Here is a 71713-nt window from a genome sequence, read left to right on the forward strand (position 1 = left end):
ATTGGTTGTAATGTCCTTTTAACCTCCTGCTGTTGAATTCATTTGTTCATGCCTGAAACCATTAATTGGTATTCATGCATGCTACTGAATATTTTTTTTCTTGCAAGATATTATCATGCATCTTCTTCTACTTTTCTGTTTAGTTTCTTCTATTGACAGTATGATTTCTGTATGGTGACCGTCACTGTACCAGCTTAAGAATTACTCGATGTCCAATTACAATGAAAATCCTTTAAAATGATTTCAATTTGATGGCTTTAGACAATGTAAAAGGAACCGAGATTTCCAGTAGACTTTCTACTGGCTGGTTTCGCATAGCCAGGAGATTTGGAAGATAATGCTGCAACCAGGTGACAATGGATGGACTGTGCTTACCAGAACGCAGAAACAATAGGAATATGCAATCCCATTGCCCAGATGCAAAATAATTTCTCCAACTGACGTATGCTCGAATACAACTTGATATAAACCTTTTTAATTAATAAATCATAATTACTTTGAATCAAAGTTTAACATTTAAATCTTTCTTATATGCTGTGTCTCAGAAATTTCACTTACCTTAGTTCTTTGTTCCCTCAAGAGTTTGGCAACTTTGGTTGGAATATGCAATCCCCTTGCCCAGATGCAAAATAATTTCTCCAACTGACGTATGCCCGAATACAACTTGATATAAACCTTTTTAATTAATAAATCATAATTACTTTGAATCAAAGTTTAACATTTAAATTTTTCTTATATGCTGCGTCTCAGAAATTTCACTTACCTTAGTTCTTTGTTCCCTCAAGAGTTTGGCAACTTTGGTTGGAATATGCAATCCCCTTGCCCAGATGCAAAATAATTTCTCCAACTGACGTATGCTCGAATACAACTTGATATAAACCTTTTTAATTAATAAATCATAATTACTTTGAATCAAAGTTTAACATTTAAATCTTTCTTATATGCTGTGTCTCAGAAATTTCACTTACCTTAGTTCTTTGTTCCCTCAAGAGTTTGGCAACTTTGGTTGGAATATGCAATCCCCTTGCCCAGATGCAAAATAATTTCTCCAACTGACGTATGCTCGAATACAACTTGATATAAACCTTTTTAATTAATAAATCATAATTACTTTGAATCAAAGTTTAACATTTAAATCTTTCTTATATGCTGTGTCTCAGAAATTTCACTTACCTTAGTTCTTTGTTCCCTCAAGAGTTTGGCAATTTTGGTTGGAGATCATACTCGTTCTGGCAACTGTCTCAATTTTGGATTTCAACCTCTTGAGAGAACATAGAACTTAGAACTAAGGCAAGTGAAATTTCTCAGACACAGCAAGGCAAGACGATCTCATACAAGAAAGATCTCAATATTCTGAATGTATCTGCTTACATTCATAGGAAGGATTCTGCTAAGAAGGAGCTTAATTATATATAATTGTTTACAGCATAATTATTAAGCAACAAAAAAAATTTCTCTTGTTTTCTACAAGTAATACAAAGCTTTTTACAGACGGATATGACACGAGTATAATGAGACATAATACTTTCAGCTTCCTAGCTCGACCCAGACAGCAGGAGATCTTCATGTATAATAACAAAACGTTGATACACATCGCAAACAGGTATGAAGATACGCGGAAGCATACTCTGTTTCATGCTTAATTATTTAAGAGAATGTTTCATGCTCCTCACTCTTCACGGGAATCCAGCTGCCTTTTGAGGCAATTTTCTTCCTAGCATGTGATAAACCAAAGAATATAGCCCATAAAAGCCCCAAGCACCAGGATACTCTCAACTTTGACATGCTTTGAGAATTTCGAGTCCACCACCACCGCCACAGCCCTGGCTCCAGTAACCATGCTAACACCATTACTACCACTGTGAAATTAGCCTAATGCCTAAATCTCCACCATATCATGCACCTCTCCATCATGGTTCCCGACATAAGAAAGTGTCAGCATCTTCTTTGTGGCAACCAATCTAGTGTACCTCCGGCGGTTCAAGGACCGTTCAGGTTGCGGAAAGGCACATCCAGATGGTTAGGTTTGGGTTCCCAGATGGGCTGCCTGTCTTGTCCTGCCAGCCCAATCACAACATGGACAGGATATCCTTTTCAAGTAATTCCACATGTGAAGTTATTCACGGGAAAAAAGCCTCTCGTTCAGGATGGAGTTAGAAAATTTTCATTGGGTTAAAAGTGTACATTTAATTAACTGAATCAAATATCCGGTTTATAATTTAATTTTTAAATGTAAAAAAACTAATTTGATTTTAAAAAATGTTTGATTTAATTTTTAAATACAGTAAATAACAGATAAATTAACTTATTTAATAAACCTTTTAAAACTGCCGCTTATAACTTACGATTTACATTAATTCTATTTTTAAAATTATTTTTCAAAAAGTTAATTTGGTTTTATTTTTTATTTAAAATATATTATCCTTTAAAATTTACTAATTTCAAAGTTTTGTTTTTTAAATTAATTTTTATATAAAAATTATTTAAAATTATAAAAGTAATAAAAAAATACAAAATATTATAAATTATAATTAAATTAATTATAATGTTGATTCTAATATGATAAAAAAATGTTTATATTATATAAAAATAACTATGTTTTTGAAAAATTATATTTATAATTTTTATATATGTTATATAATAAATTAATAATTATTTATCTATTTTAATAATAAAATAAATAATATAATATATTCTATTATTAATTATTTTACATTTAACAATAACAACTAAATATAATTTTATTAAAAAATTAAAATATATAACTACAATTGTTTATTTGTAAAAATTAAAAAAAAAGTGATACAATGAATTATAAATATATTTTTTACAATTAATCCTTTAAATAAGTAGCTATTATTGCCTTTATGGACCGGTAATCAGTGATACAGTGTCTATATCATCATGCAGAGACATTAGAATATTAGCTAATTATTAGGTACAGCAGGAGCACTAAAAAATAGTGCTCATTCTTTTACAGAAAGTGGGTCATTCCTATTATACAGAGAGTGGATCACATATGATTGTGAGAGAAGGTATATGTACATCGGGTGCACATAATAATTCATCTAGAATATTCAAACATGCATTAATGATTTTCGTCCACTTTCAAAATTATCAAAGTTTCAAAAAATAAATAACTACTATATATATATATATATATATATATATATATATATATATATATATATATATATATCAAGGTAATCAACTCTAAATTTCACAAAAATTCACCTCTCATCTTGAGAATTTTAATTTAATTTAATTTTTTCAATTACATAAAAAAATGATGCAAATCCAATTTAATTAAACTTATAAAAAAATTTTATTATATTAAATAATAATTTAAAATATATAAAACTAAAAAAAAAATTATCTAAATCTAATTTATGATGAACTCAAAATGTAAATGTATAAATTTTATTTATTTTATATATAAATTTTATTATAAAAGTTTTCCATATATAACTTAGCTAGGAGATAGAATGAAGAGAAAGAAGTAAATTCTACAAAGGCAATTCTTATGGGGGTGTATCTTAATAATAACTACATGTCTCTAATTGTCCCTACAAATTAAAAAAAAAATTGAAGTCATGAAATGCACAAATTGAGGTATCGTCCTAATTTCCACACCTACAAATATTCGTGACTAATTTGATGAAGAGATATATCTTTGCCGACTTCCTCCCAGAAAGGTGGCCCCCTTTTCTTCCTTGGCAAAATTATATTCGTTCATGGGTCTCTTGCTTTGCATTAAAACACTCTCTTCTATCGCCATCTTCCCTCTCTTTTCCCCTCTGTCTCTTCACAACTCTCTCTTTCGACCTCCCATGAAGTCCTCTTCCTCTACCTCTTCTTCTTCTTCTTCTTCAACCACCATGTCTCGTCATTCTTGCCTTTTAATCTTGATGTTTCTCCTCCTTTTCTTTTTCACCTCCGCGGATAGACACCCAAACCCTACTTCTTCCTTTGAGTCCTCTTCAAGAAACCACCGCTTCTACCGCCATCATTTCAACCGTCCACCCCCTTCTTGTGATTCTTTCCCTCACAAGACTACTCGTTCCTTGTGCATTCATTTTCAAAGAATGAACACACATCGACTTCTTGGGCCACCACCGCCAACTCCGCCTTCACCACCCAATGAGGAAATCGATCCAAGATATGGCGTGGAGAAGAGATTAGTTCCCTCTGGGCCAAACCCACTTCACAATTGAAGAGTTTCATTCCTTTCCGTTCGCCAAGTATTTTTTAATTAAAACCAGCGTCAATACCATAGTTTTGTCTCCTTGTAGTAGTAGGCGCAGCACACCACTAAATTTGGCCAACTGCCTCTATTATTGGCCGAAAGTTTCATCATCATCATAATCATCATCTTCTTCGTCTTTCTTTCTTTCCTTCTGTAACGTTTCTTTGTATTTCTTGGTTTCTTTTACGTTGTCCTTGTCACGCTTTATTCGGCATCAGCGATGGAAGCAGAGAGCGATCATTAAAGGCCACCAGTAACTACAACAAAAGGTCAGTCTTTCTCAGAGATTAGTTTTTTTTTCCCCCAATCCCTTGTACTACAAGCGAGATCCTCATCAAGAGATTGCTATTTCCATGCTTGTATTGTGCGTTAATAATTCGGTGATAGCTTGTGATAGTCTCATCCATGACGAGAAAGGGTCGAGATTTTTGTCCAAAAAAAAGCACCTAAATGGTTTGCTTTCCTGGGGATTTTTTTTTTTTTCAAAATCAAACCATATGGTTTAAATTCAGAGGAGGCAGTGGAGTTCAAGAGAAACCCATGAGCTTCATCAAATTTGGAGCTGTTTTGAGGACAAAATGGTCTTGTAGCAGTTCATCGTGGTGGGTCTGCAATTATTGTATTGATGTATAGCTTATTAATTAGCTTGTGTAAATTTTCAAAATCTATTAATATGAATTAATATAAAGATTTCTTTCCTTATCTTAATTATTTCTTGCTTTTTTTTAAGAGAGAATTATTTCTTGATTATCTAATTTCCTCTAATTGCTGTAATTTTAACAATTTATACATAATAATCTGATTCTTGGGGAAAAAAAAAGACATTGAAATTGAGATTAATTTGGAAAATTAATTATGTGGGGTTAATTAATCAAGAATAGCTTTTGTAGGTGATGGGAAACTGTTTGTTACCATGACAGACCACCAGTGGTGTGAATATTTTGTTAAGTGGACGCTTAATTACTTTCATTAGGTAGTTTGGTTTCACATCACAACAAACATTAATTAGGTCTTATTATTCTTAATCTTTGCCATAATTAATGATTATCAATCCGCATTTGAAGAAAACTATTGGAATTAATCTGCCTATCCATTCAGCAATGTTTAAAACTTCATAGAGAAATTAAATTTAAGGTAGGCTTTTATTAGGGCACAATTTTCATAAAAAAACATCTTTTATTTTTTTTTTAATCGAAAAGTTTTAGCTTGTAGAAATATTTTTTTATTTTTTATTTTTCAAAAAAAAATCAATTTTTATTTCTTATAAAAAAATCATTCACCTAAGAATAATAAAAAATAAATTTTTAATTAAAAAAATAAAAATTATTCATATATTTCATAATTAAAAAATAAATTATTATAAAATATATTTAAAAACTTATTTTAGGCTGCATTTATTTCACTAAAAATATTTTCTTGAAAATTATTTTTCACATTTTTTAGTATTTTAGTATTAAAAAAATGAGTTAACGAAAAATATTTTTCTTATCAAAATAAAAACTAACTCATTTTAAGGAAAATGATTCTATTTTTTATTTTATAGACTTTAATAAATTTATTGAAATGTAAAAATATTTATATAAGTATATATCATTAATTTAACATTATAACTAAATAACGAAAAATATTTCTATAAAAAAATTTTTTAGAAAATATTTTTCATGAAAAATATTTTTTATATATAAATTATTTAATGTGAAAAAACTAAAAATTTATTATTAAAATATTTTAGTATATATTGTTCATTTATTTATAATAACATGATTATTTTTTATCATTGTAAATAAATATTTTATTAAATAACTATTTAATTATAAAAAGTTATATTATAATTTTGATTATAGAAAAAACCATATTTTTTATTTAAAAAATAGTTAAAAAATATAATATTGTTGTTATAAAGAAAAACTGTGAAAAACAACTAAAATCTATTTTCTAAATTTAAAAAAACTGGAAACATAATTTTCTAATTCTTCATTTGAAAAAATTGACATATATTAATAAAAAAAATTTATCTTTTACCTTTTTTTATATATTTTTTTTTCAAAAATTACTTTTAATTTTTCATAAGTGAATAAATATTAAAATTTTCATATTAATTAGTCTAATGAATTAGTGGATAATAATAATAATAATAATAATAATAATAATAATAATAATAATAATAAATTCTTAAGTCTCTTTCATTTTTAGACATTTTTAAAATAATAAAGAAAATAGTTGGCTATTCATTAGTGGACTCCTACATATGTGGAGATAGTCAAGAGAGTAATTAAGTTGTATCCATCAGGAAATATTAAATCTGTGGATAGGAAATACTAGCTGCATACATTTAATAGCTTCAATAGCTACGTTTACATGCCCCATATCTATATATATATAACATAATTAGAGTGAAAATCAGAATTCTATTGTTTTTATATAAATATATTTTAAATATTTACCACCATTTTTTTATTTTTTTTTCCTTTTAACTTTTTTAATAAAATAATAATTATACCTTCATTTAATTTTCTAAATGTTCTCTTTCACTTTGTTAATGAGAATTTTTAATATGGCAACATAAAGATAAGAAAGCTCAGTTTTATCTCTAAACTTTTAGTTCATGCCTAAATAAGTCTATTTTTAATTTTGATTTTTAATTTAATTTTAAATTAATTTAATTTTTTAAAAAATAAAATTAAAATAATATTTTTTTCAAAATTTTTAATAATAAAATTTTAATTTTATATTTTAAATATTAAAAATCATTTTTAAATACTAAAAATAATTTACTATTTTAATCAAAATAAAAAAAAATTGAAAAATAAAAAAATAAGTACACAAGAACACCAACCCATAAGCCTATGTTGACTCTTCATCCACCTCCGACATCTCCCTCCTAATAAACCTCTTCACAGAGATTTGGTGGTACTCAGCTCAATTTCCACAACCATCAACAAATTTAACAAGTTTTAACTATAAACAAATATTTAGGGAGCAAAAACCAAAAATCAGAACCATCACAAATCCAAACCCAAAACCAAATGGTCGTCTTCAAGCACCTCACTCATCACTGCACCACCATTGATCCTGCCTCTCCGCCACCCCCTTCAATGGCCTACCTTTCCAATCCCTTACTAACTTACTCTTGGAGGTTTCCCCGAGCCCTCTTCCCAAAATTGCATCCCTAAACTTCACACCCATTGAGCGTATCATCCAGCTTAACCTTCGTATGATAGACCCAAAAGTCGAATTCTTCAAGAATGGAACTAAAGATGTAGTGGTAGCTAGGTTCATCCACTTCGTTCTTAACTATTTGAGATTTCTAGCGAAGCTGGGGTTGTACCCGAAGGATATGGTTATGAGGGAGTGTTACAAAAGGAAAGGAATATGGAAGATGTTACTGTCAGAGTGGTTACGCAAGCAGTGAAAATGGGACATTAGAGAGTTGAGTGGATGGTATTGGATTGGAATGTGAATGCTATTAAGTTTTATGAAGAGATGGATGTGAAGGTTTTGATGGAGTGGAGGATTTGCAGATTCAATGGGGAAGCTTTTAAGGCTTATCTTGAGATTTTAGTCGTTAATGTTGAAATATTTTATTTGTCTTATTGACTTTATTTTCACTTTTATAAAATAAAAATATATATATATATATATATATATATATATATATATATATATATATATATATATATATATATATATATATATATATTTAGGTTAACTTTATAGTCCAAATGTGTATATAACAAAAAAAATAAGTGATCACTAAAGTTTAATGAGCTAAACCCAAACATTGTTTTGATGGGTTTTGGATTCTAGTTGTCATCTAATCCTATTTGGATTACAAGAAACGTATTAGGGTTACGACGGGAGAACCCAACCATGGAGCATTTGTGCGTGACAATTTTTCGTTCATGCAGGTTCAGAGATTGAGATAAACACACTACAACCATGGAGGAGAATTAGAAGAATTTTCAAGTTATTTAATTATCGTAATTTTAGTTTTGTGTATATACAACCAATACTTTAATTCTTTTAACTGTTTTTTCTGCAAGTAATTTCAATTATTGGGGAAATTTTTTATTTCAATGAGATTAAACGGAGAAAAAAAAAAAAAGAAGAAGAAAAAGTAGAAAAAGAAGAAGAAATAGGATTTTTTGGTTTGTCGAATATGGGTTGGGCTATTAGTTTTAGGTTTTTTATTTGTAAATAATAAATAATTTTTTATATTTAAAATTATAAATTTAATATTTAAAAATTAAGAAAATCATTATTTTCTTTTTCAAAAATTAAGTTTATTTAAAATTAAATAAAAATTTGGATTGATAGAGACAAAAAGTTTAAAGTTGTCTTATTTTTTTCTATAAAGTAACATATCCAAAAGTCGTCGTTTTGCTTTATGTGTGATAGGGAAAGAAAGGTGTAAAAAAAAAAAAAAAAGCGCTTTATTTTAATAAAATTAATTATTTAATTTTATATTTAAAAAAATATATTTTTTAATTTATATATTTAATTTTATTAAATTATTTATTTATTAAATTTTTTTATTAATTAATTAATTTTAATATCTATTAAATTACTATTTAATTTTTTATTTCAATAAAATTATTTTGAGTAATTTAGTCTCTTTTATTTTAATAAAATTAATTAATTAATTTTTATATTTTAAAATATATATTTTAAATAAAAAATTATAAATTTTATTATGTAAAAATTAAATTGAATTTTATATATATTTTAAAAATTATTTAAATAATATTTTAATTAATTTTTTAATATCATTTTTATATTTTTTTATTAAAAATTAAATTTTTTTAAATTATCAACTTACATTTACATTAAGCAATACTTGATTTAAATATCATTTCTTAATAAAAAAAATATAAAAATAATATTTAGAGAATTAAATAAAAATATATAAATAATTTAAAAAAATATAAATTTAGATTTATCTCCACAAAATAAAATTTTTATTTTTTTTAAATTAATTAACTAAATAATTTTTATTAAAATAAAAAAAACAATAATTTAATTGAATTAAAATTAATTAAATAATAAAAAATTAAACAGTTTAATCAAAAAATTAAATAATATTTATTTTTTAAATAAAAGAATTGAATAATTAGTTCATTAAAATGCATTCACAAAATAGTAATTAAAAAAAAAAACCCCACCGACGAAGAGGCTGGCTTCCATTTCCGCGTTTGCTAAAGTCGGAGAAGTAATAAAGAAAAACAGTAGTTCACTTGGATCCCAGCTTCCAAAAGATGGCGCGTCTATCGAATTCGGTCTGCCTGATTCTAATTTTCCCTCTGCTACTGAACCTCGCCTTCTCCAAAACCCTCAAACGCGACGGTATATCTCCAGATCTCTCTTTTTCTTTCGTCTTACTATACCCCAATTGTAGATTTTCTTTTTCAATTCCCTCCATTTCTGCTCTCTTTTTCCTCAGTCAAGGCTTTGAATGAGATTAAGGCGTCGCTCGGATGGAGAGTTGTTTACGCTTGGGTCGGCGACGATCCTTGCGGTGATGGCGATCTGCCCCCATGGTCCGGTGTCACTTGCTCCACTCAAGGAGATTATAGAGTTGTCACTGAATTGTAAGTTACTGATTGTACACACTTTGAAAATTTTTCAATGTTTCTTTTCAAGGCAAAAGGGAAATTGAATTTTATGTTTATTGCTTTCAGGGAAGTTTATGCCGTGTCAATTGTTGGGCCGTTTCCTACTGCTGTTACCAATCTGTTGGATCTCACGAGGCTGTATGATTAGCTTTGTTTTTCTTTTTCGTCATCCTTTAAATTTGTCTGTCTTTTTGCTTCAATTAATATTATATGAATTTTTCTATTTAACAGGGATCTGCATAACAACAAACTTACAGGGCCTATTCCTCCCCAAATTGGGCGCTTGAAGCGTCTTAAGATACTGTATACCCTTTTGCTTCCTTTCATACTATGATTTTTTTTTTCCCCCTAATTTTTAACCTTTGTAATAATTTGGTTCGATTTAGTTGTTGCAAAGTTTGATTTATTATCTTGGTCTTTTTGTTCCCCCTGTTTTCTTAGTAATTTGAGGTGGAATAAACTACAAGATGCCATTCCTCCTGAAATTGGTGAACTCAAGAGTCTAACCCATCTGTGAGTAAATTTCACTTTCTCCGGCTATGATTTGATATTGGTACTGCTTCTGTTTTCATAAAAATTTAGTCTGGTTAAAGTTGAAGGAGCAAAGTTTTGCAGATACCTGAGTTTTAATAATTTCAAAGGTGAAATACCAAAGGAGCTAGCTAATCTTCCTGAGCTCCGGTATCTTTATCTACATGAGAATCGCTTTTCTGGGCGAATTCCTGCCGAGTTGGGGACATTGCAACATCTTCGGCACTTGTAATATTCTATGTTCTCCTTTGAATATTTTTGCAGAAATGGTTAGCATTATAGTTTTAATGTCTCATTTTCCAACCGTATGTGTAGGGATGTTGGCAGCAACCACTTGGTGGGTACCATAAGAGAATTAATACGTTTTGAGGGTTGCTTTCCTGCACTTCGCAACCTGTAAGTTTATCTGATCAGCCAAATTTACAATTATTTTTATTTCAGTGATATTTTCTACTGAATGAACAATCTACTAATTTAAATAACTCAATTTCTAACCATGATATGTAGCTACCTAAATAATAATTACCTCACTGGAGGAGTCCCTGCACAACTTGCAAACTTGAGCAATTTAGAAATATTGTAAGTTTTGTTTATTTTCATCTTTATTATTATTTTTCGTGCTCTTTTTTTTCCCAGTTTTTGTCTTCATGGGATGGTATTGATTCTCTTTTCTTTATTTTTTTTTATAATTTAATTTGTAAGAGTTGCACTAAAGAATTGACTTCTGGCTAGATTTCCATTACTTTTTACGATGAGGTTTGTGTAATTGATTGCTTTATTGGTTACAGGCATCTATCATATAATAAGATGTCTGGAATAATACCTGCTGCACTTGCTCATATTCCGAGATTGACTCACTTGTAAGTTCCTTTTAGTGCTTCTTCCTTCTTCCCTTCTTTAGATTGGTTGGGTTTTTTTTTTTTTTTTTTGAACTATGTATCGACTTACTGGATGACTGTTTCTTTGGCTGACAGAAAGAAAGGGGGATTGATTCATGATATAACACACTGTTGACATTTTTGTCAAGAAAAAAAAAATGCATAATCTCCAAAAAAAAAAAAAACTTTAACCTCTTGTTTCCATAAGTTATTTAACTTTTTTTTTCTTTTGAAGTATTTAAGATAAGCCTTTTTTTTCCCCATGAGTTTATATACTCAATAATGGATTAGTGGCAGATGTTAGGATATTTTGCATAAATTCATATCATCAAAATTGATGAGAATGCCTGCCCAGGGTTCTGAGGAGACTACAGATCATCTTGCTCTCTTCTTCATATTGAAAATGAATTGTTGCGTGGTTATATGACATTATTATGCTCTTCTCTACAATTATAGAGAATATCTAAGATACAAATTGTTGATTCTATGTTTTCCCTTTCTCAGCCATTTGTATCTGAACTTACTTGTGTGTAGTTATCAAAATGTCCATGGCTTTTTTCAGCAACATAAAAGCACATCTACTTGCCTTGCTAGTTAGTTGGTGGATTGTTTACTCCTCCCTAGTGGTGGTGCTACTTGGGGACTAGAGGGGACCACCCCCAGGTCCCAAGAGCTCCCCCGTAAAAAATTTTATGATGACTCTTTTTTTTTACAAGTATTTTGAAACATTTTAGGGAAAATTTTAGTTAATATACATGTATATCATCATATAATTATTTTGTTTTACAATTTATATAAATTTTTATATATTACCTTAGTATCTTTTCACTATTATGTTTTTGGTACTTCAAAATTCTTAAAGGGATTGAGTTTGTTAGGGTTTGAAACATCCTATGAGGTTGGCTTTCAACCACCCAAATGACAGTATCTTTTCATTATTCATCTAAAAAAAATAGTTTTCTATAATTTACTTTGTCTGAAAAAATAGCTTTCTATAATTTACTTTGTGCTGTATTTTTATTATATGTATTTAAATTTAATATAATAATTATCTAATGGAATTTTACTTGTAGGCAATATTTATTGAATATGTAATATATCATCAAGTCATCAACAAAGTAACTATTTAATGAATAATATTTAAAATCATTTAAAAAAATTCACAGGACATTGCTTTAATTGTTGCTCTCTGTGTGTCTATGTGTGTGTATATATATTAGCTTTATGTTTAGCCCCCTTAAAATTTAATATCCAGCTCCACCAGTGCTCCTTCCTGCTCCCTAAAGTTTGGAAAATATGAGAATACACATTTCAGTCTATGTTTGCTCACTGTTGAATGTTTTTATGTTTTGCTGTACAGAATTTTCTTTATTATGTGTTTTTAAGCTAGCCTTGATTGTATTCCAGATACTTGGATCACAATCAATTTTCAGGGAGAATTCCTGACGTCTTCTACAAACATTCATACTTGAAAGAAATGTGAGTTTCTTTGTCTACCGAACTTAACCATGCTGAAATTGTGAGTGCAGATAATGGATTGATTGCTGTGTGCAGGTACATTGAAGGAAATGCATTCAAGCCAGGCGTAAACCCAATAGGTGTCCATAAAGTACTTGAAGTCTCTGATGCAGATTTCTTAGTTTAGCAGACATCAGCCTGTTCTTTAATTGTCTGGATGCTGCGATCTCATTTGCCAATTGCCATTACAAAGCTATATTTATGAGTTTGTGAATGAAAATTGGAAAATCCAATAGCTCTCTGCAACAAGTTTTGCCAATCAATGGAACTAGGTCACTACTCAATTATATGAATCAGTTGAGGGATATCATTTTTCTTTCAATTTCGTTTGTAAAAGTCTAAAAATGAATGAATTCAATTGAATTTTAAAAGAGTGAAATGCAAACATTTTGAAGGTTTTATATTTATAAAAAAAAAAACTTAAACAATGTGAATTTAATGAATCATTAAATTCTATTCTATACATTTTGGTTGCCTTCATGGTTTTCTGAATTTATATATTTTTTTGTAAACTCAACTCAACTAAGCTTTTATTTCAAAAATTTAAGATCGGATATATGGATTCACTTTCTCCACTCTAAACGATTTTGGGTTAAATCCTCAGAAATATGTAATGCTGTCGGTCATGTTGTATTACTCTCCTCTAAGTCAATTTAGGTCTATTCTTTTTTTTCTTTCTATCTTCTAACCTAATGTGCTCTACTTGTCTAACTGGAGTCTCCGTATGTCTACGCTTTACATGATTAAACCACCTCAATCTTCCTTCTCTCAACTTATCTTCAATTGGCACCACACCTACCTTTTCTTTAATACTCTCATTACGGACTTTATCTAGTCTAGTATGGCCACTCATCCATCTTAATATTCTCATATCTGCAACTCTTATCTTAGACGCATACGACTCTTTCAGTGGCCAACACTCACTATCATATAGCATAGTATGCATTATGGTAAAATTTTCCTCTCAACTTATTGGGAATTTTGCGATCACATAAAACTCTAGTGACACGTCTCCACTTCAACCATCCGGCTTTAATCCTATGGCTAACATCCTCCTCACATCCCCTATCTGTTTGAAGGACTGAGCCTAGATATTTAAAGTGATTACTTTGGGACAGTACAACTCCATTCAAACTAACTCCTTCCCTATCATCAGTTTGGCCTTCACTAAACTTGCAATGCATGTATTCTGTCTTCGTTCTACTTAACTTAAAACCCTTTGACTCTAGAGTACTTCTCCAAAACTCTAGCTTTCTATTGACTCCTTCTCGTGTCTCATCTATCAGAACAATATCATCCGCAAACATCATGCACTAAAGAATACTCTCTTGTATATGTTTCGTCAATTCATCTAAAATTAATGTAAAAAGGTAAGGACTTATGGCTGATGCTTGGTGTAATCCAATTGAGATCGGAAAATCTCTTGTGTCCCCTCCCACTTGTGTCCCCTCCCATTGTACGCACAATAGTAGTTGCTCCTTCATAAATATCTTTCAACACTTGTATGTACCTAATAGATACCCTCTTTTGTTCTAACACACTCCATAAGACATCTCTTGAAATTTATATATTTTTTTATATAATTATAAAATAAAAAAATAATATTTATTTTATTTATCAATTATTTCAAGTATATCATTTGAATTAAATTCTTTTAATAAACATATTATAATTATTTGAATTATTTTTTAAAAATTAAAAAAAATAAAATTTAATTCTAATAAAATGAATGATTTCAAATGGGATACAAGTGGATTTGGGTTTTGAGAGGTTGGGTGGGTTTGGGGAGGGGAGGGAGTGGGGTGGGGGTGAAATCACTATCTTGTTTGACATTTTTATTTTTATCGAGGGAAAAAGAAATACATGGTAATCATTCTTCTCATTTTGTTTTTAGGAGTCGAAATTGATTACACCCAATTTGAAGTGTAAAATAATCAATAGAAATTCTTATTATCTTAATTAATTTATTAATAATTTCAAAATATTATTCATTCCCTTTATTTACAATTACACTCTTGTTTCATCCCTTCATTCAAACAAAATAAAAGCTTTTTTTTCCCACCCCATTTGCAGATTATAATTGAAATTTTTTGCTTAATTTTTAAAATTTTAAAAGTTACATAATTTATTATATGTTTTATTAAATATTTTTTAATATAAAGTAAAATTTTATATATTTATCAAATTTGGTAACTTGATATAAATTATTATAAATAAAACTGCAATTACATATATATATATATATATATATATATATATATATATATATATATATATATATATATATATATTCAGGTAAAACTAGTGACGGAAACCACGGGTGCAAACTGACGTAGCAAATTGCTCTCACCAATGCAAAACCGCGTCTCGTGCTAGATATGGGTTGGGCTGTCTTCTGTATTCCAAATACAACTGTCCACAGCTGAGCTCAATGGACCTTCCTACGTCCTTCCCTTTGCTCTGCACTCGCTTCCATTTGGTCGGTATAAATGCCAACCTCAACACATCGCATCTCCTCACTGCTACCATTCTTTTCTCTTACTGCTTCTTTCATATTTCTTCTCTTACTATTTGTTTCTTTCTATATATGTCATTTCTGTGGAAATATATTATGGCTTCGCATGGTTCATTACCCTTTTGTGCAATGTTGCCCTTGCTCCTTTGCATCTTCTCTTCCATGGCAGCCATTGCCTCCGGTAATTTCTACCAAGATTTTGACATCACATGGGGAGATGGTCGAGGTAAGATTCTCAACAATGGCGATCTTCTCACTTTATCCCTTGACAAAGCCTCTGGGTCTGGATTTCAATCCAAGAATGAGTATATGTTTGGCAAGATTGATATGCAACTCAAGCTTGTTCCTGGAAATTCCGCTGGCACTGTCACCGCTTATTATGTAAGTTTTCTTGTTATTGAGATTGCCTCAAAATTCCAAGGATTATTTGCTCTCGTGGCTAAGTGTACGTACATTTGCAGCTATCATCTAAAGGGTCTACTTGGGATGAGATAGATTTTGAGTTCTTGGGGAATTTGAGTGGAGACCCCTACATTCTTCACACAAATGTGTTTAGTCAAGGCAAAGGAAACAGAGAACAGCAATTCTATCTATGGTTTGATCCAACTGCAGATTTCCACACCTATTCCATTCTCTGGAATCCTCAGCGCATCATGTAAGCATCACAATATCAATCCAAACTAATTATTTTAACTTTCTTTGTGCAGCTTTATTTTTTGTACTAAACAAAATTTCCAACTCTGTTTCAGCTTCTCTGTTGATGGCACCCCTATTAGGGAATTCAAGAACTTGGAGAGCAATGGTGTTCCTTTCCCAAAGAATCAACCAATGAGGATTTATTCTAGCCTATGGAATGCTGATGATTGGGCTACAAGGGGTGGTCTGGTCAAGACAGACTGGACCCAAGCTCCTTTCACTGCTTCCTATAGGAATTTCAATGCCGATGCTTGTGTATGGTCTAATGGGGCATCTTCTTGCACCTCAAATTCACCCTCCACTAGTAATACATGGCTATCACAAGAATTGGACACAACAAGTCAGGAAAGGCTCCAATGGGTACAAAAAAATTACATGATCTATAACTACTGCACAGACAATAAAAGATTTCCCCAGGGCCTCCCTCCAGAATGCAGCATCTCATAGAGAAGATTCGCCAATCAATACACAGATTCTTTTGCCTTTTTATTTCTCCATTCTTTGATTCTTTGTTTGTGATATCCAATTCCTTTGTAATTTAATCGATTACAATACATTTAACACTATTAAAGTTCAAAGATTTTTATTTGTTTATCTATCTCGGATTTCTTACACTGTGCCAATTACAGGGGACACAATTTAATAGAAACCTCATTATTTGTTCCAGATGAAATGCCTGAAAATTTAAAAATAAAAAAATTGAATAGATTGCTTGAAGTCAAAAAGTGATTGCACATAGGAACACAAATCTTGAGAAGGTCACTTTATCTGTTTATCTCCCACTGATATAGTGCCAATCTTTTTTATGTCCATGACGCATAAGGGTTGAAATATGGAAATCACTTTCTATATTTGGTTGAATTGGCATTGATGAGATTCGAACTAGAGATCTCATAGACATTTTCAATACCACGAAATTAAAAAAAAAATTCAAAATAATATCTATGATTTAAATAACTATATATTTATGAGTACAATATGTCTTGATTGAGGAAGTTTATGTGTTTTCTTTCCCGCAACAAACTCATTAAGGATGCCATTAATCTTGATTGAACTGCTACCGGCTGGGTGCCCAGTTTACCCCTTTGTTTCTCATCATCTTCTCTACGCTTTTGGCATCATTATGTTTCCCAGTAGTTGCATGCAAATTTGAGAGCAGAATATACACCCCACTGTAAAATAGTCTCTCTGCTGCAACCTCGGCCAACTGCTTGAAGTAGTCATTCTTTGGATTATTTCTTTTTCTTCTTTGTAGGAACCATAATGTTCTCTCAATTGGGCTTAATGATAGTATACGCATTGCACATTCTATCTAAAAGCTCTTAAACCTTAATTGGTCATGCCAAAATAACCACAAACAGAGAGAATAGCTATGAATGTGACATCATGTTGCCTAAGCCCAGCCTCCCCCCATCTCTAGAAACAACTTAAGGGCACCCTCTCCATCTCCTTGAATTGCCAAACCAGAAATCTAGACATTCCAATAAATTGTCTCTTAGGCATTCCATCAAACAATCTCTTAGCTAATCCAAATTCCCACGCTTTGCATATATATCAATGAGACTTTTGCTTGAGCGGACACCCAAAGACAGCCCTATTCTGTCCATAAAACTGTAAATCTGAAGTCCAGTATCCCAAGCACCTGATTGAGGACAAGCAAAAGGTATGCTTAAAAAAAAGACCCTCATCCGGAGCCATATCAGTCAACTAACAACCTTGCAGAGTCGATATCACCCACCTTAGCATACCTAGCGATCATTAATGTCCATGACACAGCACATGGACTAGGAATTTCATCCAATATGCATCTCTCTGCCTTCATCTCATTAAACCCACAGCACATTAAAATCAAAGAGTTTATTAGGACATCTAAGATTTTTCTAGATAATTCTAATAATTAATAATTAAGGTAAGATAAAACCTTTGAGGGACATTTTTATAAAATGTCCTTAAACGAAAACAATTAGAGACTAAAAATCCCTTATTTATAGCTTAAAAGAAAATGAAGAAATTGAAACTAAAAATACAAATCCTCAATTAAAAAAAAGGGGGCAATCTATTCTATTTCTCTAAGGCTAAAGGCTAAAGGCTAAGCACACGCAGGAGCCTTAAAATCTTTAATGGTGACATAAACAAAGGAATCAGGAGCAATGGTGATCGGAGATGAAGAATCAACATAAATAGGCTTCATTTCAGGAATGTCTAAGGAGCTTGTAAGCTTCAATGGAGTTCCATTGAGTAGCACCACATCACTCTGAATATTCCCATCTTTAGGAGTCAAGTGATACTCTTCTCTTTTCTCTGTTCCTCCATAAATATAATTCTTGAGCTTGCGACTGCTTGGATAGAGATTATCATCATTCTCAACGGTAACACTGAAGGTCGTTTGGTTTGACATGTTTATTAGAAGTAGAGAAATTCCAGGCTGCATTTAAAACAAATAAACTTATAAATCCTCAGACAGAATCAGGAAAACAAATTTGAAATCGCTACGACTATAAGATTACCTTATTCCTGGAACAGTGGGAATATGCTCGCAAATAAGGAGTAGTATCGTGAGTGGTAACCAGCACTTCCTTCCCCATCAAACGATGCCATAAAAGTGCACTAATATACAAGGAAATAAATCAATAAAAAAAAAGGGAATTAAGATTAGAAAGATCTAATGTACATAGAATAAAGTATGAGATATATATACCCATAATAATCAGGATTTGGTATGAATGATGTGGTATTAAGGAGGCCATAATTTCCACCAATAAGGGCTTGCCTACAGAAAACTTTATGGTTGAATGTTGAAGTCATACCCAGTTGGTCTAAGTACCTATTTCACATATAAATTGGTGTTATATAACTATTAAAAATGAAAATGTCAAAAAAAAAATTATTAGAGAAATTAATAGTTCTAACCAAAATCCATTGGCAAAGGTATGCGAGACATCCTTGCCTCCACTGTTAAAAGCACCACCAGATTCCCCAACCCAAGGTCCTGCCCATGGAGCAAATTCGTTGATGCTAACTGAAAGGTCTCTGTATGTCTGTGCTACTTGGTCCAAGAAGTATGGATCCTGAACCTTATCAATCAGGGTTTTATCCACACCTGCACCAAGGTTGTAGATATGGTGGGTTACTCCTTGAATAACATTTGGTCCAGTGGCCTCAAAAAAGGTATTAAACCATTGTTGATCATAAAAACCAGCAGGGCCCAACACTGCTGGTCTTGTTTTAGGATCTGGGTACAATTTATCCACTAATTTCTTCAATACGATAATATCTTTACTGTATTGAACAGCATCCAGCCTTGCAGATACTCCTGATGCGCACAGTTCATTCCCTGATGATATAATATACAATTAATTAGCGTAGAAATATAGTACTAATTAAAAAAATTAAACTGAGATGTAAATTATTATTATTATTATTATTTAAAAAAAAATTACCTAATTCATAAGAATCAATCTTGTGTCCCTGAAAAATAGTGTATTCCATAAGATCACGAGCATTTTTGGGATTCCAATTGCCTAACCATAGGTCTGAGTCATTGGACTTGTGCTTCCCAAACAGAGCATTCAACCCAAAAGTTAGTTTAACCCTGCAATCAAAATTTTAAACAGTTTTTTTTTTTTTTTCAAATAAGAAAACAAAATTTTATAATTTTTTTTAATTGAAAAATAAAAGCTTCATACCCTGTCTGGTTGAAGAGTTTATTAAGTTGATTCCATCTATGCATGGGAAGTGATCCTCTAGTAAATCCAAACAAGCCAGTATCGTTTCTCTTGAAGTGAGGAATTTCTTGACAGCATGTCAAAATTTATAAACAACTTGATCTTGCAATGACCCTCCAATTCTTATTCTCAAATTACCAAAAGCTGTAAATTTTAAGTCAGTCTTTGACACCAAAAAAAATCATAGATAAATAACAAAAAAAAAAAAAAAGCGTTTACCCCTGATAGCATTAGCCAAAATCTTATTGTTCAAATCCTGCAAGCATGCGATGAAATGTTTAGTAACAATATACCATTGAAAAGAGCAATTAATAGAAAAAACAATGAAAATAAATAAATACCAAATTAAGAATTCCAGCTTGGCCCCAAGGGCACTGTCCATAGTCACATTTAGTACTTGGCCACCAATCCAAAGTTGCACAAATAAAAGTATCATCTGTTTTGGCAACAGAGGTTACTCCTCTCACAGTAACCCTCACATCTTCAGCGGCTGCAAAGCACAAACAATATGACAAAAGAAAAATCGAAAGAGCAGAGAATAATCTAAGCTTAACCGTCGCCATTGATGTATATTAGATACAAACACGACAATATGACAGAATAGAGAGAAATCGAAAGAGCAGAGAATAATGGAAGGAGCAATGGATGAATGAATACAACAATGGCTTGGATATATATACTGAAATTTGTGGTGACACCAAACAAATCTAAACTAACTACGTTGAAGAAATCTAAACCAACTAAAACTCTAAATTTCTTTCTGTCTTTTGGTGAATTGTGTATAATAATCTATGCAGGTAAGAAGTCTATAAATAATTAGAGGTAGTAATTAATTTATTTTTCCTTGTAAATATATTCATAAATTTTACTTTTATATATTCTCTTACCGTAATTAAGAGATAAATCATCCTCCAATTATATTTACGCATTCTTACCATAGGAGATAATAAGATTAATATAATATTTATGTATTCTATTATGTTTAGATTTAAACTCTATTATTCGTGTTCAACCAATATTTAGATTTAAAAACTTTAATATTATTGAATTAAAACTCTATCATGATAAGGCACGTATTTTCTTTTTCTTTTCATTCGATTTGGATTCCAACTTTTAAAGGCAGATTCTAATATGAATGAACAAAAGATCTTAATTTTTTTAATATTAAAAAATTATACTAGATGAAATTCCAACATTAGATTCAAGGGTGAGCCAGAAAATCGAGTTATTGGGGAAAAAAATTATTTCACTCAATTTAGAAAAAAATATTATATATATATATATATATATATATTAAAAAAATAATTTCATAAAACAAAATTCTTACAATATTCTTAAACTTATAATTATTTTAACGAAGATGTTTTTATCAATACTAGTTTTTTTCAAACCATATATTGCATGTTTTCTGCACTCATTATACGTATCTGGAATTTAATATTTATATATATAATTTTTTATTAACTTTTTTATATAATATAATATAATATTGTTATAATATATTGATTGTTATTATTATGATAATAATATAATAATTTTTTATTTTCATGACATGTATATTGTATATGCACTTACAATTTTTAAATTAAGTTAATGACAATGAAAGTATATGTCACGACCCGATTTTACTGGTTAGTCACTAGGTTTTGGGTAAGCATAAAACCCTTAAAGTCCGTAATAAGCTTTATTACTTCTGAACCTATGATCAAACTCAACTTCAAGATCCAACATGCTCAACAAAATGAAATGAAGTATTATAAATTAATTTGAGCTAACTTAATCCAATAACTATATCCGAAATCCAGAACTAGAGAAACCCAATGTACAAACCATTTAATACCATCAATTTTTATTAATTAATACAATATATATAAACACTAGTGTCACTGTGAAGTTCTTATGATTAAACAAATAGATAAATAAATAAATACAATAAAAACTATTAACTAAGAAACACCATAACCTGCGGAGAAAAATGTAGGTTAGACCCGAAAATTAACTTGCTTGTCCTATAACCTGATAAAAATTTTTGAACAGGAAAGAGTGTTCGACTCAAAGAGTTTAGATATTGATTATAGATGCAATTTCTATAACTATCTAAAACTATTGTAATCCTATCATGAAATGCATATTCATCACATATAACAAATAATTCATCTAATATTCGTATGAGAAGATAATTTGGAGCTACTCACACACCAAGTATGTCACATCAATACATAAATATGGGAGCTGCTTCTCTTTACAGCTCTCTCAATCCAAATCCAGCTAGCGAGCTTAACTCAAGCTAGACTTTCGCCTAAATCCAAGTATGAGGGCCAGCGAGATCAACTCAAAGTCGTATTTCACCCTGACTTTCCATAACCATAAAGATCGAATTCCAATAAGTCTAACTCAAACCGCGACTACCTATCCAATCCATATCCATCATATATATATATATATATATATATATATATATATATAACACACACACACACACAGAGCTCCAAATTATCCACAGGGCGAAAAACACAAGTAATTATCAACAAATAAATATGTAACAATAAGAGTGCTCCTAATTTATTTAACTATGTAAATATATTTATAAAATGCATGAGCATGCTAAAAATATATAAATAATATTGAAATTACAAAATATAATCAATATCCAACTCACAGACTGGTCGACTAGACTGCAGCTGATCAGACTGGAAAGAAGAAGAATGGCCAACACTAATCACCTATACAGACATAATAACCTCTATCAAAAGATTGACAAAATTAACTAATTAATTCAAACTATATAAGTAAAAATAAATCTTAAGGTCTTGTCGAAATTTCGGTAGAGTCTCCCCTATAACTAGACTTAACTCCTTGCAAGAAAAATCAATAACAATAATACATAGGGCCTCAGGCCTATAACAATAATTATAATGCTTATCCGGGGCCTATAAAAAACTTAATCTAAATCTAATCATCCAAACTCCAGTTCAGTTCCTATACTTCACAATTGTCCCATTAATTATCAAATACCTTCTAAAAATTCCAAAAATATTCCTGATGGTCCTTCACATCATCTTAAAGTTCATAAAATTTATTTCAATTATTTTTAACATGCCAGGAATATTTTATAAATTAATAGGTGAAAAATTGCATAATTTGATTTCGGGATTATCTTTGCAAATTATGCTATCTGAAACACATTTTAAATGTCTGAAAAATGCTGGGAATGACTGTAAACACAGTTACCTTCTGGGACAGCCACCCGAGTGCCCAAACTGGCCCGAAAACTTTGCCCCAAGTCTACTGAGCTATCGCAGATCCTATCATACCTAAACGAAACCCATAAATTGTTAATAATTATTATATAATTATATTTAATTCATGGGCATCGAAAAATGTTGAAATCTCACTAAGCGATCTAGACTGTCCGATAATCGTCTTTTCCAAACGGTATCCGATCGGAGCTGGGTTAGTTCCATTGCGAAGGTCTTGACGTGCTGAGTTCAACGATGGTCTCGGATCCCCGATCTCACGGTCGGATCGTCAGGAAATTAGCCAGAAAGTTGCTGCCTAACCCACCTCTCTCTCTCTTTTCTCCCTTGCAGGAAAACACCATGGAATTCATCAAAGAAGGTCGAATCTTGAAGCTGGGCATGCGAGGAGCCTGTTGTTGGTCGGATCTTGGCCGTCCAATGTTGGGATCGGTTGGAAACATGTGGAAAAGGCTTCAGCGGTGCCCTCTCTTTTCCTTCATGTTCCTCACTGCCCAGAAGCCATGGCCGCTGCAACTGGTTCTTCTGCATTCGCCGGAGACTGCTGTAACTGGCTGGAACCCTCGCTAGAGGTGAATACATGGACTTGCAGGAGAAAAGGAAAGGGAGAAGGTAGGAGGAAGGAAAAATCATGAAGCAGGGAGGGGGCGCGGGGGGCGCTACTGCTACTCGATTTGAAATTAAATTAAATTAAATAATAACAAAATTAATTGTAAATACTGTAAGTAATGAATGGTAATTTGGGTAAAGCTAATGTTTCTCCTCTCCCTTCACACATTTATATATTATACAGATATGTAATAAAAAATGCATGCCCATGAATGCAGTCCATGCATGCATACATTATTGCATTTTTACGAAATTATTTATCAATATATAATTATATTTAATATTATAGTGAGAATTTATTATTTTATGAATTATTTTCTTTTCTACACCATTATTATTGTCTATTGAAATTTGCATACAGTATTATATTTTTTTTCTCTCATCAAATAGTTTATTATTGCATATAATATATTCTTTTGACCAATTGGACTAAAATTTTCAAATGATTATATCCAAAATTTCTAATTTTGTGTGAAATAGCTAAACTTTTAAGGTTTGTCATAATTGGATCCAAAGGGTTATATTGAATTTGAAAAGTTAATAATAAATTACAATATAGTACCTAAAGTTTTATTTGATTAACAAAATAGTTTGTTAATTAAACTTTATATTCAAAAAGAAAATATATTTTATATTTATTTTTAATTAGAATATTATATTAAAAAATGTTTTTATTAATTGAAATTAATGAAATTATCTTTTAAATCAAGCCAAAAAATTTTATGTATCCAAATATAAGATATAAAAATAAATGCATGCCTTTTTACAAAGCAATTTTGAAAAAAATATATAATTGAAAATAATGTATCACATATGAATCGTAGAATCCATTAAATAAAATACACATATTAATTAGAATAAATTATATATTAGACACATTATCAATAAATCTTCATTTATAATTAGACAATAAATTAATTACAAATTTAAAAAAACTCAAGAAAACAACAACTATGGTAATCAATAATAAACAAAAGAATTATAAACATCCAAAATTTTATTTGCAAGTATTGCAAGGGTCTATAATCTTAAGGGTTCTGCCCAATCACACTATAATACAGAAACAACTAGGTCGAATAAAGTGTTGTTAGATATCAACCTGGTAGAAATTTTAATTACTAGGAATGTCAGCGCTTGCACTACGGAATTCATACAAATTGTGATTTGTAGTCTATTGGCTATTTTGGTGCTTCTCACCACATAAATTTTTGGATGTTTATAATTTTGTGATTTATTTTTCGTTCAACTCATTTTGATTTTATTAATTAGAATACTGGTTGTTTTCTTGAAATTTTAATTTTATAATTAATTTGTTGTCTAATTAAAATAAAAAAGAAATTTTAGTTGTAAATGAAGATTTATTAATAATGTGTCTAATATATAGTTTATTCTAATTAATATTTATATTTTATTTAATTGATACTACAATTCATATGAAATACATTCTTTTTAATTATATATTCTTTTTAAAATTGATTTGTAAAAGGGTATGAATTAACTTTTACATTTTATATTTAGATTTACAGATTTATTTGACTTAATTCAAAAGATAATTATGTAAATTTTTTAATTAATGAAAATATTTTTTAGTATAAAATTTTAATTAAACATAAAAATAAAATATATTTTTTTTAAAAAATAAAATATAAAATTAAATTAATAAAATATTTTATTAATCAAATAAAACTTAAGACATTATTTTGTAATTTATCATTAACTTTTCAAATTAAATTTAGCTCTCTTTGATACATTTGTGATAATACCTAAAGATAATTTTACACAAAATTAAAAGTTTTAAATATAATTGTGATTTAACGTGATGTTTGACATTTTTAATCTAGCTTACTTTTTTTTTCTTTATAATAAGAAAAATAAATTTTTTTTATCCACTTAATTTTCTGATTCTGACTCAATTTTCTGATTTCACCATAAGGAAATCCCAGCAACACCACTAACCATCTTCAACAGCAACACAAATCTCATAATCAAAACCATGGAAAAGGATTTAGTGAGAAAATCTATTTTAATTAAAAATTTTATTTCAAATAGAACCATTTTTATAGTTAAAAATTATTTTTAATTAAATAATTAATGCAACATTAGCGTAAAAAGCCTTCCTTTATTAATTGTGCATAACTATGAAATTTTATTTTATTACAAGTTTAATCTCAGACTCTAATTTAAAAATGCACGAAATCACAAGCACATTTTATAATTTTCTTATTTTTAAAAATATAATTACAAAAAGTAAATGAATAAAATATAAATAAAAATTAAATAACTAAAATATATAAAAGAATATGTAATTCATTACTATACTATTTACTATAATAAATTATAATGCCTGAAAATTCGATTTATAGATTGGGATTTGTAATTTGAGATAGTTAACTAGAAAAAAAAATCAATTATTTTAGCTGGAATTCAAATATTTAATAACTTTAGATGTTGATCCTCTCATAAATGATATTATTGTTATTGTTTTAATACCAAATTATTTTTTAAAATATATATTTTTTTCTCATTTTCATTCTTAACATTTTTAATAAAAATGCCTCAATGAATATATGCTTTTATATGCTTTAATTGATAAACAATTACAGTATTTTTATTATATAATATATAGTAGGTTTTTAATTTATACAGCACAATCAATATAATATGGAAATGATTATATTGTAAAATTTTTTTAATTTAAAGTATGCACATTCATGAGTTTGGGTGGTCGCGGTAATATATTTATACAAATATTATTAAATTTATATTATTAAATTTTTTTAAATTAATTGTTTGAACTTATATGTGATATAGAACTTATTTATTAAGTTTTTTTTATTATTTAAAATTAATAAAATATATGATGTGTAAAAAATAATGAATGTTAATTATCATCTAATAAGTGTATGATTTATAAATTTTTTTAATTATATAATTGTTTAAAATTTAATCTTTTTATATTTAGTTTTGAGTTCAAAAACATTTAATATCGTAAATGGTTGGCAGAGAAATAACACTATATTTAAAATTAAAAATAACATAAAAATCTTTTTTACCAATAGACATAATTATAAAATATATAAAAGAGTATCCTTGTGCATGATGTTTGCGGATGATATAGTTCTGATAGATGAGATACGAGAAGGAGTCAATAAAAAGCTAGAGTTTTGGAGAAGTACTCTAGAGTCAAATAGCTTTAAGTTAAGTAAAACGAAGATAGAATATATGCATTGTAAGTTCAGTGAAAGTCGAACTGGTGACAGGGAAAAAGTTAGTTTTGATGGAGTGGTACTATCCCAAAGTAATCACTTTAAATATCTCGGCTCAGCCCTTCAAGTAGATAGAGAATATGAGGAGGATGTTAGTTATAGGTTTAAAGCCAGATGGTTGAAGTAAAGACGTGCTACGAGAGTTTTATGTGATCGCAAAATTCCCAATAAGTTGAAAGGAAAATTTTACCGTATAGCCATACGACCGACCATGTTATATGGTACTGAAAGAGTCGTATGTGTCTAAGATAAGAGTTGCGAATATGAGAATGTTAAGATGGATGAGTGGCCATACTAGACTAAATAAAGTCATGATAAGAGTATTAGAAAAAATGTAGGAGTTGTGCCAATTGAGGATAAGTTGAGAGAAGGAAGATTGAAGTGATTTAGTCATGTGAAGCGTAAACATATGGAAGTTCCAGTTAGACAAGTAGAACAAATTAGGTTGAGGATATAAAGAAAAGAAGGGATAGACCTAAACTGACTTGGAGGAGAGTAGTAGAACATGACCTAGAATCATTACATAATTCCGAGGATTTAATCCAAAATCGTTTAGAATGGAAAAAAAGAAACCATATAGCCAACCTTAAATTTTTTGGATGAAAATTTAGTTGAGTTGAATTGAGTAGACATAATTATAAAATATTACTTTATCAAAATTCAAATCATGAAGCTTGCCCTTACAAACTATCCAAATAAAACTAGTGACTGAAACCACAGGTGACTCGCCAATCTGGCCAGCTGCCCCCCTCACCAATGCAAAACCGCGTGTCGTGCTAGATATTGGTTGGGCTGTCTGTCTTCTTTATTCCAACTGTCCACAGCTGAGCTCAGTGGACCTTCCTGCGTCCTTCCTTTTATTCTGCACTCACCTTCATTTGGTGGGTATAAATACAAACCTCAACGCATCCCATCTCCTCACTACTACCATTCTTCTTCTCTTAATTACTACTTGTTTCTTTCTATATATATCTCATTATTCGGGAAATATATTATGGCTTCACACAATTCATTACCCTTTTGTGCAATGTTGCCCTTGCTTCTTTCCATCTTCTCTTCCATGGCAGCCATTGCCTCTGGTAATTTCTACCGAGATTTTGACATCACATGGGGAGATGGTCGAGGTAAGATTCTCAACAATGGCGACCTTCTCACTTTGTCCCTTGACAAAGCCTCTGGGTCTGGATTTCAATCCAAGAATGAGTATATGTTTGGGAAGATTGATATGCAGCTCAAGCTTGTCCCTGGCAATTCCGCTGGCACTGTCACCGCTTATTATGTAAGTTTCGTTGTTGTTAAGGTTGCCTCAAAATTCCATGGTATATATGTTCTAGTGGCTAAATGTATGTACATTTGCAGCTATCCTCGAAAGGGTCTACTTGGGATGAGATAGACTTTGAGTTCTTGGGGAATTTGAGTGGAGACCCCTACATTCTTCACACTAACGTGTTTAGCCAAGGCAAAGGAAACAGAGAGCAGCAATTCTATCTATGGTTTGACCCAACTGCAGATTTTCACACCTATTCCATTCTTTGGAATCCCCAGCGCATCATGTAAGCATCCCAATATCAATCCAAACTACTTAATTTAACTTTCTTTTTGTAGTTTTGCATTCTGTGCTAAACAAACTTATCCAACTCTGTTTCAGATTCTCTGTCGATGGCACCCCAATTAGGGAATTTAAGAACTTGGAGAGCAATGGTGTTCCTTTCCCAAAGAATCAACCAATGAGGATTTATTCTAGCCTATGGAATGCTGATGATTGGGCTACAAGGGGTGGTCTGGTCAAGACAGACTGGACGCAAGCTCCTTTCACTGCTTCCTATAGGAATTTCAATGCCGATGCTTGTATATGGTCTAATGGGGCATCTTCTTGCAACTCAAATTCACCCTCCACTAGTAATGGATGGCTATCACAAGAATTGGACACAACAAGCCAGGAAAGGCTCCAATGGGTACAAAAAAATTACATGATCTATAACTACTGCACAGACAATAAAAGATTTCCCCAGGGACTCCCTCCAGAATGCAGCATCTCATAGAGAAGATTCGCCAATCAATACACAGATATTTTTGCTTTTTTACTTCTCCATTCTTTGATTCTTTGTTTGTGATATTCAATTCCTTTGTAATGATTGCAATACAATAACACTATCAAAATTTAAAGATTCTTATTTGTTTATCTACCTCGAATTTCTTACATTGTGCCAATTTCACAGGGCACAGTTTGATAGAAACCTCATTATTTATTCCAGATGAAATAACTGAAAAATTATAAGAATTGAATAGGGTGCTTGAAGTAAAACAAGGTGATTGCAGATAGGAACAAAAATTATAAGAATTGAATATGGAAATCACTTTCTATATTTGGTTCAATTGGCACTGACTAGATTCGAATAGAGATCTCATAGACAGTTCCAATGCCACAAGTTAAAAAAAAAAAATTCCAAAATAATATCTATGATTTAAATAACTATATATTTATTAGTATAATATGTCTTGATTGAGGAAGTTTATGTGTTTTCTCTCCCGCAACAAACTCATTAAGGATGCCATTAATCTTGATTGAACTGCTACCGGCTGGGTGCCCAGTTGACCCCCTTTGTTTCTCATCATCTTCTCTGCTCTTTTGGCATCATCATGTTTCCCAATAGTTGCATACAAATTTGAGAGCAGAATATACACCCCACTGTAAAATAGTCTCTCTGCTGCAACCTCGGCCAACTAGACTTCTCCTTGATTGCAACTAGCACTTAATAATGCTCTCCAAGCTACTAGTTCCTTAGAGGAACTGCTTGAAGTTGCCATTCTTTGGATTATTTATTTTTCTTCTTTGTAGGAACCATAATGTTCACTTAATTGGGCTTAATGATCTTATATGCATTACAACATTCTATCTAAAAACTCTTAAACACTAATTGGTCATTTCAAAATAACTACAAACAGACAGAATAGCTACGAATGTGACATCATGTTGCGTAAGCCCAGCCTCCTCCATCTCTAGAAACAACTGAAGGGCATCCTTTCCATCTCCTTGCATTGCCAAACCAGAAATCTAGACATTCCCATAAATTGTCTCTTAGGCATTCCATCAAACAATCTCTTAGCTAATCCAAATTCCCACGCCTTGCATATATATCAATGAGAATTGTGCTTGAGCGGATACCCAAAGACAGCCCTATTCTGTCCATCAAACTGCAAATCCGAAGTCCAGTATCCCAAGCACCTAATTGAGCACAAGCAAAAGGTATGCTTAAAAAGAAAGACCCTCATCCGGAACCATATCAATCAACTAACAACCTTGCAGAGTCGATATCACCCACTTTAGCATACCTAGCGATCATGGACTAGGAATTTCATCCAATGTGTATTTCCCCGCCTTCATCTTATTAAACCCACAGCACATTAAAATCAAAGAATTTATTAGGACATCTAAGATTTTTCTAGATAATTTTTATAATTAATAATTAATATAAGATAAAACCTATGAGGGACTAAAAATCCTTTATTTATAGCTTAAGACAAAATGAAGAAATTGAAAATAAAAATACAAATCCTCAATTAAAAAAAAGGGGGCAATCTATTCTATTTCTCTAAGGCTAAAGGCTAAAGGCTAAGCACACGCAGGAGCCTTAAAATCTTTAATGGTGACATAAACAAAGGAATCAGGAGCAATGGTGATCGGAGATGAAGAATCAACATAAATAGGCTTCATTTCAGGAATGCCTAAGGAGCTTGTCAGCTTCAATGGAGTTCCATTGAGTAGCACCACATCACTCTGAATATTCCCATCTTTAGGAGTCAAGTGATACTCTTCTCTTTTCTCTGTTCCTCCATAAATGTAATTCTTGAGCTTCCGACTGCTTGGATAGAGATTATCATCATTCTCAACGGTAACACTGAAGGTCGTTTGGTTTGACATGTTTATTAGAAGTAGAGAAATTCCAGGCTGCATTTGAAACAAATAAACTTATAAATCCTCAGACAGAATCAGGAAAACAAATTTAAAATCGCTACGACTATAAGATTACCTTATTCCTGGAACAGTGGGAATATGCTCGCAAATAAGGAGTAGTATCGTGAGTGGTAACCAGCACTTCCTTCCCCATCAAACGATGCCATAAAAGTGCACTAATATACAAGGAAATAAATCAATAAAAAAAAAAAGGGAATTAAGATTAGAAAGATCTAATGTACATAGAATAAAGTATGAGATATATATACCCATAATAATCAGGATTTGGTATGAATGATGTGGTATTAAGGAGGCCATAATTTCCACCAATAAGGGCTTGTCTGCAGAAAACTTTATGGTTGAATGTTGAAGTCATACCCAGTTGGTCTAAGTACCTATTTCACATATAAATTGGTGTTATATAACTATTAAAAATGAAAATGTCAAAAAAAAAAAATTATTAGAGAAATTAATAGTTCTAACCAAAATCCATTGGCAAAGGTATGCGAGACATCCTTGCCTCCACTGTTAAAAGCACCACCAGATTCCCCAACCCAAGGTCCTGCCCATGGAGCAAATTCGTTGATGCTAACTGAAAGGTCTCTGTATGTCTGTGCTACTTGGTCCAAGAAGTATGGATCCTGAACCTTATCAATCAGGGTTTTATCCACACCTGCACCAAGGTTGTAGATATGGTGGGTTACTCCTTGAATAACATTTGGTCCAGTGGCCTCAAAAAAGGTATTAAACCATTGTTGATCATAAAAACCAGCAGGGCCCAACACTGCTGGTCTTGTTTTAGGATCTGGGTACAATTTATCCACTAATTTCTTCAATACGATAATATCTTTACTGTATTGAACAGCATCCAGCCTTGCAGATACTCCTGATCCGCACAGTTCATTCCCTGATGATATAATATACAATTAATTAGCGTAGAAATATAGTACTAATTAAAAAAATTAAACTGAGATGTAAATTATTATTATTATTATTATTATTTAAAAAAAATTACCTAATTCATAAGAATCAATCTTGTGTCCCTGAAAAATAGTGTATTCCATAAGATCACGAGCATTTTTGGGATTCCAATTGCCTAACCATAGGTCTGAGTCATTGGACTTGTGCTTCCCAAACAGAGCATTCAACCCAAAAGTTAGTTTAACCCTGCAATCAAAATTTTAAACAGTTTTTTTTTTCAAATAAGAAAACAAAATTTTATAATTTTTTTTAATTGAAAAATAAAAGCTTCATACCCTGTCTGGTTGAAGAGTTTATTAAGTTGATTCCATCTATGCATGGGAAGTGATCCTCTAGTAAATCCAAACAAGCCAGTATCGTTTCTCTTGAAGTGAGGGAATTTCTTGACAGCATGTCCAACTTGATAAACAACTTGATCTTGCAATGACCCTCCAATTCTTATTCTCAAATTACCAAAAGCTGTAAATTTTAAGTCAGATCTTTGACACCAAAAAAAATCATAGATAAATACCAAAAAAAAAAAAAGCGTTTACCCCTGATAGCATTAGCCAAAATCTTATTGTTCAAATCCTGCAAGCATGCGATGCAATGTTTAGTAACAATATACCATTGAAAAGAGCAATTAATAGAAAAAACAATGAAAATAAATAAATACCAAATTAAGAATTCCAGCTTGGCCCCAAGGGCACTGTCCATAGTCACATTTAGTACTTGGCCACCAATCCAAAGTTGCACAAATAAAAGTATCATCTGTTTTGGCAACAGAGGTTACTCCTCTCACAGTAACCCTCACATCTTCAGCAGCTGCGAAGCACAAACAATATGACAGAAGAAAAATCGAAAGAGCAGAATATAATCTAAGCTTCACCATTGCCACTGATGGATATTAGATGCAAACACGACGGTATGACAGAAGAGAGAGAAATCGAAAGAGCAGAGAAGCAGAGAATAATGGAAAGAGCAATGGATGAATGAATACAACAATGGCCTGGATATATATACTGAAATTTGCTGTGACACCATGCAAATCTAAACTAACTACGTTGAAGAAATCTAAACCAACTAAAACTCTAAATTTCTTTCTGTCTTTTGGTGAATTGTGTATAATAATCTATGCAGGAAAGAAGTCTATATATAAATAGAGGTAGTAATTTATTTCTATCTTGTATATGTATTCATAAATTTATTTTTGCAGCTAAGACTAATTTATTTAATTTTCCTTGTAAATATATTCATAAATTTTATTTCTATATATTCTTACACCGTAATTAAGAGATAAATCATCCTCCAATTATATTTACGCGTTCTTACCGTAGGAGAAAATAAGATTAATATAATATTTATGTATTCTATTATGTTTAGATTTAAACTCTATTATTCGTGTTCAACCAATATTTAGATTTAAAAACTTTAATATTATTGAATTAAAACTCTATTATGTATTTTCTTTTTCTTTTCATTCGATTTGGATTCCAACTTTTAAAGGCAGATTCTAATATGAATGAACAAAGGATCTTAATTTTTTTAATATTAAAAAATTATACTAGATGAAATTCCAACATTAGATTCAAGGGTGAGCCAGAAAATCGAGTTATTGGGGAAAAAAATTATTTCACTCAATTTAGAAAAAAATATTGTGTATATATATATATATATATATATATATATATATATATATATATATATATATAAAATAATGTATGCAAATTTTTTATATATAACAAGAATATAATAAATATTAAAAAAATAATTTCATAAAACAAAATTCTTAAACTTATAATTATTTTAACGAAGATGTTTTTATCAATACTAGTTTTTTTCAAACCGTATATTGCATGTTTTCTGCACTCATTATATGTATCTGGAATTTAATATTTACATATATAATTTTTTATTAATTTTTTATGTAATATAATATAATATTGTTATAATATATTGATTGTTATTATTATGATAATAATATAATAATTTTTTATTTTCATGACATGTATATTGTATATGCACTTACAATTTTTAAATTAAGTTAATGACAATGAAAGCATATGTCACGACCCGATTTTACTGGTCAGTCACTAGGTTTTGGGTCAGCATAAAACCCTTAAAGTCCGTAATAAACTTTACTACTTCTGAACCTATGATCAAACTCAACTTCAAGATCCAACATGCTCAACAAAATGAAATGAAGTATTATAAATTAATTTGAGCTAACTTAATCCAATAACTATATCCGAAATCCAGAACTAGAGAAACCCAATGTACAAACCATTTAATACCATCAATTTTTATTAATTAATACAATATATATAAACACTAGTGTCACTGTGAAGTTCTTATGATTAAAAAAATAGAAAAATAAATAAATACAATAAAAACTATTAACTAAGAAACACCATAACCTGCGGAGAAAAATGTAGGTTAGACTCGAAAATTAACTTGCTTCTCATATAACCTGATAAAAATATTTGAACAGGAATAAGTGTTCGACACAAAGAGTTTAGATATTGATTATAGATGAAATTTCTATAACTATCTAAAACTATTGCAATCCTACCATGAAATGCATATTCATCACATATAATAAATAATTCATCTAATATTCGTATGAGTGGAGCTACTCACACACTAAGTATGTCACATCAATACATAAATATGGAAGCTGCTTCTGTCTACAGCTCTCTCAATCCAAATCCAACCAGCGAGCTTAACTCAAGCCAGACTTTCGCCTAAATCCAAGTGTGAGGGCCAGCGAGATCAACTCAAAGTCGTGTTTCACCCAGACTTTCCATAACCATAAAGATCGAATTCCAATAAGTCTAACTCAAGCCGCGACTACTTATCCAATCCATATCCATCATATATATATATAACACATGCACACACACAAAGCTCCAAATTATCCCTAGGGCAAAAAACACAAGTAATTATCAACAAATAAATATGTAACAATAAGAGTGCTCCTAATTTATTTAACTAAGTATGTAAATATATTTATAAAATGCATGAGCATACTAAAAATATATAAATAATATTGAAATTACAAAATATAATCAATATCCAATTCACAGACTGGTCGACTAGACTGTAACTGATCCGACTAGAAGGAAGAAGAATGGCCAACACTAATCACCTATACAGACATACTAACCTCTATCAAAAGATTGACAAAATTAACTAATTAATTTAAACTATATAAATAAGAATAAATCTTAAGGTCTTGTCGAAATTTAGGTAGAGTCTCCCCTATAACTGGACTTAACTCCTTGCAAGAAAACTCAATAACAATAATACATAGGGCCTCAGGACTATAACAATAATTATAATGCTTATCCGGAGCCTATAAAAAGCTTAATCTAAATCTAATCATCCAAACTCCAGTTCAGTTCCTATACTTCACAATTGTCCCATTAATTATCAAATACCTTCTAAAAATTCCAAAAATATTCCCGATGGTCCTTCACATCATCTTAAAGTTCATAAAATTTATTTCAATTATTTTTAACATGCCAGGAATATTTTATAAAATTAATAGGTGAAAAATTGCATAATTTGATTTCGGGATTATCTTTGCAAATTATGCTATCTGAAACACATTTTAAACATATGAAAAATGCTGGGAATGACTGTAAACATGGTTACCTTTTGGGACAGCCCGCCAAGTGCCCAAACTGGCCTGAAAACTTTGCCCAGAGTTCTACTGAGCTATCGCGGATCCTATCATACCTAAACGAAACTCATAAATTGTTAATAATTATTATATAATTATATTTAATTTATGGGCATCGAAAAATGTTGAAATCTCACTAAGCGATCTAGACTGTCTGATAATCGTCTTTTCCAAACAGTATCCGATCGGAGCTGGGTTAGTCCCATTGTGAAGGTCTTGACGTGTTGAGTTCAACAATGGTCTCGGATCGCTGATCTCACGGTCGGATCGTCAAGAAATTAGCCAGAAAGTTGCTGCCTAACCCACCTTTCTCTCTTTTCTCCCTTGCAAGAAAACACCATGGAATTCATCAAGGAAGGTCGAATCTTGAAGCTGGGCATGCGAGGAGCTTGTTGCTGGTCGGATCTTGGCCGTCCAATGTTGGGATTGGTCGGAAACATGTGGAAAAGGCTTTAGCGTTGCCCTCTCTTTTCCTTCACGTTCCTCGCTGCCCAAAAGCCATGGCCGCTGCAACTGGTTCTTCTGCATTCGTCGGAGACTGCTACAACTAGTTGGAACCCTCGCTAGAGGTGAAGACATGGACTTGCAGGAGAAAGGAAAGGGAGAAGGTAGGAGGAAGGAAAAATCATGAAGCAGGGAGTGGGGGGGGTACTGCGACTCGGTTTGAAATTAAATTAAATTAAATAATAACAAAATTAATTGTAAATACTGTAAGTAATGAATGGTAATTTGGGTAAAGCTAATGTTTCTCCTCTCCTTTCATACATTTATATATTATACAGATATGTAATAAAAAATGCATGCCCATTAATGCAATCCATGCATGCATACATTATTGCATTTTTACAAAATTATTTATCAATATATAATTATATTTAATATTATAGTGAGAATTTATTATTTTATGAATTATTTTCTTTTCTACACCATTATTATTGTCTATTGAAATTTGCATACAGTATTATATTTTTTTTCTCTCATCAAATAGTTTATTATTGCATATAATATATTCTTTTGACCAATTGGACTAAAAATTTCAAATGATTATATCCAAAATTTCTAATTTTGTGTGAAATAGCTAAACCTTTAAGATTTGTCATAATTGGATCCAAAGGGTTATATTGAATTTGAAAAGTTAATAATAAATTACAATATAGTACCTAAAGTTTTATTTGATTAACAAAATAGTTTGTTAATTAAACTTTACATTCAAAAAGAAAATATATTTTATATTTATTTTTAATTAGAATTTTATATTAAAAAATATTTTTATTAATTGAAATTAATGAAATTATCTTTTGAATCAAGCCAAAAAAATTTATGTATCCAAATATAAGATATAAAAATAAATGCATGCCTTTTTACAATGCAATTTTGAAAAAAATATGTAATTGAAAATAATGTATCACATATGAATTGTAGAATCCATTAAATAAAATACATATATTAATTAGAATAAATTATATATTAGACACATTATCTATAAATCTTCATTTATAATTAAAATCTTTTATTTTAATTAAACAATAAATTAATTACAAATTTAAAAAAACTCAAGAAAACAACAACTACACTAATCAATAATAAACAAAAAGTATTGCAAGGGTCTATAATCTTAAGGGTTCTGCCCAATCACACTATAATACAGAAACAACTATGTAACAACCCAGAATAATAATAAAAAAAAAAACAAACAAACAGAATCAGCAGACCCCCCCCCCTTCTCTCCCTCACGCATGTCTCTTTCTCTCATCTCTTCTCTCCCTTTCTCTACACTTTCCGACCAGTGAGGGGTCAACCACCACTGACCGGCGACCAAGCGATTTCGGACGACGCCGGCGAGCCACCAGCCGGCCGGTAGCACCGTCAGAAACGGCGGCAAGAGAGGGAGAAGAGAGAGAAAACGAGGGCACAGTGGGCAACAACTTTCCGGTGTGATTCCGGCTTCATCCGACGTCCGATCGAGGCGATTCAGGTGGCGTTGGAAAGCTTGTTCCGAGAGCTTTCTTTTGATACTAATTTTGCAGCAAATGGAGGTTGGATGAGTGAGATATGGAGGAGAGAAGTTTCGAATTTTTCAAGCTTTTTCGTCAAATCTAGGACGATCCGACCGTTGGATCGACGATCCGAGACCACCTATGGATTGAGGAAGAGGAGAGGAACATGATGGTATGATCGGATCCGGCAAATATCACCGGCGATCGGCGGCCAGCCACCGTGCGCGGTGGTTCCAGCGGTGGTGCCAGTGGGCTATGGAGATGATTCAACTTCTAGAGGCTTCCTCATAAATTTTTGGAATTTTTGAGACAGATAAACTTCGGATAAGACTATTTTCATTATTTCTCTGTCAGTGGAGCATAAATACAGTGTTTTTTAAATAGGAAAAATTGGAGAAAAATTCTAAGAAAAATATATGATGAAAGTAAAATTATTTGGAGATATTTTATGGTGTTTGTTGAATTTTTTGAGTGATTGTAGAATATTTTTGAAAAATATAGATGAATTTTAGTTAGATTTTTAGCATAGGGGCATATAAGATTATTTGAAATTTATGATATTTAAATTTTATATGATTGGTTGAAGCTTGAGGATGGAGGTTTAAATATGTGAATATTGAATTGGGTTGAATTAAGAATATCTTAGCTGTTGGAAACTTATGGAATTGAGTAAAAATTCTTGAATAAAATATTCATGGGTGATTAGAAAATTACAATTCATTTTGCAATAGCCTTATAATATTATTAAGGACCGCGGGACAAAATTTTAGAATTTTTAAAGCATGTTTGAGTGGATTTTTGCAAAATGTCAATTATAGGGACTAAAACGTAATTTTTAAGGTTTTGAGTATTGCTTGGTTTGGAGGGCCCAGGAGGGGCCATATAATGATGATGAGATATGAGTTGAATTTCGAAGTGTTATTTGAACCTTTTTGCAGGTTGGGTAGGTCCCAAGTATAGGGGAAACTTTGCCGGATTTCCGGCATAAATTAGGCTGTCTATTGCCTCTTTAGAGTTTTATTTTGACTTAGTACTAATAAATTTATAATTTAATTATTAGGTGATCGATGTCAGCTATTTTTCTGCATCCAGCAGCCACAATAGTCATCGGTGTACTGTGAGTAAAATATTAATTTTAATTATAATTTCGATATTATTATATGTTAAGCATGCCCATGCATCACTTATATGTATGTATCTATGTAGTTAAACTCTAAGCACGTTTTATGTTGCATTCATAACTGTTAAAGTGCCATAGATGTTGTTGTGGTAATTTGGAGCAGTGTGCGTGCGTTGGCGTACATGTGATGTGGTGTTGACTATGGATAGGACGGGTAGACACGGCTTGAGATCTTCGCTGGGACCCGATCCTTCGGGGTAGACACGGCTTGAGTTCTTCGTTGGGACCCCGATTTGGTTTATTAAGTGAAAGTCCGGCTTGAGTTCTTCGCTGGCACAGGTTGGATTTAAGAGAGCTGTATAGGGGATTAGCTCCCATATATTATGATTGATATTACTGGGTGTGTTAGTGCTCCAAATTACCTTTTTGATGTTATGATGTGAAATTATTGCTAATGTTGCATTTCACTCTACAGGGTGCATTAGTTTTAGATAGTTATAGAGATTATGGTTAAAATTGATATTTTACTCTCTGAGTCGAACGCCCACTCCTGTTCACCTATTTTTCCAGGCTACAGGAGGAGTTCTTTTACAGATCAACCTGCTTTACTCCTTGCAGGTTTAACGTCGGTTATTTAATTGTTTTATTATTTTTCAAAATTTGAAATCTAGAACTCCGCATGTGTTAGTAATAGTGTGAACCTTTTTAGAAACCGTGTTAATTTAAAATTTTGAGGTTAATAAATGGAGATTTGTGTGGTATTTAAATAATTTATAAGTGGTGATAACAGGGTTGAGCGAGGCTCCCCTTACTTCAGCTTTTTTTATGGTTATTGGGTTGGGTTGACTTGAATAAAAATATTTTATTTTATTTAATTTTATTTATATATTGGGCTTAAATTGTGGGCCTAGTTATGGGTTTGAGAATAGTAAGGCTTACTACGGGTCTCGGGAGCTTTATGCTGGCCCAGATCCTAGTGCCGGTCCGACCCATAGGTTGGGTCGTGACAAACTAGGTCGAATAAAGCATTGTTAGATATGAACCTGGCAGAAATTTTAATTACCAGGAATGTCAGCGCTTGCACTAGGGAATTCATACAAATTGTGATTTGTAGTCTATTGGCTATTTTGGTGCTTCTTACCACATTAATTTTTGGATGTTTATAATTTTGTGATTTATTTTTCGTTCAACTCATTTTGATTTTATTAATTAGAATACTGGTTGTTTTCTTAAAATTTTAATTTTATAATTAATTTGTTGTCTAATTAAAATAAAAAAGAAATTTTAGTTGTAAATGAAGATTTATTAATAATGTGTCTAATATATAGTTTATTCTAATTAATATGTATATTTTATTTAATTGATACTACAATTCATATGAAATACATTCTTTTTAATTATATATTCTTTTTAAAATTGATTTGTAAAAGGGTATGAATTAACTTTTACATTTTATATTTAGATTCATAGATTTATTTGACTTAATTCAAAAGATAATTATGTAAATTTTTTAATTAATGAAAATATTTTTTAGTATAAAATTTTAATTAAACATAAACATAAAATATATTTTTTTAAAAAAAATAAAATATAAAATTTAATCAATAAAATGTTTTATTAATCAAATAAAACTTCAGACATTATATTGTAATTTATCATTAACTTTTTAAATTAAATTTAACTCTCTTTGATACATTTGTGATAATACCTAAAGACAATTTTACACAAAATTAAAAGTTTTAAATATAATTGTGATTTAACGTGATGTTTGACATTTTTAATCTAGCTTACTTTTTTTTTTCTTTATAATTAAGAAAAATAAATTTTTTTTATCCACTTAATTTTCTGATTCTGACTCAATTTTCTGATTTCACCATGAGGAAATCCCAGCAACACCACTAACCATCTTCAACAGCAACCCAAATCTCATAATCAAAACCATGGAAAAGGATTTAGTGAGAAAATCTATTTTAATTAAAAATTTTATTTGTTAAAATTTTATTTCAAATGGAACCATTTTTATAGTTAAAAATTATTTTTAATTAAATAATTAATGCAACATTAGCGTAAAAAGCCTTCCTTTATTAATTGTGCATAACTATGAAATTTTATTTTATTACAAGTTTAATCTCAGACTCTAATTTAAAAATGCACGAAATCACAAGCACATTTTATAATTTTCTTATTTTTAAAAATATAATTACAAAAAGTAAATGAATAAAATATAAATAAAAATTAAATAACTAAAATATATAAAAGAATATGTAATTCATTACTATACTATTTACTATAATAAATTATAATGCCTGAAAATTCGATTTATAGATTGGGATTTGTAATTTGAGATAGTTAACTAGAAAAAAAAAATCAATTATTTTAGCTGGAATTCAAATATTTAATAATTTTAGATGTTGATCCTCTCATAAATGATATTATTGTTATTGTTTTAATACTAAATTATTTTTTAAAATATATATTTTTTCTCATTTTCATTCTTAACATTTTTAATAAAAATGCCTCAATGAATTTATGCTTTTATATGCTCTAATTGATAAACAATTACAGTATTTTTATTATATAATATATAGTAGATTTTTAATTTATACAGCACAATCAATATAATATGGAAATGATTATATTGTAAAATCTTTTTAATTTAAAGTATGCACATTCATGAGTTTGGGTGGTCGCGGTAATATATTTATACAAATATTATTAAATTTATATTATTTAATTTTTTTTAAATTAATTGTTTGAATTTATATGTGATATAGAACTTATTTATTAAATTTTTTTATTTAAAATTAATAAAATATATGGTGTATAAAAAAATAATGAATTAGAAAAAAAAGATAAGAGTAGTGTCAATTGAGAATAAATTGAAAGAAGAGATATTGAAGTGGTTTGGTTATTTGAAGCGTAGATATACGGAGTCTCCAGTTAGACAAGTAGAGTACTTTAGGTTGAGGATATAAAGAAAAGAAGGAATAGACCTAAATTAACTTGGAGAATAGTAGTACCTAAAAGTATTATTTAACCCAAAATCGTTTAGAATGAAGAAAAAGAAATAATGTAGCCGACGATAAAAATTTAGTTGAGTTGAATTGAGTAGATATAATTATAAAATATTAATTTATCAAAATTCAAATCATGAAGCTTGCCCTTACAAACTATCCAAATAAAACTAGTGACTGAAACCACAGGTGACTCACCAATCTGGCCAGCTGCCCCCCTCCCCAATGCAAAACCGCGTGTCGTGCTAGATATTTGTTGGGCTGTCTGTCTTCTTTATTCCAACTGTCCACAGCTGAGCTCAGTGGACCTTCCTGCGTCCTTCCTTTTACTCTGCACTCACCTTCATTTGGTGGGTATAAATACAAACCTCAACGCATCCCATCTCCTCACTACTACCATTCTTCTTCTCTTAATTACTACTTGTTTCTTTCTATATATATCTCATAATTCGGGAAATATATTATGGCTTCACACAATTCATTACCCTTTTGTGCAATGTTGCCCTTGCTTCTTTCCATCTTCTCTTCCATGGCAGCCATTGCCTCTGGTAATTTCTACCGAGATTTTGACATCACATGGGGAGATGGTCGAGGTAAGATTCTCAACAATGGCGACCTTCTCACTTTGTCCCTTGACAAAGCCTCTGGGTCTGGATTTCAATCCAAGAATGAGTATATGTTTGGGAAGATTGATATGCAGCTCAAGCTTGTCCCTGGCAATTCCGCTGGCACTGTCACCGCTTATTATGTAAGTTTCTTTGTTGTTAAGGTTGCCTCAAAATTCCATGGTATATATGTTCTAGTGGCTAAATGTATGTACATTTGCAGCTATCCTCGAAAGGGTCTACTTGGGATGAGATAGACTTTGAGTTCTTGGGGAATTTGAGTGGAGACCCCTACATTCTTCACACTAACGTGTTTAGCCAAGGCAAAGGAAACAAAGAGCAGCAATTCTATCTATGGTTTGACCCAACTGCAGATTTTCACACCTATTCCATTCTTTGGAATCCCCAGCGCATCATGTAAGCATCCCAATATCAATCCAAACTACTTAATTTAACTTTCTTTTTGTAGTTTTGCATTCTGTGCTAAACAAACTTATCCAACTCTGTTTCAGATTCTCTGTCGATGGCACCCCAATTAGGGAATTTAAGAACTTGGAGAGCAATGGTGTTCCTTTCCCAAAGAATCAACCAATGAGGATTTATTCTAGCCTATGGAATGCTGATGATTGGGCTACAAGGGGTGGTCTGGTCAAGACAGACTGGACGCAAGCTCCTTTCACTGCTTCCTATAGGAATTTCAATGCCGATGCTTGTATATGGTCTAATGGGGCATCTTCTTGCAACTCAAATTCACCCTCCACTAGTAATGGATGGCTATCACAAGAATTGGACACAACAAGCCAGGAAAGGCTCCAATGGGTACAAAAAAATTACATGATCTATAACTACTGCACAGACAATAAAAGATTTCCCCAGGGACTCCCTCCAGAATGCAGCATCTCATAGAGAAGATTCACCAATCAATACACAGATATTTTTGCTTTTTTACTTCTCCATTCTTTGATTCTTTGTTTGTGATATTCAATTCCTTTGTAATGATTGCAATACAATAACACTATCAAAATTTAAAGATTCTTATTTGTTTATCTACCTCGAATTTCTTACATTGTGCCAATTACACAGGGCACAGTTTGATAGAAACCTCATTATTTATTCCAGATGAAATAACTGAAAAATTATAAGAATTGAATAGGGTGCTTGAAGTAAAACAAGGTGATTGCAGATAGGAACAAAAATTATAAGAATTGAATATGGAAATCACTTTCTATATTTGGTTCAATTGGGACTGACTAGATTCGAATAAAGATCTCGTAGACAGTTCCAATGCCACGAAGTTAAAAAAAAAAATTCCAAAATAATATCTATGATTTAAATAACTATATATTTATTAGTATAATATGTCTTGATTGAGGAAGTTTATGTGTTTTCTCTCCAGCAACAAACTCATTAAGGATGCCATTAATCTTGATTGAACTGCTACCAGCTGGGTGCCCAGTTGACCCCCTTTGTTTCTCATCATCTTCTCTACTCTTTTGGCATCATCATGTTTCCCAATAGTTGCATACAAATTTGAGAGCAGAATATACACCCCACTGTAAAATAGTCTCTCTGCTGCAACCTCGGCCAACTAGACTTCTCCTTGATTGCAACTAGCACTTAATAATGCTCTCCAAGCTACTAGTTCCTTAGAGGAACTGCTTGAAGTTGGCATTCTTTGGATTATTTATTTTTCTTCTTTCTAGGAACCATAAGGTTCACTCAATTGGGCTTAATAATCTTATATGCATTACAACATTCTATCTAAAAACTCTTAAACACTAATTGGTCATTTCAAAATAACTACAAACAGACAGAATAGCTACGAATGTGACATCATGTTGCGTAAGCCCAGCCTCCTCCATCTCTAGAAACAACTGAAGGGCATCCTTTCCATCTCCTTGCATTGCCAAACCAGAAATCTAGACATTCCCATAAATTGTCTCTTAGGCATTCCATCAAACAATCTCTTAGCTAATCCAAATTCCCACGCCTTGCATATATATCAATGAGACTTGTGCTTGAGCGGATACCCAAAGACAGCCCTATTCTGTCCATCAAACTGTAAATCCGAAGTCCAGTATCCCAAGCACCTAATTGAGCACAAGCAAAAGGTATGCTTAAAAAGAAAGACCCTCATCCGGAACCATATCAATCAACTAACAACCTTGCAGAGTCGATATCACCCACTTTAGCATACCTAGCGATCATGGACTAGGAATTTCATCCAATGTGTATTTCCCCGCCTTCATCTTATTAAACCCACAGCACATTAAAATCAAAGAATTTATTAGGACATCTAAGATTTTTCTAGATAATTTTTATAATTAATAATTAATATAAGATAAAACCTATGAGGGACATTTTTATAAAATGTCCTTCAGCGAAAACAATTAGAGACTAAAAATCCTTTATTTATAGCTTAAGAGAAAATGAAGAAATTGAAACTAAAAATACAAATCCTCAATTAAAAAAAAGGGGGCAATCTATTCTATTTCTCTAAGGCTAAAGGCTAAGCACACGCAGGAGCCTTAAAATCTTTAATGGTGACATAAACAAAGGAATCAGGAGCAATGGTGATCGGAGATGAAGAATCAACATAAATAGGCTTCATTTCAGGAATGTCTAAGGAGCTTGTAAGCTTCAATGGAGTTCCATTGAGTAGCACCACATCACTCTGAATATTCCCATCTTTAGGAGTCAAGTGATACTCTTCTCTTTTCTCTGTTCCTCCATAAATATAATTCTTGAGCTTCCGACTGCTTGGATAGAGATTATCATCATTCTCAACGGTAACACTGAAGGTCGTTTGGTTTGACATGTTTATTAGAAGTAGAGAAATTCCAGGCTGCATTTAAAACAAATAAACTTATAAATCCTCAGACAGAATCAGGAAAACAAATTTGAAATCGCTACGACTATAAGATTACCTTATTCCTGGAACAGTGGGAATATGCTCGCAAATAAGGAGTAGTATCGTGAGTGGTAACCAGCACTTCCTTCCCCATCAAACGATGCCATAAAAGTGCACTAATATACAAGGAAATAAATCAATAAAAAAAAAGGGAATTAAGATTAGAAAGATCTAATGTACATAGAATAAAGTATGAGATATATATACCCATAATAATCAGGATTTGGTATGAATGATGTGGTATTAAGGAGGCCATAATTTCCACCAATAAGGGCTTGTCTGCAGAAAACTTTATGGTTGAATGTTGAAGTCATACCCAGTTGGTCTAAGTACCTATTTCACATATAAATTGGTGTTATATAACTATTAAAAATGAAAATGTCAAAAAAAAATTATTAGAGAAATTAATAGTTCTAACCAAAATCCATTGGCAAAGGTATGCGAGACATCCTTGCCTCCACTGTTAAAAGCACCACCAGATTCCCCAACCCAAGGTCCTGCCCATGGAGCAAATTCGTTGATGCTAACTGAAAGGTCTCTGTATGTCTGTGCTACTTGGTCCAAGAAGTATGGATCCTGAACCTTATCAATCAGGGTTTTATCCACACCTGGACCAAGGTTGTAGATATGGTGGGTTACTCCTTGAATAACATTTGGTCCAGTGGCCTCAAAAAAGGTATTAAACCATTGTTGATCATAAAAACCAGCAGGGCCCAACACTGCTGGTCTTGTTTTAGGATCTGGGTACAATTTATCCACTAATTTCTTCAATACGATAATATCTTTACTGTATTGAACAGCATCCAGCCTTGCAGATACTCCTGATGCGCACAGTTCATTCCCTGATGATATAATATACAATTAATTAGCGTAGAAATATAGTACTAATTAAAAAAATTAAACTGAGATGTAAATTATTATTATTATTATTATTTAAAAAAAAATTACCTAATTCATAAGAATCAATCTTGTGTCCCTGAAAAATAGTGTATTCCATAAGATCACGAGCATTTTTGGGATTCCAATTGCCTAACCATAGGTCTGAGTCACTGGACTTGTGCTTCCCAAACAGAGCATTCAACCCAAAAGTTAGTTTAACCCTGCAATCAAAATTTTAAACAGTTTTTTTTTTTTTTTTTTCAAATAATAAAACAAAATTTTATAATTTTTTTTAATTGAAAAATAAAAGCTTCATACCCTGTCTGGTTGAAGAGTTTATTAAGTTGATTCCATCTATGCATGGGAAGTGATCCTCTAGTAAATCCAAACAAGCCAGTATCGTTTCTCTTGAAGTGAGGGAATTTCTTGACAGCATGTCCAACTTGATAAACAACTTGATCTTGCAATGACCCTCCAATTCTTATTCTCAAATTACCAAAAGCTGTAAATTTTAAGTCAGATCTTTTTGACACCAAAAAAAAATCATAGATAAATACCAAAAAAAAAAAAAAAAAAAAAAGCGTTTACCCCTGATAGCATTAGCCAAAATCTTGTTGTTCAAATCCTGCAAGCATGCGATGCAATCTTTAGTAACAATGTACCATTGAAAAGAGCAATTAATAGAAAAAACAATGAAAATAAATAAATACCAAATTAAGAATTCCAGCTTGGCCCCAAGGGCACTGTCCATAGTCACATTTAGTACTTGGCCACCAATCCAAAGTTGCACAAATAAAAGTATCATCTGTTTTGGCAACAGAGGTTACTCCTCTCACAGTAACCCTCACATCTTCAGCAGCTGCAAAGCACAAAAAATATGACAGAAGAAAAATCGAAAGAGCAGAGAATGATCTAAGCTTAACCGTCGCCATTGATGTATATTAGATACAAACACGATAATATGACAGAATAGAGAGAAATCGAAAGAGCAGGGAATAATGGAAGGAGCAATGGATGAATGAATACAACAATGGCTTGGATATATATACTGAAATTTGTGGTGACACCAAACAAATCTAAACTAACTACGTTGAAGAAATCTAAACAAACTAAAACTCTAAATTTCTTTCTGTCTTTTGGTGAATTGTGTATAATAATCTATGCAGGAAAGAAGTCTATATATAAATAGAGGTAGTAATTTATTTTATCTTGTATATGTATTCATAAATTTATTTTTACAGCTAAGACTAATTTATTTATTTTTCCTTGTAAATATATTCATAAATTTTATTTCTATATATTCTCTTACCGTAATTAAGAGATAAATAATCCTCCAATTATATTTACGCATTCTTACCGTAGGAGATAATAAGATTAATATATTTATGTATTCTATTATGTTTAGATTTAAACTCTAATATTCGCATTCAATTTCAAAACTTTAATATTATTGAATTAAAACTCTATCATGATTAGCTGGATATTTTCTTTCTTTTTTTCATTTGATTTTAATTGGGATTCTAACTTTTAAAGGTTAATTTCAATATGAATGGAACAAAGCAATTAAAAAGTAAATCCAATCTTCGATTTTAAGTCAATGTTTAGTATGATGCATATAATTGTAATTATATTATATATTTCATTACTTTATTTGATAATATAAAAGAATTTAATGTAATAAAATAGTAATTACGTTACTGTATTTAATTACACTTTAAGTAACGTAATAAAATTAGATATAATCATAATTACTTGTTTTAATATTTTTTTATTTATTGTCAACACTAATACCATCTTCACTTCTTATCTTCACTATTATCATTACCACCTAATCGCTGCCACACCATTTGATCACTGCTACTAACATGCACCACCACCCAATTGTCATTGGCTAAGAACCACTATAGCCGCCACCAATATCAATACCATCACCACCCCTACTTAGCGACCACCATCCACAAACGAAGACACACTTCACACTTCTGTGTGTGATTTTCTTCTCTTTCTTCTATATCTAATAAAGACAAAAACTTAGCTATTTATAAAGTTATGATACCTTTTGACCAATAGTTACACCACTTCATATATATAACTATTAAGAAGAGTTACATCTTTATATGCAATTATATTTTTTGGTAATATATATGACTTTTCAAGTGACCATTATTAGTACTAATTTTAAGTCTAATGGATCTAGGTTGATCTACATAGGTGGGTGACCAAAATCATATTATTAACATAACTAGTAACTATTGTTATTGCCGTCACTACAACCACTTAACTGTCGCCACCACCATTACCATCACCACCACTTTGACCACCGCTATCACTATTACCACTACCACCATTTATGTCACGACCCAAATTATGGGCTAGACCAACACTAAGACTTGAGTCAATATAAGGCCCCCAAAGCCCATAGTAAAGTTCTAACCCAAATATGAAGTCCATACTCTAAGTCTCAATTCAAGAAACTAATTGGATAGAATCCGACCATAACCTAAACTATCCAATGGGTAGTTCTTGACTCACCCAACCTATAATCACAAAATATATCTATTTGGGGAGCTCAGCTCACCCTCATAATTTCAACACAGCAATTTAATTAAATGAGAGCTCAGCTCCCTCATCCAAGGTATAAATTCATCCCATTCAATCACACATGTATAAATATAGGTTTACAATTTCAAAAAAATAATCTTTTAAAGTTCCACGCCAAATATAATATTCCTAGCACATGCGGAATCTAGATTTTTAATTAATACTATGAAATACTGATATTTGCTATTAGTAGACCTGCAAGGAAACAGGTTAATCACAAAAGAAAGAGAACCTCTTGTAACCTGAAAAAATAAGGTGAACAGGAGTGAGCGTTCAACTCATAGAGTAAGATATTGATTTTAAATACAATTTATATAACTATCTAGGGCTAATGCATGCCTAAGGATGAAATATAGCATATATAAACAAATTCAACCAAATTCAAATAATATTCGCACAAAGAATAATTTGGAGCTCTCACATACCCGTGTGTCATATCAATAAAAAATATATATATAGAAGTTGATCCTCTACACAACTCTTTTTATTCCAACCTCTGCCAGCGAGATCAACTCAAGTCAGATTTTCTCTTAATAATCCAAATGTGGGGGTCAGCGAGATCAACTCAAAGCTGTACTCACCTCGACTTACTACAAAAATGACTAGGCCCCAAGCGAGACTAGCTCAAGCTGATCTGCCCATCCTACCCATATCCAGTATCACACCTCACGCACATAGCTCCAAATTACCCTAAAGCGACATCCACATCAATTTCATCAAATAATAATGTAATACAAAGCGTTCCTATAATAGCTATTTATATATAATTATAAGTGAATGCATGAGCATGCCTTGTACGTATAATAATATTAAAATTATAAATAAAATTAATATCTACTCACAGTACACCGAGAATCACTGTGGCGGCTGAGTGAAAGAAGAATGCCAATTCTGATCACCTAAATAATTGTATTAATGAATTCATCAGTATCAACACAAAATAATTATTTCAAAATTTGGGGTGTTACATTCTTTACCCCTTACAGAAAATTTATCCTCGAATTTTATACAAGGCAGAATAAAAACAAAGAATTACATATTAAATAAGTACGAATACTTACTACGCATATTCCGCTCTGACTCCTAAGTACATTTCTCCACAAATTGGCTCCTCCACAAGACTTTAACTATAGGGATCTGTTTTGACTGAAGCTATCTCATCTAATAGTCCACTATGGCTACTAGCTACTCCTCGAAGGTTAAATCCTCATTTAACTCTAATGTATCTGGTTATAGCACATGAGAAGGAGCGGGAGCATACTTCTTGAGCATGAAAATATGGAATATTGGGTGGACATGAGAAAGATTTGGTACCAACTCCAATTGATAGGCAACTGCTCCTACTCTGTCTGTGATCTCAAAAAGCCTATGTAACGAGTGCCAACTTGCCTTTCTTTCCAAATCTCATAACTCATTTCATAGGAAAGACTTTTAAGAACACATAGTCACTCACTGCAAATTCTATACCTTTCCTCCTCGAATCTGCATAACTATTCTACCTGCTGAAAGCTGTCTTTAAAAGTTTCCTGATCAAAGTAACCATCTCTGAAGTGTATTGCACCAAATCTAAATCATGTACTTTCACCTCTCCAACTTTTGTCCAACACAGAGGGGACCTACACTTCTTACCATATAATGCCTCATAGGGTATCATTCCAATACTGGAATAATAACTATTATTATAAGCAAACTCCATTAATGGTAGCTAATTATCCCAGTGACCTCCAAAATCTATGACACAGATGCAAAGCATTCTAGGGCATACTACTAACAATCTCCCACTAGCACTAGAGCCATTCATTATAATATCTTAGACCCATTTTCTCAAGATGTCGGTCTAGTTGAGTTTGTGATATAGGCTTAGTGAATGGATCAGCTGAATTTTCAGCTGATGCTATTTTTTGCATGGCTACATCGCCTCGCCCAACTATTTCTCTAATAATGTAGTAGCGCCTTTCTATGTGTTTAGATTTCTAGTGAGACCGAGGTTCCTTAGCCTGTATGACTGCTCCATTGTTGTCACAGTGAAGTGGAACTGCTGACTCAATGGAAGGAAGTACTGCAAGTTCTGTCACGAACTTCTTTATCCAAACAGCTTCCTTTGCAGCATCTGATGCGGCAATATACTCAGCCTCGGTAGTGGAATCTGCAGTCGTACTCTGTTTGAAACTCTTCCAACTAACTGCACCTCTATTACAAATGAACATATACCCAGAGGTAGACTTTCTATCATCGATATCTGATTGGAAATCAGAATCAGTATAATCATCCAATTGCAAGTCTCCACCTCTATATATCAAGAATAAATCCTTAGTTCTTCTCAAGAACTTAAGGATATTCTTGATAGCTATCCAGTGTTCCAAACCTGGATTGGATTGATACCTGCTAGTCAAACTAATAGTATATGCGATATCCGGCCTAGTACACAATATTGCATACATCAAACTTCCAATAGCTGAAGCATATGGAATCCTGGCCATTTTATCTCTTTCTTCAAGTGTCTTTGGAGACATCTCTTTAGAAAGGTGGAGACCATGTCTCACTGATAATAATCCTCTCTTAGAATCAAGCATGTTAAACCTCTTTAACACCTTTTCAAAGTATAGACTTTGGGATAAACTAATTATTCTATAGATGCGAATCCCAAGAATATAGGTTGCCTCCCCTAAGTCTTTCATGGAGAATGTATTTGACAATCATACCTTTACAGTTGTCAACATACCTGTGTCATTACCCATTAATAAAATATCATCTACATATAAGACAAGGAAAGTGATAGCATTATCACTAACCTTCTTATATACACATGGTTCATCCTCATTTTTGATAAAACCAAATGACTTAATGGCTTCATCAAAACGGATGTTCCAACTTCTCGAAGCTTGTCTCAACCCATAAATAGATCGCTTTAGCTTGCATACTTTGGAACCATCTTGGGATTCAAAACCCCTAGGTTGTTCCATGAAAATATTTTCTTCAATGTATCCATTGAGAAAAGCTATTTTGACATCCATCTGCCAAATCTCATAATCATAGTTTGCAGCTATTGCTAATAGAATCCTGATTGATTTAAGCATGGCTACAGACGAGAAAGTATCCTTATAGTCGATTCCTTGCCTTTGGTGAAACCCTTTTGCTGCTAGCCTTGCTTTATAGGTCTCTACCTTTCCATTAGAACTAATTTTCTTCTTAAAAACCCTTTTGTTCCCTATAGGTACAATACCTTCAGGTGGGTCAACAAAATCCCAAACTTGATTCTTATAAATAGAATCAATCTCGGATTTTATAGCATCAATTCATTTTGAGGAGTCTATATCTGATATAGCTTCTTCATAGGTAAGTGGATCATCTTCATGATCAACTTCTGCATGAGTAGACAACTCTTGTTCTTCTTCATGAAGGAAACCATATCTCACTGGTGGGTGAGATACCCTAGTTGTTCTACGAGGAACAGCTGTAGATGTTTCATCAATAGGTGTAGGTTGACTAGATGGATCTATATCCATCTGATCTGTTGGTTGGTCAGAATTCTCCAATTCTAACTCCATTTGCCTTCCTTTGCCTCCTTCTTGAACAAACTGTTGTTCAAGAAATGTGGCATCTCTACTCACCACAACCTTTTGTGATGTAGGCAAATAAAAATAATATCCAAAACTATCTTTTGGATATCCAACAAATCGACCATTTTCTGATCTGGTTTTCAATTTATCAGTGTTTAGCTTTTTGATATAAGCTAACCCCAAATCTTAACATGTTTAAGACTTGGTTTTCTTCCATGCCATATCTCATAAGGTGTGGAAGATATTGATTTTGATAGAATCCTATTCAGAATATGCAAAGCTGATTCTAATGCAAATCTCCAAAAGGAGATTGGCATATCAGTATAGCTCATCATACTACGTACCATATCCAATAGGGTACGATTTCTCCTTTCAGATACACCATTTAGCTGTGGTGTTTCTAAAGAAGTCAGTTGGGAAACAATGTCGTGCTCTCTCAAGTATTCATCAAATTCAGTACTCAAGTATTCACCTCCATGATCTGATTGAAGAGCTTTAATACTTTTTCCTGTTTGATTTTCTATTTCAGATTTAAATTCTTTGAACTTTTCAAAGGATTTATGTTTGTATTTCATCAAATACAAATACCCAAACCTTGATTTATCATCAGTAAAGGTAATAAAATAATGAAAACCACCTCTATCCATTTCTTTAAATGGATCACATACATCACTATATATTAACTCTAAAATATTTTCAGCTTTTAGCCCTTGTCCAACAAAGGGTGATCTAGTCATTTTGCTTTGAAGGCAGGATTCACAGGTTGGAGTAGGTTCAGAACCCAATGAGGATAGAATCCCTATTTTCTCCAGTTTTGCAATCTTATCTTCTGCAACATGACCTAACCTTAAGTGCCAAATATATTTTGAACTTGAGTTGATTTTCACCATGGCATTGCATTCATTTAGATCACTTGCATTCATTTTGTGTTTGTCATTATTATCCAAATAATAAAGACCATCATTCATATAACCCGAACCAACATATTTATTTCCAAAATAAATATTGCAAACATCATATGTGAATTGAAATTCATAGCCATTTCTAATCAAACTAGATATAGAAATGATGTTCTTAAAAGCATCAGGTACATATAAAATATTATCCAAACACAAAACATGTCCAGACATGTAAAAAGATTTAGATCCTATGGCTAAAGCTTCAACAGTTGAGCCATCGCCAATCCGAAGTCTAACATCTCGAGAACGCAAGCTGCTACTATTTGCTAGTTCCTGCATATCATAAGAAATGTAAGAACTGGCACCAGTATCTAAAATCCAAGCTGTAGATGAACTATGAGTATCATCAGAATCTACATAACAAGATATGGACATACCTTTCGAAGGTGTATCCTTCTTGTCCTTCAGAGAAGCAAGATACCCTGGGCAGTTCCTTTTCCAGTGCCCATCCTGCTGGCAATGAAAACACTTTCCTTTGCCTCCATCAGCTTTAGCCTTCCCTTTCTGTTTAGCTTATTTTCTTGGAAGGACCAGGAATTTGAGGTTTCTTTTTCTTATTGCCTTTCTTCTTGTTGGACTTTCCAGCAGAAGAAGATGCAATCAAAGCTACCTCTTTTCCTTTATTTCCCGGCATATTCTTTTAGGCAATAACCAGCATGTTGAGTAAACCAGCCAAGGTGCATTCTTGTTTAGTCATATGGAAATTTGTCACAAAATTCCCAAATGACTAAGGAAGGGACTAAAGGATCAAATCCATTTGTAGTTGAAAATCCATGTTAAAGTCAAAATGTTTCAACTGCTCAATCAACCAAATCATCTTGTGGACATGATCCCCAACATTCTATCCTTCAGACATCCTCATGCGAAATAGCTGCCTAGATATCTCATACCTGGCATTCCTGCTATGTTCACCATACAACTCTTGTAGGTGAAGGAGGATCTCACTCGCACTCTGCATATTCTCATGTCGCTCAGAACTCATTACTCATAGAAGCAAGCATGTAACACTTGGATCTCATATCATGCTCCTTCCACTTGTCCAAAGTTTCATGTTCCTCTTGTGTGGCCTCTGAAGGTAAGGGACCAGGAACCTGTGAGTCTAGAACATATCCTATATGTTCAAGGTTCAAGACAAGTTTCAAATTTCTAAGCCAATCAGATAGATTAGGTCCTGTCAACCTATTGTGATCAAGTATGCTTGCAAGGATATTGGATGGTGGTGGTTGTTTTATGCTCATTATTATCAGAAAATTAACTGCAGAAAATAACTAGATTAATTAGTAAATATATCATGTAATTAACCAAAATGATTATGGTCTTTTAATCAAATTGGTCCTCCCACTAACTTAGCGAATCCTACACTTCCAAAGTAGAAAACGGAAATCCTAGTTGGAAGGATTTCTAGTGGGTGATTGAATTCTTATAATCCTATTGATCATCCTCAAGCACATCCATTATTGGAATTACAATAAATTATAAGTGAGCAACTCCTTGCCCATCATATCTCATGTGAGGTTCAATCCTTTACTTAGCCCCTAATGCTCAAAATCTCAAGCACATCCATTATTGACTTATCTTGCATTAGTTAAGTTGATCCCATTGAGCCAGTAAACATGCAAATAATTTTAATGTCCTCAGGCACATCCATTATTGGCCACCAAACCATTTACATATTTACAACATCTCATGCTTAACAATTATTCTTAAGAAAATCTCTTAAATTAATTGCATCATATGCAACTATTTAAAATTTCTTAAAATAATTGCCCCAATGGAGGGCCCATGTTATAATTACTTTAATTATACTATTTCCAGCTTAATCATTTGTTTGGAAGATTTGTGGTCGTCCTAATTACTATTAAGGTCTCACTTTGCACATTATCCAATTAGCATGCATATATCATATACTTGCATATATTCTCATACATCTCATGCATTCATGGATAATAATAAATATGGCATGATCATGGACTTTCTAAGGGATTCAATTTTGAGCCACCAAGAATTGAATCAGCGTATTCCTAGGTGCATTTCATTCATTCATATTACAAGAGTTGCTGAAGGAGTACATAATCAACACTTGATCTTGAATTCCTCCCACTGGTCCCACCAATGCTCTTGACCTCCTTGATCTTCTTGCAATCCAATTACATAGTAATGCTTGGCATACCAAGGCGAATTTACAAAAACTAAATAAATGAAATTACAACCCAAAAAATATTACAACCTTTATAATACATGCCCAAAATAAATTAAAATAAATTAATTAATTTACAACCCAAAGAAACATAAAAGAAATAAATCCAATCACATTGGTCTTTTATAGTCCATGATCATTCATCATGCATATCACTATTTAACAATTAAATAAAACATACATACTTAAATTAAATTGAATATCTCATATTCAACTTAAAAATTCAGATTTGAATATGATTCAAACAAATTTAAAAATTCAGATTTGAATCACATTCAAACAAATTTAAAAATTCATGTTTGAATCACATTCAAACAAATTTAAATTCAGATTTGAATCATATTTAAACAAATTTAATTGTGTGATTATATTTCTAATTAAACAATTTAATTAGACACAAAATAGGCCTTAGATCATACAACACTTGCACATACAACACCCACCAATTACCATGCGCACCATGGTGGTGCACAAACCATGCGCACCATGGTGCAACCAAGCATGCCGCCATTTTTTCTTTTACAACCAGCAATGAAACAATCATTTCATGATCAAACCACACAATTAAATCATATAATAAATAATCTAAATGGCAAATATAGTGGCTTTGATACCAATTGCAGGAGCAGAAGCATAAAAAACCTAAGTTTAGATCATTGAATTCAAAAATTTTTCATCTAGGGTCACATGCATCATGCAAGATTCATTTTTATCTATTTGATTTCAATGATAAACAGCATATTAAAACTCTTTCAATATGTTTTTGGATCTACATTTTCCATTTAAGATTTTAGAATTAATAGATTAATTCATTAGAACCCTCGATTAGATCAAGAATAAGTGCATTAATCTTTTTGATGCATTGCAATGTGTTTGGCACCTTTGGGATGCGCCTAGGACACCAGATGTTGTCCCTCTAGCTTGTCCACACCAAGATCACCAATGGCAGCCCCTTGAACAGCTTCTAAAGCTTTTTCAATCAATTAGAAAATCAGGTTTTGTCTTTTGAGAGATTACAAATGTAAACAGAATACTAGAAACGATTTCTAGTATTTTTAATTCAAGAGATTGTTGGCAAATCTCTTTGAATTGTTGAGAGATGAAGAAGAAGAGAGGAAGAGGTAACCAAGGGTGGCGGCACCAAAGAGAGATGAGCATATTGATTTTTTCTTTTTATCCTTTCCCTTATATAGCTAGGTCACCACTTAAAACCTTTGCCACATGTCACCTTCTGATTGGCTCTAGGTTTAATTGACCCAATCACATTGTGCTAAGTGTCAAACCTATATTTAATCTTAACTTTGATCATCTTATATGATTAAAAGACATATGGCAAGATTATGTGTAGTGCCATGTGTCACCATCTTATGATGCCACATGTCACCCTGTGAAATGACCAAAATACCCCTGTGTCTTAATTTTGAGTTTTCAACCCAAAATAATTATTTCTCTTCTTCTAATCAATTTATATCAAATATAAATTAATTAATTAATCTCTATTAATTAATTTCTCATTAATTAAATTCATATTTAAATACTTTAAATATAAATTTAACTTATACTATACATCCAATAACCTAGATTTGGTTTCAAGTCATGCTAGGGATTTTGCAATCTAATTGCAAACCAAACTTATTTAATTAATCAATTAAACTCTTTAATTAATTAATGAAATCATATTTAATTTGGTGATTACTTGTGTATGTGTGTAACTTACTAGGCTCATCACTAATTGGCAATGAGATATAATATCAACTCTTAATATCATCAGAACTCTTTCTTACCATAAATGATTTCTTTAAATCATTTTAGGCAGCTCATAGACTATGGTTAACACCTAGCATAGCATGCCATGGCCACCCAATCAGTAATAAGGTTTACCTTAAATGAACCTATAATCATATGTTACCATGCACTAGAATCTCTTTGTTACAAAATTCCAATTCGAGCTGGAGTCATGGTTTATGTCAAACCCCATTTGCTATGAATATATGTTCTCTTTTAATTCCAGTTCTTGATTAAAAAGATTTTCTCACCAGAAACTATTTTCTGAATAAATCTATCTGTCCTTACCAGGAACTTGAAACATCAAGAATAATTAAATGAACATAGGATTGTATCCCTATTTACTTAGGGTAACAGATTCCATCTTGATCAACACCTACCTCCATATATAACTAGTAGGAGCCAACGCATGCCCATATACCCATACACAGTACAAGTATGAAAGCAGTATCAAACTCAAACCACCTATATACAAGATAAATGTGTTATCTCAGGTCTAAAGATTATATGAACTGATATGATTTATGACAATGCATTGACAAGAGTAAACTCTATGTGCTTATCATAAATGTCACTGGTTCGGCCTACTTATCAAGTATAAGTGCCTATCATATTTGTTATATGGCATGAGACTCACCAGTCCATCTTATTTACATCTCATATAAATAACTTGGGAACAAACATGATTACAATCTTTCTGGATAAGTCATGTCGTTATTATAAAGTATCCTCGATTGTGAACCAATTTATGATACTTTGTACTAGAAATACTGTCACTCATATTCTTAACAACTTAAGAATAGAATTTCTAATAAAATATCAATGGACCTTTTCTATTACACATAAATACATTATGTAAACGGAAAAGTGAAATTGCCTTTTATTAATAAAATGTGTACAAGATACATACTAAATGATATACTCTGGGGCATACTACTAACAATATCCTCCAATGTCTAAATTATTCTTTCAGACTATCCATCTATTTGTGGGTGGAAAGCCATACTAAAATTTAGCTGTATGCCAAGTGCTTTCTGAAGTTTCCTCCATAATTGAAAAGTGAACCGAGACTCTGTGTCAAATATTATGAAAGCAAGAATCCCATGCAATCTGACTATCTCATAATATACAACCTTGCATACTGAGCAACAGAATAGATGGTCCATACAGGCAAAAAGTGAGTTGACTTAGTTAGACGGTCCACAATTACCCATATATAATCATACCCTCAGGTAGTACGAGGCAACCCAATTACAAAGGCCATGGTGATCATTTCTCACTTCCATTCTGGGTTGGGGATCTCCTGCAACTTTCCTAATGGCCTCTAATGTTCAAACTTTACTTTTTGACAAGCTAGGTACTTAGACATAAAGTCTGCTATGTCTCTCTTCATACCATTCCACCAGTACCTATCCTTCACATTATGGTATATTTTTGTACATCCTAGGTGAACATTATAAGGTATACAGTGTGCCTCTTGCATAATTTCATTTCTTAGGTTGTTCACATCTAGCACACATATCCTGGAGCCTTGCATAAGGGTACCATCTCCATCAAACCCAAACTCACGATCTTTTCCTACTACACCCTTTCCACAATCCGCATTAATTGTGGATCCCTATGCTGAGAAACTCTAATTTTGTCCTGTAGATCTATCTGTACTCTAAAATGTGCTAAAAGTGCACCCAAAACAGTTATATCCAACATCAAACCCTAATCCATTAGCTCATGCAACTCCTGTATCAACAGTTTTCTCTCTATTGTTATATGTGCCAAGCTACCAGAAGACTTCTTGCTCAAAGTATCTGCTACCACATTTGCTTTACCTGGGTGGTACTGGATAGTGCAATCATAGTCTTTCAGAAGCTCCATCCATCTCCTCTACCTCAAATTGAAATCCCTCTACTCAAAAATGTACTTCAAGCTTTTAGGATCGGTGTATATCTTGCACGTTTTGCCATACAGATAGTGCCTCCAAATTTTCAGTGCAAAGATAATAACTGTCATTTCTAGATCATGAGTGGTTTCACGATTCGATTCTACAGGTTGGACTGACAATAAGACCTGGGCTAACATAAAACTCTCAAGGCCCATAGTAAGCCTTACTATTCTCCGAATCCATAATTAGGGCCAAAATCTGAGGCCCAACATACAAATAAAACCAAAATAAAATATTATACTTTTATTTAGGCCAAACCAACCCAATAACCATCGGATACTAAAGTTAAGAGAGCCCATCTCAATCCTGACATCACCATTTGCAAACAATTTAAATATCATAAAACTTTTACATTTATTAAAAACTCCAAAACTTAAATTTGCATGGCACTTGATAAGATTATTACTACTGCTAACACATGCGAAGTTCTAGATTAGAATTTTAGAAAATAATAATATAAATACATAACTGCTAATAAATTTGTGAAGAAGGAAACTGGTTGTTCTGAAAAAAGAACTCCTCCTGTAGCCTAGAAAAATAGAGTGAACAGGAGTGAGCGTTCAACTCATAGAGTAAGATATTGATTTTAAATACAATTTCTATAACTATCTAAGTCTAGTGCATCTCTAAGAATGACATGCAACATCTTCACAAAATTCAAACAAGATAAGTCATAATCACATCAAAGGCAATCTAGAACACTCACACACCTGTGTGTCAAATCTATACTCACACATATATATATAGGTGTTGATCCCCTCTATAGCTCTCTTAATTTCAACCTCTGCCAGCGATATCAACTCAAGCTGGACTTTCTCTTAATATCCAAATGCGAGGCCAATGAGATCAACTAGAGTCGTGCCTACCCCGACTTGTCCATAATGAGGATCGGGTCCTAACGAGTCAAGCTCCAGCCGCGTCTACCCGTCCTACCCATATCCATATACGCACCACATGCACACCAACTCACACATGCAGCTCCAGATTGCTATAAAGCAATAATCACAGTAATGTCATCAAATACAAATGCAATACAAGACATGCCTAGTAAATAACTATGTACATATATCTATAAGTGATGCATGAACATGCCTTGAATATATAATAATATTGAAATTATAAGTAAAATTAATATCTGCTTACAGTACTTCACAAGTCACTACGGTGGCTGGGCGGAGAAGGAAAGCTGGCCCGGCTCACCTAAACAACTACATTACAAACTGATCAATATTTACTTAAAATAAAACTTTGAAAAAGTTAAAGACAACCTAGGTTTTACTGAAAATTCGATAGAGTTTTTCTTACACTCAAGACCTATCCAACCTGCAAAAAGGGCTCAAATAATACTTATAAATCATACACCTCAATTCATATCCCATCAACATCATATGGCCCCTCCTGGGCCCTCCAAAATAGGCAATACTCATAAAATTAAAAAATTATGTTTTAGTCCCTAAAATTAACATTTTATAAAAATCATTCAAATGAGCTCTAAAAATTCTTAAATTTGCCATGCAGTCCTTAACAAGGTTATAAGACTGTTTCAAAAAGAATTATAATTTTCTAATCACCCATGAATATTTTATGAATTTTTTATTCTAAACCTGATACTAGATAATTAAGGAAACTTAGAGTTTGGGTTTACCTATATCGATTCCGATACTTGAAATGCTTCTAGAGCTTCTGAAAACGCTAGGATCGACTATAATATTAACCATTTTTTGGGACGGGCTGTCGGGCAGTCAGATTTGGCCGAAAATAAGGTCTCGGGGGCTAGAGAGTTATCATCAATCCAATTATACCTAAATTAAGTCAAAAAATTGTTAATAATTGTCATAAAATTATTTTTAATTTTTAAAAATTGAAAAAGTCTAAAAATCTTACCAAGCGATTTGAACAGTCCGATGATCGCCTTTCTCAAACAGTATCCGATCAGGGCGGGGCCAATCCCATCTCGAAGATTTCGTTGCCCTGAGTCCAACAAAGGTCTCAGATCATCGATCCAATGGTCGGATCTCCGAAAAAGTGGCTGGAAAGCAGTGAAACCCATATGATTTTCTCTCAACTTTTCCTCACCGAATCTTCTCTCTTTGGCCACCATTGGAGGCGAGGCTGGTCGGAATTGAAAGCTGGTTGTGTGAGTAAGCCATTGCCACCCATGGTCGGCAGTATGGCCGTCGAAAATGATCGCAAATGGTCGACAAAGTGGGTGCATCGAGCGTCCCTTTCTCTCTCATCTCCCTCGATTTGCTAGTTGTTGGGAGTTGCTGGTCGGCATTCATGGTAGCTGGGAAGGTTGCCAGACTTGCTGGAGCTGCTGGGAGTCTTGGTCGGCAATGGTGGTTAAGGGGGTGGCCAGAAAAATGGAGAAGAAAAAGGGGGAAGAGAGTGGATGGGACAGCAGAGAAAGCGGGCGGGGGGGAAAGGAGAGAGAAAAAGGCAGCTGATTTTTTTTTTTAACTTTTAATTACACTATTGGTCCCTAAACTTTTTAGATATTTTCGATTAGGTCCAAAATTCTTTTATTATATTTAAATTTAATAAAACTTTAGTAATAATAAAAAAATATATACTCTAAAGAAATTTAATTATTTTTATTTTAATTTAATAAATTAACTTTAATTTATTTTTAATAAAGACAATATTATAAATAACAATTTAAAATAATTGTAATAATAATACATGTAAAAATAATATTCATAAAGTAAAATATTGTTATTATGAAATACTAATTTAGTACATTGAATAAGATAGAAATAAATTATAATCAAAATTTTAAAATATTTTCTATATATATTTTTGTTAGTAGTATGCCCTAGAGCATATCATTTAGTATGTATCTTGTACATATTTTATCAATAAAAGGCATTTCCACTTTTCCATTTACATAATATATTTATGTGTAATAGAAAAAGTCCATAGATATTTTGTTAGAAATATTATTTTTAAGTTGTTAAAAATATGAGTGACAATATTTTTAGTACAAAGTATCATAAATAGGTTCACAATCGAGGATACTTCATAATAAGGACATGACTTATCCAGAAAGATTGTATTCATGTTTGTTCCCAAATTATTTATATGAGATATAAATAAGATGGAATGGTGAGTCTCATGCCATATGACAAACATGATAGGCACTTATAAATGATAAGTAGGCCGAACCAGTGACACTTAAGACTAGTACATGAAGTTTACTCTTGTCAATGTTTTGTCATAAATCATATCAGTGCATATAATCTTTAGACCTGAGATAGCACAATTATCTTGTATATAGGTAGTTTGAGTTTGATACTGCTTTCATACTTGTACTGTGTATGGGCATATGGGCATCTGTTGGCTCCTACTAGTTATATATGGAGGTAGGTGTTGATCAAGATGGAATCTGTTCCTCTAAGTAAATAGAGATAAAATCCTATGTTCATTTTATTGTTCTTTATGTTTCAAGTTCCTGGCCAGGACAGATAGATTTATTCAGAAAAGAGTTTCTGATGAGAAAATCATTTTAATCAAGAACTGGAATTAAAAGAGAACATAATATTCATAGCAAATGGAGTTTGACATAAACCATGACTCCAGCTTGAGTTGGGATTTTGTAACAAAGAGATTCTAGTGCATGGTAACATATGATTATAGGTTCATTTAAGGTAAACCTTATTACTAATTGAGTGGCCATGGCATGCTATGCTAGGTGTTAACCATGGTCTATGAGGTTCATAAAATGATTTAGAGAAATCATTTATGGTAAGAAAGAGTTCTGATGATATTAAGAGTTGATATCATGTCTCATTGCCAATTAGTGATAAGCCTAGTAAGTCACACACATACACAAGTTATCACCTATTTAAATATGATTTAATTAATTAATTAAAGAGTTTAATTGATTAATTAAATAGGTTTGGTTTGCAATTAAATTGCAAAGTCCCTAGCATGACTTGAAACCAAATCTAGATTATTGGATGTATAGTATAAGTTAAATTTATATTTAAAGTGTTTAAATATGAATTTAATTAATGAGAAATTAATTAATAGAGATTAATTAATTAATTTCTATTTGATATAAATTAGAGGAAGAAAAAATAATTATTTTGAGTTAATAACTCAAAATTAAGACACAGGGGCATTTTTGTCATTTCACAGTGTGACATGTGGCACCATGAGATGGTGACACATGGGATTACACATAAGCTTGCCAAATGTTTTTTAATCATATAAGATGATTAAAATCAAGATTAAATATAGGTTTGACACTTGGCACAATGTGATTGGGTCACTTAAACCTAGAGCTAATCAAAGGGTGACATGTGGCAAGGGTTTAATGTGTTAACCTAGCTATATAAGTGTTGTTATGAAAAAGAAAAACAACCAGCAGCCACTCCTCTCCTTTGTCACGCCATTTTGAGGATTTCCATCTATTCTTCTTCATCTCTCATCAATTCAAAGAGATTAGCCATCAATCTCTTGAATTAAGAACACTAGAAATTGCTTCTAGTGTCCTTTTTACATCTCTAATCTCTTAAAAGGCAGAACTTGAATTTCTAATTAATAGAAAAAGCTTTATAAGCTGTTCAAGGGCTGCCATAGGTGTTCTTGGTGTGGACAAGCTAGAGGGACAATATTTAGTGTCCTGAAGACAAATCTCAAAGGCGCAGACACGCTGCAGTGCATCAAGAGGTTAGTGTAATCGTTCTTGATTTAATCTAAGGTTCTAAAATTAATCTGATTAATTTTAAAATCTTAAATGGAAAATACAGATCCAAAAACATATTAAAAGAGTTTTAATATGTTGTTTATCATTGAAATCAAATAGATAAAAATAAATCTTGCATGATGCATGTGACCCTAGGTGAAAATTTTTGAATTCAATGGTATAAACTTGTATTTTTCACGCTTCTGTTCCTTCAATTTTTATATATATAAGAAAAATAAATCGGGTTGCTACATTCTTCTCCCTTTAAGAAAAATTCGTTCCCGAATTTTTAAACAAACAAAGAATATTAAAAAGAAGAATATTAAAATACCTTATTCTTCAAACTTTTCTTATGTTTAGTTTACATTCTACTACTCTCTGGCTCTGCTGTAGTGTCCTAGCTACTATCATCATTTCATAGGGATACTCGTACCTCAAACCACTCTTCAATCTTTTTTTGATATCTTCAGTACTCACTATACCTCCACCATGCTTGACTTGATATCTCATAACTTCAATCAACTTTGGTGCTTTCCCCTCTTCCATTGTGCCCCAACGTGTGTCTTAGTAACTTCAGTCCTCATTCCTCTATTTCAACAACCTCTGCTCTCCAAAGACATGACTTATGTTCCTTATCCTATGGTATCCTATGAGATGCTTTCCTGTAGCACTTGTCATAGGCATCTCATTTGAAATCTCTACTTGTCCTATGACCTTAATGGTCAATACCTATACATCTTGTTACTCCCATGATACTTCAAATTTCCAATCTCTTTTGTGACATTACTAAGGTCCTTAGACCTACTCTTGTCCATCTTATGCAACTAGTCATGTAGAGTTCCATCCAAGTGCCAAGTGTACCTTACACCATCTATGCTTCCTCTGCACTCTGATATGGTATCTTGCAGTACTAGCCTTTATTCCCCTTTTATTACCAATCTCTGTAGTGTAAGGATGTGACTCATATTGTCTGCTTTACAACGTCTCATGAAACACCCTTCTGAAATAACTACTTTTGCATGCACCTTACCTAAGATTATTGCTAATTATGTTGGCCATTGAAGCTTTAGCTAGATCCTCCCATACTAAAAACATTTGTACCTTCCTAATTACATGATACTGCGAGCTTCTAACTTACTTTGTATCACCAAAGAGTTCCTTGTAACAATTCCTATCTATCTTAGGTAACTAGCTGTGTAGAGTTTCACCCAGTTAACACTACTTATCATAGCCTACTCCTTTCCTAAAAAGAGAATTCCTTGACTTCTGCTTGAAACTTCTTACTATCTAATGTGCTTTCGGACACATTGGTACCTAAATCGAGGCTCCATTATTCCTTTAGTCTATCATCTCAACATAACTTATTTTAAACATCTCTTAGTATGTCCCTTGTATACTTATTCCTTCTTATTCTCATCATTGTAACCAACTTTACTAAGCTTTTCTCCTGTCCTTTGGATCTTATCCACTTCCTTTTTCTGTTTCTGCTATTGTTGATATCTTTCCAATAAACTGTACTTATTCTTTAACCTTTGTCCTCTCTCACCCGTATACCTTTTTCCTTTAAGGTTATCCATCTCATCATCAATTTTAACCTTCTTTTTATTTCTTAGTCCTATCTTAATTACTAGTCTTATTACTTCTGGAATTCTAACCTTACGATTAGCTCCTATGAGCACATCATTCACATTATGTAACACTTGTAATTGACCATAGAAAATTCTTCTTGTATCTCCTTTCTCAACTTGACCATCAAAACATTATTATTTCCTACTTCCCTTTGTATGAAATTGCTCATCATGGTTAGATAGGAGCCTTTGAAACTATAAGTTCCACTTGAACTAACATGGCTGTGGGAAATGTGTGCTATGCCATAATTCCAGATAAGATACTTCACGTGTCCATTCTCCTTAATATAACGATATATACTGCCCATAGCAGTCCAAACTTCAGCCTCAAATTTACCCATTAATAATAATTTCATCCACTGTAAATCATTCACAAATAGTAATTCCTCCATCTTATAGTTTATAAGGGTTGCAAGCCCTGTAACTAACTCGATTTAACTGCTATCACCACTCTGATTGTCCTTTCATACTTAATATTAGGTATACCCTTACCATCATTTCCTTTTCAGGAGACGTGTATGGACTGGCTCCTATCAAATTCTTAAATACTGGCTCATCTCAACACAATTTCTCTTACTTATGTAGTCTTCTAGAGCCAAAAGCACAAGCTAACTTGAAGAGAAGGACAAATCTCCTCTTACAGTCAACAACACATTGTTGTTTATAGAATAATGTTCAACCCATTTCTCTTGGTCTTTTTCTTGAAATTTTATCATCTCTTTCTATAAGATATCAGCTGCAACAATTCTTCTGTTGTACCACCGATTTGCCTGACATATCATCTTAAGATTTACTATATTTACTTATACTCAATTTTTACCTTTTATGCCTGCCCTCGTTCTTTTGCATCCCTACATCTTACTATATTCTATAAGATACCTCTCACTAATAGACTCTTCCAGAATTGATTCCAATCATACTTATTGTCATAACTCTTATCCTAGTACTTCTCAGTGACTTGTGACTATCACTCATACATATCTCTTCTGGCTCTATCTCCTACTGTCATTCTGTCACTTATTTTCATTCATGTTTCCTTATAAAGTGACCCTATTGGTCATACTAAAAATGCTTGCCTAACCCTTAATCGCAGACCCCAAAACTGCCATCTCACCATCTCTACTCATGACCTGAGCCTATGTGCCATTTTCCACCATCTTTTTTGTTCGTCATGCCTATTTGAACCATTAGGTTTACTTTTATTTAACTTACAACTTATTAATTCACTCCTTTTCCTGATAGGACAATTCAGGATAACATTGCACATCCTATAACTTTTGCTTACTCTGGTCGCATTCCTCAACTAACTTTCCTCATACTGTTAGAAGTTTAAATGGATCTTATCCCTTTGCTACCTACTCCATCTTGGGAATAAGAATAGACAGAGTTTGATTCATATCATGCAACTCCATGTTTTAGTTCCTGACACCGCTCGAACTATGACCTGCTCTAAGTCTTACACTTTTGGATTCTATATCTTGACAGCTATCCTCACTCATATAATCTTGTTTTGGGCTTTCTAATATTACTTTTTAGTTCATCCCATTTACCTTGCCCAGAATGGCACTTTATGTACTTTATATCTCACTTTGATCTTCCTATTTTTGTCTTATTATTGGCTATTCAGTTTCCTATTTAATTCATCTCTTTTATCGTACCCAAAACAGAACCTTGATTACTTTATTCCTTAGCTTTATTCTTTTTCTTGACTTGACAGCTATGCTAGATAGCTAAACTTTTCAGTGTCTCTGCTTGGTCATCTTCACCTTTATGCTACTCAGAATTGGTCTTTGACCACTCTAGTTAGCACTTCCACTGCTATTTGAATTTATCTCCTGTTACATCTAAAACCAACTATCCAAATTTTTATTTCTATATTTCCTTTTATCTACTAATGTTCTATGAATTATTTTCGCTTACTTGCAGTCATTTTTCTTTCCTCTGCTTAACTACAAACTACCCCCTAATACCTCAAGGAGGAAATCTACAAGGATTCTATTTTCTTATATCCACTCAATTAGCAAAAACTTATGGTACTGGGTACCATAGCCCGTCATTCAATTCACTGGCTTTTTATCCATCATGAGCCAATCACTTATAGTTCCTATAATGAAACTTATACCCTCTTTAGGATACTTGAGCCAACTACTCTCTATCACACTCTATAGTCCCATCTGGGACACTATTCTTTAGGTCACCATCACTAGTAGTAATCTTCTATCTTTCCTGAGAGTATAAGATCATACCCTACATCATAACTGACTGCAACAGGGGTACTGCATCTTGCTGACACACAAAAGATATAATAGTCTTACTAAACTTTAGGCAAAATGTCTCTTGTAATGCCAAAACTATCCAAGACCCCATATCAGAGACCAGATGATCCCACTAAGTAGGTGTTATCATTACACTGCATCCATACTAAAAACCTCTAGTCTCATACCGTTTATGCTATAACTCTGCACTCAAGTTAAGATAATTGAGTCACTAACTCTAGTTATCACCCAACTGCGACCTTTAATATTCTATCTCTAGGGTCTTAAATTGCTAACTAGGAGTCTCAAACTCTTCTACAGAAATAAAACTCTACTTTGGCATAACTATACCAAAACAGAGGCTTTCTGCAACCACCCTCATCATGGTGCACCATAGGGAAGCACGCAACTCTATATAATAATCCCATATCGGTATTGTAATCTACAGCTTGCAACACAAACATTAAGAATATTGTATAGTTACTATAGTACATCTCAACATACTAGGTTTTTAAATTTCTTATCTCTCTTAAACTAACTAATATCATAAACTTACTCTGACTGGGCTATCCACTGATAACTGCCAATAGTGATACCCTCACCCTTTTCTAGGATAACTATATTATCAAAACTCACCTTTATGTACTCATACCTTGCACTAGATAGACACACCATTTAGCCCTACTATGACAAAAACACAACATTTCTTTGGAATATGTATCCCTATGGCAAACCCCAACACGTCTGCTAACTCTATTTCACATCTCTACGCAACTTCACAAAAACTAAGACACTAACTGAAGTACTTTTATATTACCCAAGAAATAATGCAAAATCTAAAAATAAGGAATTACAGAAGAAGATAAAATAGGATCCTATACTTTGCATGTGACCTCCTAAAAAGACTCCTTTTACACTCCCAATTATATTCTTTGCCATGAATCTAGAGCCTAAGCTCTGATACCAACTTTGTCACGACCCGATCCCACAGGCTGAATCGACACTAGGACCTAGGCTAGCATAAAACCTCTGAGGCCTATAATAAGCTTTATTGTTCCCCGAATCCATAATCAGGGCCAAAATCTGAGGCCCAACATGCAAATAAAATCAAAATAAATTATTATACTTTTATTCGAGCCAAACTAACTCGATAACCATCAAATACTAAAGTTAGGATAGTCCAGCTCAACTCTGATACTACCATTTGTAAACAATTTAAATATCATAAAAATTTTGCATTTATTAAAAACTTTAAAACTTAAATTTATATGGCATTTGACAAGATTATTACTACTGCTAACACATGTGGAGTTCTAGATTATAATTTTGAAAAATAATAATACAAATACATAATTGCTAATAAACCTACAAAGAAGGAAGCAGGTTGTTTTCAAAAAAGAACTCCTCCTGTAGCCTAGAAAAATAAGGTGAATAGGAGTAAGCGTTCGACTCATAGAGTAAGATATTGATTTTATGTTCAATTTCTATAACTATCTAAGTCTAATGCATCCCTAAGAATGACATAAAACATCTTCACATAATTTAAACAAGTCAAGTCATAATCACATCAAAGGCAATTTGGAGCACTCACACACCCGTGTGTCAAATCCATACTCACACATATATATAGGAGCCGATCCCCTCTATAGCTCTCTTAGTTCCAACCTCTGCCAGCGATATCAACTCAAGCTGGACTTTCTCTTAATATCCAAATGCGGGGCCAGCGAGATCAACTAGAGCAGTGCCTACCCCGACTTATCCATAATGAGGATCGGGTCCTAGCGAGTCAAGCTCCAGTCGTGTCTACCCGTCCTACCCATATCCATATACACACCACATGCACACCAACTCACACATGCGGCTGCAGATCGCTATAAAGCAATAACCACAGTAATGTCATCAAATACAAATGCAATACAAGGCATGCCTAGTAAATAACTATGTACATATATCTATAAGTGATGCATGAACATGCCTTGAATACATAATAATATTGAAATTATAAGTAAATTTAATATCTACTTACAGTACTTCACAAGTCACTACGGTGGCTGGGCAGAGAAGAAAAGCTGGCCCTGCTCACCTAAATAATTACATTACAAACTGATCAATATTTACTTAAAACAAAACTTTGAAAGAGTCAAAGGCAGCCTAGGTTTTATTGAAAATTCGGCAGAGTTTTCCTTGTACATAGGACCTATCCAACCTACAAAAGGGCTCAAATAACACTTTTAAATCATACACCTCAATCAATATCCCATCAATATCATATGGTCTCTCCTAGGCCCTCCAAAATAGGCAATACTCATAAAATTGAAAAATCACATTTTAGTCCCTAAAACTAATATTTTATAAAAATCATTCAAGCAAGCTCTAAAATTTTAAAATTTTGCCCTGCAGTCCTTAACAAGGTTATAACACTATTGCAAAAGAATTATAATTTTCTAATCACCCATGAATATTTTATGAAATTTTTGTTCTAAACCTGATATTAGGTAATTAAAGAAACTTAGAGTTTGAGTTTACCTACGCCAATTTTGATGCTTGAAACATGTTTGGAGCATTTGAAAATGCTATGATCGACTATAATATTCGCCACATTCTAGGATGGACCGCCGAGCAGCCGGATCTGATCGAAAACGTGGTCTTGGGCGCCGGTGAGCTATTGATCCGATTGCACCTAAATTAAGCCCAAAAATTGTTAATAATTATCATAAAATTATTTTTAATTTTTAGGAATTGAAAAGTCTAAAAATCTCACCAAGTAATCTAGACCGTCCGATGATCGCCTTTTTCAAATAGTATCCGATCAGAGCAGAACTGGTCCCATCTCAAAGATTTCGTTGCCCTGAGTCCATTGGTGGACTCGGATCATTGATCCAATGGTCGGATCGCTGGAAAAGTGATCGGAAACTGATGAATCCTATATGATTTTCTGTCAACTTTTCCTCATCGAATCTTCTCTCTTCGGCCACCATTGGAGGCGAGGCTGGTCAGAATTGAAAGCTAGTTGTGTGAGGAAGCCATTGCCACCCATGGCCGGCAGTATGGCCATTGAAAACTATCGCAAATGGTTTGCAAAGTGGGCTCATCATGCATCCCTTTCTCTCTCATCTCCCTTCGATTTGCTGGCTGTTAGGAGCTGCTGGTCAGCGTTCACGGCAGCTAGGAAGGTCGCTGAACCTATTGGAGCAGCTGGGAGTCTTGGTCGACAGCGGTGGTTGAGGGGGTGGCCGGAAAAATGGAGAAGAAAGAGGGGGAAGAGAGTGGACGGGAGAGAAGGAGAGAGAAAAAGGCAACTAGTTTTTTTTTTTTACTTTTAATTACACTATTGGTCCCTAAACTTTTTAGATATTTTTGATTAGGTCCAAAATTCTTTAATTATATTTAAATTTAATAAAACTTCAGTAATATTAAAAATAAATATACTCTAAAGAAATTTAATTATTTTTATTTTAATTTGATAAATTAACTTTAATTTATTTTTAATAAAGACAATATTATAAATAACAATTTAAAATAATTGTAATAATAATACATGTAAAAATAACATTCATAAAGTAAAATATTGTTACTATGAAAATATTAATTTAGTACCTTGAATAAGATAAAAATAAATTATAATCAAAATTTCAAAACATTTTCTATATATATTTTTATATATATAAGAAAAATAAATCGAGTTGTTACAAGTGGGGTAATTCTGTTCATGTTTCTTTAACTGTCTAAAAATATAAGCCACCACTTCACCATGCTGCATCAAAACACATCCTAATTCAACTCCACAAGCATCACAGTATACCATATACACTTCTCCACTCACAGGCAAAGTTAACACAGGAGCTGAAATTAAACAGTCTTTAAGCTTCTTGAAGCTTTCTTCACACTTATCTGGCTAGAAAAATAGGACATTCTTTTAAGTTAACCGTGTCAGAGGAGCTACTATCTTGGAGAAGATCTGTACAAAGCGCTTATAATGACCTGCTAGGTCTAGAAAACTTCGCACCTAGGTAACTGTAGTAAACCTAAGCCAATTAGTTACTGCTTCAATTTTCTTGGGATCCACTTGAATGCCTTCACTAAAGACCACATGCCACAAGAATGAAAAACTTTCCAGCTA

At 32.2% G+C, this 71713-nt stretch overlaps 9 protein-coding genes and 4 pseudogenes across 10 annotated transcripts in view; 7 read left to right on the forward strand and 6 right to left on the reverse strand.

The window, feature by feature from the left end:
* The window catches only part of LOC110666985 (putative SNAP25 homologous protein SNAP30), a 2348-nt gene extending 2333 nt beyond the window's left edge, over positions 1 to 15 (forward strand). For both annotated transcript variants that reach the window (XM_058130075.1, XM_021827670.2), the window contains exon 6: positions 1 to 15. This exon is cut by the window's left edge. The gene's annotated coding sequence lies outside the window, so the exon portion shown is untranslated.
* A 3670-nt stretch (positions 16 to 3685) lies between these two features.
* On the forward strand, positions 3686 to 4498 carry LOC110666986 (CLAVATA3/ESR (CLE)-related protein 10). The gene has a single exon (XM_058130080.1). It carries the CDS (start codon positions 3735 to 3737, stop codon positions 4212 to 4214), a length of 480 nt encoding a protein of 159 aa, XP_057986063.1. The 5' UTR covers positions 3686 to 3734; the 3' UTR covers positions 4215 to 4498.
* Positions 4499 to 5139: 641 nt separating this feature from the next.
* On the forward strand, positions 5140 to 7843 carry LOC131177955 (GCN5-related N-acetyltransferase 8-like; annotated as a pseudogene).
* A 1551-nt stretch (positions 7844 to 9394) lies between these two features.
* On the forward strand, positions 9395 to 13107 carry LOC110646176 (probable leucine-rich repeat receptor-like protein kinase At1g35710). The gene is made up of 11 exons (XM_058137214.1): positions 9395 to 9589; positions 9687 to 9834; positions 9925 to 9996; positions 10090 to 10161; positions 10300 to 10371; positions 10474 to 10617; positions 10705 to 10785; positions 10897 to 10968; positions 11178 to 11249; positions 12675 to 12746; positions 12822 to 13107. Exons 1-11 carry the CDS (start codon positions 9502 to 9504, stop codon positions 12910 to 12912), a joined length of 984 nt encoding a protein of 327 aa, XP_057993197.1. The 5' UTR covers positions 9395 to 9501; the 3' UTR covers positions 12913 to 13107.
* Positions 13108 to 15289: 2182 nt separating this feature from the next.
* LOC110646175 (probable xyloglucan endotransglucosylase/hydrolase protein 23) lies at positions 15290 to 16574 on the forward strand. The gene is made up of 3 exons (XM_021799534.2): positions 15290 to 15681; positions 15762 to 15955; positions 16050 to 16574. Exons 1-3 carry the CDS (start codon positions 15373 to 15375, stop codon positions 16441 to 16443), a joined length of 897 nt encoding a protein of 298 aa, XP_021655226.1. The 5' UTR covers positions 15290 to 15372; the 3' UTR covers positions 16444 to 16574.
* A 21-nt stretch (positions 16575 to 16595) lies between these two features.
* On the reverse strand, positions 16596 to 17930 carry LOC131177956 (pentatricopeptide repeat-containing protein At5g56310-like; annotated as a pseudogene).
* LOC110646174 (heparanase-like protein 2) lies at positions 17877 to 20284 on the reverse strand. Its single transcript, XM_058143140.1, is given in 9 exon segments — positions 17877 to 18421; positions 18504 to 18603; positions 18695 to 18820; positions 18907 to 19330; positions 19437 to 19588; positions 19683 to 19785; positions 19788 to 19865; positions 19941 to 19977; positions 20063 to 20284. Coding segments are annotated over 9 exon segments (1578 nt in total). The 3' UTR covers positions 17877 to 18085.
* Positions 20285 to 27765: 7481 nt separating this feature from the next.
* Positions 27766 to 29035, forward strand: LOC131174134 (probable xyloglucan endotransglucosylase/hydrolase protein 23). Its single transcript, XM_058137218.1, has 3 exons — positions 27766 to 28132; positions 28213 to 28406; positions 28502 to 29035. The coding sequence occupies exons 1-3, from the start codon at positions 27848 to 27850 to the stop codon at positions 28893 to 28895; spliced, it is 873 nt and encodes a 290-aa protein (XP_057993201.1). The 5' UTR covers positions 27766 to 27847; the 3' UTR covers positions 28896 to 29035.
* Positions 29036 to 29326: 291 nt separating this feature from the next.
* Positions 29327 to 30238, reverse strand: LOC131177957 (pentatricopeptide repeat-containing protein At1g08070, chloroplastic-like; annotated as a pseudogene).
* A 228-nt stretch (positions 30239 to 30466) lies between these two features.
* On the reverse strand, positions 30467 to 32660 carry LOC110646179 (heparanase-like protein 2). Its single transcript, XM_021799540.2, has 8 exons — positions 32445 to 32660; positions 32323 to 32359; positions 32065 to 32248; positions 31824 to 31975; positions 31292 to 31715; positions 31078 to 31203; positions 30885 to 30984; positions 30467 to 30802 (listed from the first exon to the last, which is right to left on the reverse strand). Exons 1-8 carry the CDS (start codon positions 32658 to 32660, stop codon positions 30467 to 30469), a joined length of 1575 nt encoding a protein of 524 aa, XP_021655232.2.
* A 9350-nt stretch (positions 32661 to 42010) lies between these two features.
* Positions 42011 to 43227, forward strand: LOC131174135 (probable xyloglucan endotransglucosylase/hydrolase protein 23). Its single transcript, XM_058137223.1, has 3 exons — positions 42011 to 42332; positions 42413 to 42606; positions 42702 to 43227. Exons 1-3 carry the CDS (start codon positions 42048 to 42050, stop codon positions 43093 to 43095), a joined length of 873 nt encoding a protein of 290 aa, XP_057993206.1. The 5' UTR covers positions 42011 to 42047; the 3' UTR covers positions 43096 to 43227.
* Positions 43228 to 43526: 299 nt separating this feature from the next.
* Positions 43527 to 44550, reverse strand: LOC131177959 (pentatricopeptide repeat-containing protein At4g21065-like; annotated as a pseudogene).
* A 50-nt stretch (positions 44551 to 44600) lies between these two features.
* Positions 44601 to 48430, reverse strand: LOC131177960 (heparanase-like protein 2). The gene is made up of 9 exons (XM_058143141.1): positions 48280 to 48430; positions 46690 to 46838; positions 46568 to 46604; positions 46298 to 46481; positions 46049 to 46200; positions 45519 to 45942; positions 45308 to 45433; positions 45117 to 45216; positions 44601 to 45034 (listed from the first exon to the last, which is right to left on the reverse strand). Exons 1-9 carry the CDS (start codon positions 48428 to 48430, stop codon positions 44699 to 44701), a joined length of 1659 nt encoding a protein of 552 aa, XP_057999124.1. The 3' UTR covers positions 44601 to 44698.
* Positions 48431 to 71713: the final 23283 nt, after the last annotated feature.

This window comes from Hevea brasiliensis, chromosome 2 (assembly GCF_030052815.1).
Source record: "Hevea brasiliensis isolate MT/VB/25A 57/8 chromosome 2, ASM3005281v1, whole genome shotgun sequence".
Taxonomy (NCBI): domain Eukaryota; kingdom Viridiplantae; phylum Streptophyta; class Magnoliopsida; order Malpighiales; family Euphorbiaceae; genus Hevea; species Hevea brasiliensis.

Bases quoted from the DNA above. Each gene is read 5' to 3' on its own strand.
- LOC110646175 (XM_021799534.2), top strand. From the start codon at position 15,373: ATGTCATTTCTGTGGAAATATATTATGGCTTCGCATGGTTCATTACCC. The intron at 15,682-15,761 runs GTAAGTTTTCTT...GTACATTTGCAG, and splicing joins GCACTGTCACCGCTTATTAT to CTATCATCTAAAGGGTCTAC. The intron at 15,956-16,049 runs GTAAGCATCACA...ACTCTGTTTCAG, and splicing joins TGGAATCCTCAGCGCATCAT to CTTCTCTGTTGATGGCACCC.
- LOC110646179 (XM_021799540.2), bottom strand. From the start codon at position 32,660: ATGGTGAAGCTTAGATTATATTCTGCTCTTTCGATTTTTCTTCTGTCA. The intron at 32,360-32,444 runs GTATTTATTTAT...GCATGCTTGCAG, and splicing joins AAGCTGGAATTCTTAATTTG to GATTTGAACAATAAGATTTT. The intron at 30,803-30,884 runs GTAATCTTATAG...TTTCAAATGCAG, and splicing joins CCCACTGTTCCAGGAATAAG to CCTGGAATTTCTCTACTTCT.
- LOC131174135 (XM_058137223.1), top strand. From the start codon at position 42,048: ATGGCTTCACACAATTCATTACCCTTTTGTGCAATGTTGCCCTTGCTT. The intron at 42,333-42,412 runs GTAAGTTTCTTT...GTACATTTGCAG, and splicing joins GCACTGTCACCGCTTATTAT to CTATCCTCGAAAGGGTCTAC. The intron at 42,607-42,701 runs GTAAGCATCCCA...ACTCTGTTTCAG, and splicing joins TGGAATCCCCAGCGCATCAT to ATTCTCTGTCGATGGCACCC.
- LOC131177960 (XM_058143141.1), bottom strand. From the start codon at position 48,430: ATGGACTTCATATTTGGGTTAGAACTTTACTATGGGCTTTGGGGGCCT. The intron at 46,605-46,689 runs GTATTTATTTAT...GCATGCTTGCAG, and splicing joins AAGCTGGAATTCTTAATTTG to GATTTGAACAACAAGATTTT. The intron at 46,482-46,567 runs GTAAACGCTTTT...TAAAATTTACAG, and splicing joins TTTGGCTAATGCTATCAGGG to CTTTTGGTAATTTGAGAATA.
- LOC110646176 (XM_058137214.1), top strand. From the start codon at position 9,502: ATGGCGCGTCTATCGAATTCGGTCTGCCTGATTCTAATTTTCCCTCTG. The intron at 10,162-10,299 runs GTATACCCTTTT...CTGTTTTCTTAG, and splicing joins TTGAAGCGTCTTAAGATACT to TAATTTGAGGTGGAATAAAC. The intron at 10,969-11,177 runs GTAAGTTTTGTT...TATTGGTTACAG, and splicing joins TTGAGCAATTTAGAAATATT to GCATCTATCATATAATAAGA.
- LOC131174134 (XM_058137218.1), top strand. From the start codon at position 27,848: ATGGCTTCACACAATTCATTACCCTTTTGTGCAATGTTGCCCTTGCTT. The intron at 28,133-28,212 runs GTAAGTTTCGTT...GTACATTTGCAG, and splicing joins GCACTGTCACCGCTTATTAT to CTATCCTCGAAAGGGTCTAC. The intron at 28,407-28,501 runs GTAAGCATCCCA...ACTCTGTTTCAG, and splicing joins TGGAATCCCCAGCGCATCAT to ATTCTCTGTCGATGGCACCC.
- LOC110666986 (XM_058130080.1), top strand. From the start codon at position 3,735: ATGGGTCTCTTGCTTTGCATTAAAACACTCTCTTCTATCGCCATCTTC.